Below are 72,089 nucleotides of genomic sequence, written 5' to 3'. Positions count from 1 at the left end.
TTTTAAAAAATGTTTGAAAATTTAAAATCGGTTCTATTCTATATAGTGTACAAAAAAGTATATTGAAAAATTAAGTATATCAAAGTTTTGTATAAGTTCCACTATAAATGCTCAAAAGTATTCGACATTTACTCTAAATTTAAAATCTTTCAATAAAAATAATCATAATAAATAAATTTTAAATATTTTAACTTTCCTAGTGTGAAACTTTTTTTGATTTTTGTGTGTGAGAGAAAGAGAAAGAAATATCAACCATCTCTTTCTCTCACACACAAAATCAAAAGTTTCTCAACAAAAGTTTTCCAGTGTTAACCAGGTCTAAGTAAAAAAAACATGTAAAAGTACATACATTGTCAGTTTGAAATCAATCAATTTTATTACATTATACCATTACACAAAGACAATAACATAAAGACTTCTTCACACGAAACATGTTCTATTTATCGTTTGCTTGATATTTCTATCGTTAAAGCTTAAAATGACAGCAATTTCTAGTTCAATTCATGTTTTGTATTTATTTCATCTGGTTTATTATTGGACATATTTATAATTCGAGAACTTACATATGTACGTTAGACCGACTCAGTCTGTATGGAATGAAAAAAACGTGTTTTTGTTGCCGTTCTCAAAATTTACCTTTTATGATGATTCCCGTTCGTGAGCTGGGCCAAATTAAAAAAGGTATTTTGGATTTATTTGTTTAAAATGTTTGTTTTGTTTTGCAAATACCCAATATGGGATATCGTTACCCCATTGACTTGGCTTCACTAGACACTTGTTTTGGTTTCAACTAGACTTGGCTTTAAAATACCACCTATAGGGTATCATATTGTATATTTTGTTTAAGAAATACTGTAGAATTAAAAAAAAATAAATCGAGAGGGACTTTTTTGTAAGACTAGAAATATTTTGGGAACCATATTTTTATTTGAAGATTATTCGTGTTCCCCAAATGATATTTTCTTAGAAACTGTCCAGCTCACGAATGGACAACGAATAATTTAAATTATTTTGGGTAACATCATTTTACATAACAGCGAATATTTTGAGGGCACCATTTTTTGTGAGTCGGTCTAATGTAGCACCGTATTTTTGTGTGTTTGGAAAACGGCCAAGTAGTTAACGTAATTATTATTTTCTGCCAATAACTCTTGGCTGATTGTTGTGCTAATACAGTTAATAGAGTTGTTTTAGTTGACAGCCTCGTCCAGCGTTTGTTTCATCATATATCACTTCTGTAGAGATTATTGCCCAAAAAAGGGAACTAGTTTTACTGTATGTCATTGAATAATTATTGTCATTGGATCTGAGTGAACATATTTAAGCGCCATCTACTGACAAATGAAAGTTTGACGACGCAGATTAAATTAATTGTGATCAATGAAAAAAAAAAGATGGATCGACCGATTCGTTTGAAAAAGTAACAGACAGAGTTAATATATATGTTGTTTAATATGAATATATTAGAGTGCTATAATCGGCTATGCAGAATTTTATATACCCATCATCAAAACATAGATACATATTTATGTTATAATTATTAAGTGATAATGATATTTGATAAACTTCTTAGATTAATTCACTTCTGCTAATCATTTAATATTGGTCCTTGTAAAACTTATTTATTTTTAATGTATACCTATATTGACATTTGAATTCCAAAGCGATTCACCACCATATGTACAAATATGAAAATTAGTAAAGAAATACAAATACAATTTTGCATACATCAAGAAATAATAGTATGAAAGTTCCGTTAAATTGAAGTTAATTTTGTTCTTAATGCTAGACGTAACTATGAATATTTACACTACGGAACATCTACTGTCTGAATAATATTTTTCCATAGGTGTGTATGTATTTCTTTAAATATTTTTAAGAAAATGTTGTGGATTGTTTCATACTGACATTAATTGTATTCATACGACAAACGATTTAAGGTAACGGATCGATACGCACAAACTGAGATCTTCATACGAGTTTGTACTGGTACTAGTAGAAAATCATATGATATATTTATAAAAACAAAAATTTTGAATTCTATTTTTGTGTGTTTTAAAACTTGTGTTAAATTTGCACTCAGGAAAATATTCCACCACCATATTTTCCTGAGTGCAAATTTAACACAAGTTGATTTCGAATATACATATTTTAGCTATTTTCTTAACTGAAGCAATATTTAAAAATTTCTTAGTTTTATTAAAGAATTTTCTAAATTGCAGCTTATTTAATAGTCAATAGCCGATGTTACGTTTTTTACATTCATGTAAATAGATTTTTAATGGATTTTCTAAGATTTCCCGATTTTATATTTTTAAAAATAAAAAAATACATACATATATTTCAAATAAAATTTTTTTTTTTTGAAAATGACCTAATTTTTACACTCAAAAAACATTCAATAATATGCAGAATAAAATGGGAAAATATGCTTTAAAATGTAAAAAATATGCACCAAAAAATATTTCTTTGTGAAGGTACATATAATTGATATTCAGATCTTAAGTTTTTGACAACATATGTACAATATTTTAAGGACTGTTTTATGTACTACTTTAACGAATCACGACCTCGTGAATGACAAATATAAAGACTAAGAAATATCTTTAAATATTTAAATATTTAAAAATATTTAATTTCTAAAGTGAAAAACATTAAATTATATTTCTTCCCAATTTAATCGTTTTGTAATGTTTTTTAAGTGAATTATGGACGCGAGAGAGATGTAAGAACAAAATTCCATCAAGTGATCGTTTTATATGGGTACACAGATGGACAGACTCGTAAATTTATACTGAACCCATACTTTGAGGACCAATATTTTGGACGTAACAATTAGCAGCACAAACTCAAAATACCTTCCGCACTATTAAATAAAACTACGTAAAAATTAGGGTTCTATAAATCGACTTTTGAATAATCGAACAATCGAAAGTCGAGTCGAAGTCGACTATTTTGTCCCAAAAAAGTCGATAACTCGACTATAGTCTATGAAAGAAGTCGACTTTGTAAATAAGAGTCGAAAAATTGAAAAAAGTCGGAAAAAGTTGAAAACTCGAAAATAGTAGAAAAAAATCAAAAATAGTCCAAAATTTTGAAAAAGTAGAAAAAAAATCAAAAACTCTAAAACAGTCGGAACAACTCGACAAAAATAAAAAAATAGTCAAAAGTCGAAAAAAGTCGACTATTTATAAAATACTTAAAGTCGACTTTTAACTAAATGAAAAAAGTCGGCTTTTCGTTGCAACTATGAACCCTAGTAAAAATGTATTTCATATGTAATTTAATAAATGTTGGAAATATGTAAAATATATGCAATTTAAAGCAAAATATGCCATTTATGCATTATTTGCAAAATATGCAACAAAAAAATATATAATATTGTTGCCAAATATATTACTTTTTTAAGGATAATCCTTATATTTGGCAACAATATTATATATTTTTTGTTGCATATTTTGTAAATAATGCATAAATTGTTAATTGTTTATGTGTTTTTTATAAAAAAGGTTTAGGCACTGTTTTCAGTTTATTTTTTTGGAATTTTTAATCATTTTTTCAGTTGTTGGCAATACTGTATGGTTCTAACATATTTTTGAGAAGAAAATGGATAACAGATTCAAATAAACAGATATCTGAAAAGAATCATTCTTGTCATTAGTAACTTAAAAAAATTAAATTAATAAAAAAAAAACGAAAAAATACTCAATTTTGGTAAAGTTAAATTACATATTTCACAACATTTTATGTGCATTTTTCTTTATGGGAAGTATTTTAGCAAAACTGGTTATTTTTAGTATCTTTAATAACACTGAAAAAACGTCAGTGGTATAAATATTTTTCGGGTTACTGGTAGCCTTCCTAATTATACTTAAATGGGTGAAAAATGTTTCAATTCCTAAGTATTATTAATATTATTTTTCGAGTGTTTCATTGCCAAGTCAGTTACTCAGTCATAAGCACGTAACTAATGTAATTTTCTTCCGTTTTCGTGATTGTCTTGATCTATTTTTCTTAGATTTAAAAAAAGGGTTTTCAACAGCAACAAACAAAACTCTGATTTTTTAAAAAAAATATATAAAAAGATGGTAAAATCTTGCGATCTGATTTTCTGCTCCGATGAATTTTGTGTTTCATCAAGCGATGAAGTTTAGATAGATTGATGATTATACTCTATAGATGAATGTACTATACTCTACTCTACATAAATGTATGAATCACTTGCTTTTGTGGCAAGTAACACAGAGAAATTTTGAAATAAAAAATAACTAGTAAAATAAAATGATTAGCAAAGTGGTAAACTAAAAAAAAAAAAATAAAATAATAATAAACAAGTAAGTTATATTAGGCCATGCTGAATCTTCTATACCCACCATCAAATTTTGTGCTGTTAAATTAAAGTAAATCTCATTTATTTGATATCTGCTCGCATTTTTAGTGTTAATGTAATCGGGGTAAAGTCAATTATGGATCAATCTCATACAATTTATTTAAGAGATTTGCTTTGTGAAATCTTATTTATATTTGTCGAATTTCATTTCCTAAAGGGGTCCTTATATGGGTGGTAGAGCCAATTATGTTCCGATCCTTAACAAATTTTACAAAGATATTTAGGTTAAAACATGCTTATGCCTAACTTCACAGACGGACATATGTGGCTTAAAATCTAATGAGGACCCAGAATATATATACTTTTATAGGTCTTAAAGGTGTTATAAACGGAATGACAAAAACAATATACCGCCCATATTTTTTGATGGTGGCTATAAAAATAGAAAAAATAAAACCAACAACAAAAGATATGGCGCGTTATGTGCCACGAGGCAGATGGATAAATAGCAGTCATTTTCCAAGATACACTTACTTTAACAACAACAATAAATGCAGGTGAAATATTAACTTTTGCCGATACTGTACTACACATTACTGAATTGCATTATTATATTGCACTGCATGGATACTTACATATGTACATATTTATGTTGCAGATGCAACTGTTGCATATATATAGAAAAAACAACAACAATAAAATAAGTAGTAAGTAACATTTTATGAAATTGAAATGAATTTTCCTTAAAAAAAATGTCTGCAAAGTGCAGCAGTCATCTAAAACATTGTTATTTAAAATGAACATTTGAATTGTAAGTATTAAATTTTGCAAAAGTCCTATTTTAAAATTAAAGAATAAATATAAACAAATTAAACTATCCATTTTTAAACCACATTTTTATACCCTACACCACTATAGTGGGAAGGGTATTATGCGTTTGTGCTGATGCTTGTAACACCCAAAAATATTGGTTCTAGACCCACCTTAAATTATACCAATCAGATCAGAATCACTCACTGAGTCGATTGTGCTATGCCCGTCCGTCTGTCTGTGTGTCCATGTAAACCTTGTGCCCACGCTACAGGTCGCAATTTTCAATATAATTTGATGAAATTTGGCACATACTCATTTTTGGTTCAAGGACGAACGCTAAATGAAAATGGTTGAAATCGGTTCATTATTTTGCTTAGCCCCCATACAACCGTACCCCCCAAATCGGTCCTTTAGGTTCATAATTAAGTTAAACTACTAATTTTTATAGTGATCGGGCCTCATTTGACCCTAGCCCCTATACAAACTCCCCTTCAGAAAATGTCTTGAAGGTCAAAATTCACTTATAATTTCTAATAAAACGATTAAAATCTACATAAATAACTTTGATGTAGACGTAAATTCCTCTACCAAAATGAGCCCTCTTATAGAAAATCTATTTTTTTGTCAATAATACGTAAAAATATCCCACAAAAAATTATCCATTTTATTAACATACTGACTGGTGTAGGGTATTATATAGTGGGCAATGTCCGACTATATATTTATACTTGTTTCAGTTAAAAAAAGAAAAACGCAAAAATTATTTTGAAGAAAGAGCATTTGAATACACCCAAACAATTGTAAATAATTTTGATAATGCTTTATTTTTAAAATTTAAAAAATTAACAATAATAGATTAATTTTATTCTTAAAAAAATGTTTCTTTATAAAACATTTCAATTCAAAATTTGTTGAAACACGATAGAGTTCGAATGAAAAAAGTTAGAGGTGAAATTTTTCACAAATATTTCCTATAGGTAAGGTTTGTTTGGCATTGAAAATAGGAAATATCGGCCACCATTTTCTCGTAGCCCCCCGATAAATAGCTTTATAAGTCATAATTGATTTAAAAATGTGAGTATAGCGATGAAATTTGACATACATAAACATTACTGGCTCACGAACATTGCTAGTTCTATTCAAAATCTCTTTGAAATTGCTATAAGGGTCGGTCTACAATAATAATTGTAACGGCTACATACTATTATTTTATTTCATTTTTACCAGATTGAATTCTACTATTAAAATGTATAAAACCCTAAAAATAAAAACCCAGAGATTTAATAACTTTGTAAATAATTTCTGTTGAAATAAAAATAATGCAGATAACATAGGTAAAAGTAACCAATAAAGTATGAAAAAATAAAATAAGATCTTCATGAAGTGATAAATTTTTTTGTTTAAATCTATGATTCGTAGTAACTGTCGGTAGTGAAAAAAGGATTGCACCTGTACCTGTAATAGCAGGGTAATAAAATAGATATACTTATTTTTATTTTATATTCAATTTAAAAAACAATTTGGTACTTGTCGGAATTCGTTGTGCTTCATATGAAGTCAAATTGTAACGAACTGTTGTGTCACTGCGTGTGAGAATTGGAAATAAAAAAACAACAGCTTAAAAGTCATAAAATTGCGTGTTATTCAAAGTATTTTTGGCAGTTAAAAATTTGAACAATAGAATCATGTATTAAAACTGTACTAAAATGCCTTAAAAATAAATAATAAGTTTCTTAAAATTGTTTTTTTTTTGCCGATCAAAACTGCAATTAATATATATAGTGAATAGGTTTCAGCTCGTTTTTGTACTTCAAGTTAAACGAATTCTAGTTTTTTACCAGGGAAACCGAAAACATGCTCTAAAAAAGTGTTTTAAGCGATTTAAATATGCCGTGAAAAACTCAAAATATGCTCTTAAAATTTAAAATATATGCTCCAAAAATAAAATTTTGTATTATTTTTTAACATTGAAAAGCTCAAAAAGACTGAAATTGTAATGAAATAATAAATGTTTAATGTCATATTCTATATCCTACAACATTATTTTATAAATGTTTCATCTCATAGTTTGAAGAACTAGTATAATAGAATTCAGTTTTACGTTCAGATAACCAATAAATAACATGAAACCATTTGGTCCCCAAAAAAAAACATATTTCAAACGACAAAGTTTGACACATTTCTTCCAATTGTATTCATAGCTTTTAAACTGACATTTTAATCGGTGTTGTCATAAATTCCAATAATTAGTTTTTTAAACTATAAAAATGGATTGGTCTCATGAAATCAAAAGTAATCTGTTTTATGTCCGATTTAAAATATAATGCTTTATTGAATAAAAAACTATAACATAACGAAATTTTTTTTTAAATTGTAAAATAGGCTAAAAAAATTAAAAAAATAAAAAATAGAATTTTATTTTTTTAAATAAAGTTTTGAAAAGAAAATTAAAATGTATAAAAACGAAAAAAAAAACGAAAACCTCAAAATATGCACTAAAAGAGTAAAATATGCTGTAAAAACTCGAAAATATGCCTTTAATAAGCTAAAAAGTCAAATCATGCAAAATTATGCTCTGATGGGTAAAATATGCAAAAATATGCTCTAACAAATCGATGCCAAAATTCTCAAATTGGTCTGAAACGTGTAAATATCTTATCCATGAGTCCATACGACACACCACAAAAAACATGCATTTGCATATTTTGGTTTCCCTGTTTATTACGTTCTATTTTTGAGGTCCCGAGATTTTAGTAACTATTTTTATACAAATAAATCTATTAATATAACGAACTCGGTTATAACGATGCTTTGTATGTATATATATTTATATATCTGTATATATACCTACATAGATACAAATGTGTACAACTAATAATTATGATTAGGTAATTTTTCTTCTAAATAATTAAAGTAACTTTGTTTTAATGTTTTTGTTAAAATATTATTAGCCTTCTAGTTTAAGTTGAAGACTGAGGCGTAAACCTTTTCCGAAAGTACATGTAGATCTATTGAAGTAACATGTGTAAATGTGAATGAATTCTAACATGAAATTTACGGTGTTTGTAACTACTTCCTCCAATGCCTACAACTTTAAAAACGAGATGAAAAAATTATAAGTCTCGCTTCACTTGCCTCCCCAGGAACAACAACATTGTTGTTCACTTGTCTGACTGACGCTTTGTGTAAAAGTGTGTGTCTGTATTATAGCGATTTTTTTACCCACTATACATTTTTTTCTGACATCTGATGATGTTAGATTGGTCATTAAAAATTGCATCAAGAACTTTCATAAAATTTTTAAAATACATATGCGCTAAAAATGTTGTATTATTTTTTAGAAATAAATTTACAATGAGGATGTTTCGTTTTAGTTTTTCATATATATGGCTAGGATCAAGAATATATGATTTTAATATCGTATTTGCAATGTAGTTAAGATTTCGAAATATACATATTTACTATCGTCATGCTGCCTAATCAAATTAAAAAAAATGTTTATAGGGTTAAATACACAATACGAGTATTATATCGTTTATGTGGTTATAATTAAGAAGATTTTGTTTTTATTTGAGGTACATTAAATGCCAACAAAAAAACTAAACTTAAATCTCGTACATACATAACTTGAAAAAGTTAACATGCAGATGAGATGACTGCTATAGCACAAGTTTTTTAAAATTTTATCATAGAAAGATTCGAGTTTTTGAATAATTTGATTAGGAATATCATTTTAATTTAGCATTTGAAATGTGCTACTCTTTTGACCACAATTAAAATGGAACTGTGCTACTGCTTGTAACTAGTACGGATGGTTGGTTGGTAGTTTATAATAACCTAAAACATGAAAGAATTATAACATCGAAATAATAATAAAAAAAAAACACATATACACTTTTAACAATAAACAATAACAAAATCAACATTAAAAAATTACCGAAATAATTCACAGAAATTTATACCAAGCTTCTTCTTTTTTACTTTGTCTTGTCTTTTTTGATGACTTCACTTAAATTTGTTAGAAATGAAATTATAAAAAAATTAAATTAAATAAATATGAATTGTCTGTACCAAGTACTTGGTACTACTGTTAATAAGAAATGAGAAAATATTACAACTTTTGGTTTTCTTGCTTTTGAGGCAACTTCATACTGCTTGTCGTCTTTTTGGCTTATGACATGTTATTTTTTTCCTTGTATACAAGAGCAACAACAACAAACAAAAGACTAATACTAATATTGTAATTAAACATTAACCATTGTCAAAAAGGCTTAATGGGAAACAAGTTTAAGCCGTAAATTATATAGGCTACTTTTTTAATTTCAATCGAATCATTTTCAAAATAATTATGAGTAAATTCCATAAACCTACCCTATGATATAGTTTCAACTGATATAGTAACAAAATTTCCAAATTAATTTAGTTGATTTTGCTACGCATCTTAATTAATGTTACATCCTGTAGGGTACTTTCTTAGTTATGTTATAAATTATAAGTTTTTTGCGCATATTTTTTGGAATAAAAGTTCATACACTTAAAGGTTTTTGTTTTAAAGGCCTATGAGGTGGTTTTTCGTTCTTTGAAATATTTAATGACAGATACAGACAAAATATTTTTATTTTTCATTTTGATTGCGACTTTTTGTGATTTTACACTAAACACAGTGGGGGGTCAAAAAATTTTAATGTAACCTTTGGTTATGTTGAGAGCTGGAATATTATAATTTGTTTTTATAATGTTTAAAGTTCATTATTTTAAATATAGGCTATAGTTTTGTGAGTTTTTTTAGAATATGATGAGAAAATAAAACAAGTAGGTTTTTAAGAACAACACATAAATTAAGCAATAATGGAAGTTATATATGTACATAAATACATACATACATACATACATACATACATACATACATACATACATACATACATCTGAAAAACGAAAAATTACAAAAATATCCCTCTATGAATTCATGTTCTCCATTACAGAGAATCCATAAAATTCCAAAAAGTAGAAAAGAGAAATAATTTCTTCTTTTGTAGAAATTATAATTTATAAAAATGATAACTTCTCCGCTTTCTCTCAGAAAACGGAATTCGCTTAAATCAACATATCACAAATAATACTGAAAAGATAGAAATCTGCATTCATTTTTTTAAGAAAAATTATGTTTTCAAAAAGTACAATTTACCAATTTTAATACCAGTATGTTCCCAGGAAAAATTTTCGAATTTGTTCTAAAACGAGAGAAACCACTTCAGATTCTTAAACAACAGCCTTGGAACTAGTAGTGTCGCCATTACTTTTGGAACCCATTCCTTAGAATATTGTTGTGTTTCCTTAATACTTCTAAATAGTTTTCAAGGAACTAGTTCTTTGAATCTAGTTATACATTGCTACTGCACTAATGTCAACAAATTAAGAATTGAAAACGCGTTCAAAGGTATATTTTTGCATTCCACTGAACTAAAAGATATTAAAGAGCTTCCTAATTGAATGGTACCGAGAGAAGAGAAACTTTGCTGCTTGTAACGTATAAATATTTTAAAAGATTAGAGGGGCGGAAGAATTATATTAAATTTTTCGTAAGAAATATATATGTGTGTAAGTTTTGTAAATAACATTGGTACAATAGTAAAGATTCCTCAACAGTTGCTCAAAATTGCAAACAAAACGCTAAAAAAGAAATATTTGTTTATACGTTCTCTAAAGCTTCCCTGGAATTAGTTCCGAAGTTGACAAATTCAAACAAAAATCATTGATTAAACAACTAGTTCTAGAAGCGTTCCAAAGAACGAGTGTCGACTCCATAACGCTTTCCAGAACCAGTTCCGAAGGTGACAATTTCGAACAAAAATCATTGGTCTTAACGCCAAACTAGAACGAGTTCAGGCTAAAATCATGTGTTCTAGAACTAGTTGTAGAACTGATACAATTTTCAGTAAATTAACAGTTTTTTTTAAATTTTATAAAAGTTGAAAAGAATAGACGGCCTTCGGCCGTCCTCTGGGATTTCAAACTCTGGGGAATTTTGAAAACCGGCGAAGCTGGTAAGTACCAGAGATCCGTCTGCATTTACAGGTGTATTTAAAATTTTCCATGTCATTTAATAGTTTTTGTTCCCCAAATCAAAGGCCAACGATTGTACTTTAGAATACAAGAGAATAATCAGTAAAAATTTTCCCACTAAATGTGTAGAAAATCTAACTACAGAATTTTTTATTTTTCCGCAATGTCATTTCCTTATAAAAACAATATAATTTCCTTCTTTTTCTTTGCAATAAAATTTGCTGGGCAACACAATTGTAGTACATAACGAATACAATTAGATTGCGAGTCATATTTACTCTGAAAATGTATTTTTACTTCTATACATTAAATTGTCACTTAGCAATTGTTGAATGAACTGGTAGTCAGTATTAAATAGGCTTATGTTTTCATTTCATTTTCCTAGACAACAAGTTTAGATAATAAGTTGACCCGATTCCAAAAGGTCTATTCAAAGGTTTTTATTTGCGTTTTCTTGTTGTTAGCCCGCATTTTAACTTTGTTTTCAACAAAAATAATATAGTTTATTGTTTGAAACAAGTGTGTGCAACAATATATTTTGATATTGTTTAAGTTTTTGTGTATATCTATTTGTGGTACCTTGTCAATATGGTCTTACACGTATGAACATTCATTTGGATTTTCTATTTGCATCATCATCGTGGTGCACAAGTATCGCTGTTCATAAATTTCATTTCTAGAACCACCTTCGTGGTATATTTGTACCTGCAATAGCGCGGTTATTATACATATACACTCATATATTTTTTTTAATTATTTGACAAAATACAGCACTCCTGAACTTATCTCGTTCTAAATAAATTTTAACCATTTCATTTTTCCTGTTTTTGTTACGGTTCGCTACCGATAAACACGTGAACATTTAAATTTAAATTCAAATATTCATTTGTTGAAACCACCATCATAATGATCGCCGCCAGGAACTAACAACAACATCAAAACCAACACATTGCTATTGTGATAATTATCATTATATAGAATATTAACGAAAACAACACCAAATAATAATAACAATAAAAATGCCACCGAAACATATTAACAAAATGTGTAAGTATAAATGTATGTATGTTCAAGCAAATGTTTTTTTTAAACACCTCTATTCGTATCAACATTGTGTTCTTTCATTTTACATACGCCCCATGGGTTACTGACATGCAACTCATTTTCCCAACAGTTTCGGTTAAAAAAACGTATTCAAATCCATTATACAAAATCGTATGAGTTCATGAGAACATTATGATATTTTGTAGACTTATTAAGAAGTGTATTTAAAGTCGAGAAATTTGAAATTACTAAAGGACCTAATTTTCTAAAAAATAAAAAAATAAAATTTGAATTTATTTTGGTTAGTTTGAAAGTTATTTACTTGATGACTAAATTTGTTTTATACAATAGTGGGGAGGTTATTGTGCGATTATGCGCTCTACATACATACATACATACATACATACATACACACACATACATACATACATACATACATACATACATACATACATACATACATACATACACACACATACATACATACATACATACATACATTTGTATACAGCTAGCATATATTCAAAACGTGTTTTTTTTATTTTGGATTGACTTCGATTGTCAATGTTCACTGTCCATACGGAAAATCGCGGTCCCACTGTACAAAGTTTATATAAACATTAACACGTCATTAATAAAATAAGATAATGCTTATTGTTTCTTATATTATTAAGGTTTAACTGTTTATTATAGGATTATTAACCAAAGAAAATTTACAAGTAAACTATGTATGTTGTATGTACATTAGATCGACTCACAAAAAATGGTGCTTAAGTTATATAATTTTATAATTATAATTTTTAAGCCAAGTCTAGTGTTGCCAAAGTTTGCAAAATTGTGCATACACTGTAATTTTATTAGTCAAAAACCTAATAATTTTGAATATTTGGGAATACGACAATTCTGAGCAGACGGTTATTTCTGCTTAATATGATTATTGGACGCGCCTTTAAAACCCCTTTCAAACGATACCCCATATTGGATATTTTGTTTCAAAACAGAGGGGTAATAAAAACACGTTTTTGCTTTCAATTCAGAGTGAGTCGGTCTAATGTACATATGTAAATATGTATTTGCAATGCCCGTCAATGTTCTATAATGAAATAATTGGCAAGCAAACAAACACTCGTTTATTTATTTAATAATTATCTAATTTGAGTTCAATTTAATTAAAGAGCAATTTTACAATAACCGTTTGGATTATTTATAATTTCTTGTAAAGTCATGTTTAACTCAAATTATATATAACACACAAATTATAAAATATTTTAACTTAATTTACCAAGCAGGGTAACGATGACTATACACCGTTGAGGTAATATGTAAAGACCAGTTTTTTTTTTTTGTTGTGAATCGAACCCACAATCACCAATATCCTCGGAACTACGAAAATATGAAATAAAACATCTGATTAATTTAACGTAACTTAAGTAGACTTCTTGGTTTAAATGCCCAAAAATTATATATTTTAGATTAAATTGTCTCCTTCTTGAACATTTTATAAAACTACAAATTTCTAATATTTTTTTATATACATATGTACATATAATTCTTAATTATCCAGTAAAAACTCGGTTAAACACTTACTTTTCAATTACTACTACTTACGTCTGCATTACGTTTAAGTACTCTTATAATGACTTGCATATAATTAGCCGTTTTTTAACCTTTTATTGGATTGCGCATTAGATATGCAGAAAGAAAGCAAATGGTTTTTCTGTGTTAAAACAATTATTTAACTAATCAGTGGTATTTGTGAGTGAGACAGCAAATTAACGAACAAGAAGACCAGGTTCGTATTCTGTGTTAGCGATTTTTTATTAAACAAATACTTTTTAACACCTTATTTGTAAGTACTTGTTTAAGTAGTGATTTGTAAGCGATCGTTGTAAGTACTTGGCTCCAATGCCAACCGTGTTAAAATAATAAGTTAAAATGCTAATGAATATGTACTGAAAGCGGATTTTTACCTTTTAAGCTTATTCAATGAAATTTTTTTAGACCGTCAGTTAAATTCCCATCACGAATAATGTCAAAATGTCTCCATTTTCTAATAAAATTACATACGAATTTCATTTGTCTGTATTTTTAAGCACATGTTCATCAGTTCTAAGAATATTTTAAAGTATATAATCACATGTGTTGCTTCGGTTTTTTTAATTTAACCCATTTTAATACGAATATGGAACATCGGAATCAACGTTAAAAAATAAGTAACAGATAATAAACGGAAACCGGAAGTGTGGCAACATCTTTGCGTTAATAACTGATGTTACTACTGTTACACAAACAGCAAAAACAACAGCATTAATGTTGTTGTTATATTTTAAATGCTAAAAACCCCAATAAGAGAGCTGTTAATGAGAGATTCAAATAAATATTACACACAATGATATTTTGCTTATCATTCATAATTTATAACAAACATACGTTTAAATGAGGGAGAATTTTTAGAGACTGATCATTGAATAGTGTAAATACCAATACATAAAAATTATAAATAAAATGTACACCTGTAGGAAAAATTTAACAATGAGAGTATGAGAGCGTGTTCATTTGGACATAACCTAGAGAATAACAACAATTTAACATAGAGGTAGCAAATAACGGTTGTAAAAATGAATACACTATATAAGGTAAGAAAGAGTGACTGAGACAGATAACTATAATTAAACCTCTTGTTAGAAAATACATACATACATAAAAATGTATAAAAAAAGGTTTTTTTCTGAGAGAATAGGTATGCTCTTTTAACTGTCTGCTAAAAAAAGGTTACAAAAACCCCCAACATTCAACCACAATGAACAAGTCATCGTACGAACTCTAAACGTAATAGACGTCTGTTTCACACCGAACGAATAATTTTAATTGATTCTAAATTCATACGGAACAAGTGAATGAGTAATAATTTTGTTACTAAAAAATAGTGAAAAATACACGTATGGGAAGATGATAAGAAAACATTGTTAAAATGTATATAGTGCACACATACGAACAAAGCCGCATACAATAATGATCGAGCCACTGCTTGAATTATAGCGTGTGACTTTAAAGTACATTTTCGGTTTTACTGGTGTCAGTCATTCACTCTGTCTGCCAGTCAGTCATCGTTGGTTAGTGGAGTTGTTAGTTAAAGAGCGAGATACTTAGTGGTATTGTTGTAGCTGCTGCGGCTGCCGTCGCTAGAGTATCTCGATCGATTTACCTTTACCTGTCGTGTTGGCTACATTTATCACGATCTTTTAGTTTATTTACAACCTTCAAACAGTACGGTTGTGTTGTCTCACTAGCAAGGAAACAACAATATTTCTTCAAATAGAACAAGAAATTTTAAACCAACAAAAAGTTAGCAATTAACGAATATTAAAAAAATCAAGAACAATCAATAGTCATAAAAACAACTACATGTTATTGTTTAAGATAAAAAATAAACACGAAAAATAAATCAAAAGTCAAGAACCATTGAACAAAAAGCAAAAATCTAAAGAAAATAAGTTAAACAGAAATAATAGCAACAAAATACATACAAACACTTTTATTTTTGTTGTTTTTCACTATTTATTAAAACGTGTCAATAAAAAATTGTCGAATTGCTGTTAACAACCAAAGAAAATAAGAACAATAACAACAATAAATCTACTACGGACACATAATAGTTCAATCAGATCAAACCCTCCAAACATTAGTGTACATAAGTTTAACACCGTGATGTGAATTGGTTGTCTAAACGATTTTATTGTTTTTATTCAAACAACACAAAAGGATTGAAAAATAAGTATTTTTTGGGGTTTAAATAGACATTTTGTTAACGAAAACACCCAAAAATTTTTATTTTTGAAAGATTTCAAATGCAGAAGATGAACAAAACAAATAAGAAAGAGATTGTAAAATTTGGATCGGTATGGCTTAAATAACTTTTTCTATATGGTTCCGTTACTAAGCTGAGATTTCAAAGAGTTGATTGCTGACGTAGTTTGTGAATAGAGAAACAGTCTTTTAAAACTATTTTTTGCACTTTTAAATTAGTTCAGAGTCCAAAATAAAATAATTATAACTGTTGGCGATGGTGAATATTTAGGGAAATAAAGAAAAAATAACTTAAACAGAATGAGGACATTAATTCTTAAAAGATACCATATTTATATTATGGAATAAACCTACTGATTCTTTAAAAATGCAAATTATCCTGTGAAACTTTTGAGGAAAAGAAACCTCTTAAGACGAATATGATGAAAAAAAAGCTAAAGAAGGTCCAAGGAAACCAGCTGTTTTGGAAACAATTTAAAATAATAATGACAACTTTTACTCGAGCAGTTAAACGTTGCTATAAAAATATTTGTGCCACAAACACCCATAACTGTTAAAGGTAAGAAAATATAATATATTATTATTTACATTTATATTTTGAAGATCTTTTATTCATAATTAGTTAAATAATTATTAAAGCGGATAGCAAAGGTACTTAAAATTTAACGGGTTTATATACTTCTAATAATAATTAATTTTAAAATAAAAATTAAAATTATGAAATAATCAGAATTATTTTTTCGAATTATTGCTCTGTCTTAATATCTGTTAAATATCAGAAAATGTGTATTTATTGTAACATAAAAGCTGTTAAATTTTAAGTGTAAATATTATTATAAAATATCAAAATTTAACTGTTTAGAATTTTTTACTTTGGATTCAAAATTAAATATTAATTAAATCAACTGAATTTAAATTGTTTTTATGCCAAAATTTTTACAATTTCTTAGCAACATGTTGCAGATGATTAAACATTGTATAAACTTTAAAATTAAACTTTCAAATACATTACTTCCTAGTTTTATATTGTTTTTTTTTTTTTTTTGTAGCAACTTGTGGTTTTATCCCAGAAATAAACATTTGAAGCATAAAAAAAAATTAACTGTAATTTTAGTTTATTTAAAAAAAATCATCGACATGAAAGCAAATTATACCTTTTATTTTTAAATACTAATTTAAAACTTTGAACGCAAACATTCGTAGGAGAAAATATCTATATGTATAATTGGCTTTAAATTTAATTTTTGTTAACGTTAAATAAAAAAATGGTTAGAAGGCAATAACATTCTAACAATCATGTAGTGACAACTGAAATTTCGCTATCCAAACGCTCAGGCACATACACAGTTGCAAACACTCATCCATTCATTTCTTCTTGTAGATTCAAACTCTAAGAAAAGTCACACACGTGTGTGACCTCCGGCTTAAGTTTCTTTCGAGTAATACTCCTTATGAAAAAAAATCATACATTTCTTTAACATGTACATATAAATATAATAAACATTCTGAAGAATTGCTGATGGATTACCACTGTCAGATATATTTACGTCTTTCTGTAGGTACCTACCTAAATATGTAAGTCCAAGTGCATCCACACTTGTATGGAATACAAAATGTGGTCTTTTATAAAAAAGTCCAAATGTATTTATGTGTATATATGAGTATAAATAGTCAAAGTCGTATGCAAAAATTTCTTTAAGTTTATGTTAAAAGATGTTAAAAATGTTGTCAACACACTATGGGTAACTTTGCAAGAAATTAAACTAAAAAAATGTACTATTTTTCAAAAAATTTTCAAAACGTACTTTACAAATTCATACTTTTAGTACAAACAAAATGTTCAATCAATTTTAAAAAACTAATTGTTTTAGTTTTTTAAAATTCAACAACTTAACCTACTTGTATGTGCTCTTTAAACCGACCCAAAGTGACGAGATGGACATTTGCAATTCTGCAAACATCAATTCCAATTTGAAACCCAAATATATAACTCCTTAAGGCATTTATTTTTGAATTCAAGTCCCAGATACTATTAAAGACTTTTGTCTATATTTGCAACCGTATACAATTTAGGTTAACTGTGGGTCATACAATGGACCGTAAAAGCGATGTATGATTGAGCGTTTTCTTTTTGTTTTTTATGGCCAAATGTTGAAAAAAGGAAACAAAAATTCCTATGCATAAACATTGACTTTAACCTGTTCTTAAGGTATTTGGTAATTGATACTCCAATAATGTTTATTATATACTTGCTCCTTTTTGCAGTTGTTTTTTGGTAATATGTAATTGTTTTCAAATTTTAATTTTCGAAAGTCAATTTGCTATTAGTATAAAATTGATTTAAGATATAAAAAGTACCGCCAAATGTTGTTTAAAAACAGCTGAAAATAGTTAGAAACAAATCAATACTTGAAATCATAAAACTTCGAAAGCACACATTTTCTAAAAACAATTTATCATTATTCTTATAAAACAGAAACTCCATTTAGATCTGGATGTTAATGATGTCACTTCCAAAAAAGAAACCTAAACAACGTTTGCCATAATTATAGGTCAATCGTCTGTCAGTTGGTAATAAAATTTACTAAGCTATAACAGAAAGAATACAATTCGTCAAAATAGTCTGTGTTTTTTAATCGTTTTTAGTCTATTTTCTGTGGCTCTTTTTGCTTCCTAAAACCCCGAAAATTATTAAAAAAAAAACGAGAAGAAAACATGATTACATTTACCTTATACAAATTATTTTTAATGATGCTGCAAAAAGTATACCTACAACATAATACGACCAAAAGTAATAAACAAAAACAACAACATCAACTCTGAAAAAATAATCTTAACCAAATATAATATGGCTTAGACCATATTGTTGTTCAATAACCCAACCAAACCAAAATAAACCAACTCAAAAACAATCAGTAGATATAGATAATTGAAAAGGCCAAAAAATGAGGTGTTTGTAACCAAAAAAGAAATTGTTAATCATTTGAGAGCAAGCAAAAAAAATAAGTTTCTAAATTATTTTTAGGTAAGATATTCCAAAAACAGATACATTTCCTAAAATAAAATAATTTTTTGGCATTGACAATTAAAATATTAAGCAGTACATATCATGGTATAAATATATTAGAAGGTAGTTTCAATTTGCCTTAATGTCAGTCTGATTAACCATCTGACAAGAAAGGCGATTTGAAGTTTATGTATAAAATAAAGCTACCATATTCATGAATATTAATCCCACATTTCATTTTAAATATTCAAACTTAAAATAAATAACAAATATTTTAATTCAAATAAAAAAAATTTTAACACAACAAAAAAATATTTTTATAAAAATGAGCTGTCTTTTTCCGAAATGCAAAAGCAAGAAACACCATTCAAGCGTTTCAAATATACATTTCTTTAAAATACCTACTATACCGTATATACGCAAAGTATGGCTAAAGGTACGTATGTTAGATTTTTGGTTGAAGTTTATTCGTAATATTTCCATTTGAAAGGTGTGCAATATCGAAGAAGACGATTTGCCAGGTGAACCTTTAGTATGTTCCCTACATTTTTCCAGACAAGATTTAAAAAATAATGAGAAGAATGTTCGCGTCAATAGAAATATATTTCTTTATAGATTGTAGAACTTCAAGATACAGAACAACTTATGGGGGATATAGACCAGCTAAATGACATAGAGGCTGATGGATTAGAAAATTTTGGGGGTTATATAATTTCAAAAATGGGGTTGAAAGAATTCGGATTTGTCACAGGTGAAAAATTAGATGAAAATTATACTTATGTAAATGTACTTTCGGAGGGGGGACTATATAAACCAAATTCATTCTTTATGAACGAAATAGAAAAACTGAACTCAACATTCGTTACTTTTAATGGAAATCAGTTAAACACTAAATTAAATTATATGCACACTTTGCTAAATATTAATAACTCTAAATTAGATGTAAAGATTGTAAAAAGATTTTTCTTAGGCAGAACATTTTTCCGAATTCGGCATTTAAATCGTTATTTAAAACAAAATAAATTTATAAATGTAACCAAAAAAATGAAAAAAGTTATAACATAATTAACAACATTTTTTTTACTTAATTGATTATAATTATTGAGATAAAGTTAAGTAAGTAAAACATAATAAAAATCATTATTAATTCCACTAAAGCTTAATTACATTTTGATTTAAAAAGAACGCATTGCAAATAAGATTCAAATTCAACAGCCACTTATATATATATCGTTGTACATCATTTATGAATTACACATATGTGTTTAAAAATTTCTCAATGTATTTTACACTTTTTCTTAATATGGCAACGCTCTTTTGAATATTTACACAAATAATAAACTTCAAACATCTCCTTTCTTGTCAACAAATTCATATTGAAACAACCTTCTATATTTTTAAATCATGGTACATATTCATATTTATTGAGTGAAATATACATACATACATATGTATATTGTGTTATTAAGCAACATTTGTTGCAGCAACATGTTTTATTTAAAAACCACATTATTAACAAAATAAAGAAATTTAATTTTTAAATTTTCTTGTATATTAGAATTTCCACATAAAATAAGCAAAAGAATTGTTACAATTACAAAACCAGAGACAAAAATTTTATAATTAATCTTTAAACATATCAAATTGGGAACGTCTCCTGAATTTCTTTATATAATTAGAAGAGTTCCTTCTAAAATATTTCTTTATTCAAACCAGTATTTCTCAATGAAATTTTTCTTTGGCACATCTGTTTAAGGCATTATTTTCTAACTGAAATTTTTAAAATTTAATTAAAAAGTTAAAAAAAGAAATTTATTAAGAATTTATTTCATTAAATTGTGTTAAAATATTCCCACGTTATAAAAAATTTAAACAAACTGAGCCGCCATCAGTAAAATATTTTTGCAAATTACGAGTATTGAACCCTTAAGATAGGTATTGTTGAACATATTTGCAAGTTTGTATAGGAAAATAAATGAGAAGCAATGGCAATAATGCAACTTTAGTGGTTGTTTAATTGTTTCATTTGTTTCTTTGCTAGCTGGCTACCGGGCTGGTCGGTGCAATTGTTTAAGCATGTCTAATTACATTAATATCACGCCTTGTGATGTAGCAATAAACCAAAGCGAACTTGAAATAGGGTCCAGCAACAAGTGTTGTCGTGTGAATTTAAATTTGTTCACATTTTCTTCATTAGATACAAATGTTTAAAATAACAGTTGGATTGTCCTAATCGACAAAAAGTATACAATATAAAAAAAATAAAATAATAAAAAAAACCTTAATTACATACAAATACTTTTTGCTTAAACTTGCCTAGAGAACATTAGTGTGAACAGTTGTTTTATTTAAAAGTTCTCAAACCATTTGTACAGAACTAAAAGAATCTATGACTTTATTTTTCCTACAGAAAAAGTGTAGAATAAAGGAAGTAGGGAGAAACCAAAAAAACAAAAACTACATTGCAACATTCATTGTTACTTGGTTAGATGTGGACACATCAGCCACACTGTTGGGGCAACATAAAAATGCTGATGATGTTTTTTTATTTTGTTAGTAAATTCTTGGAAACAATACTGTGTGTATGTGTTTGTATATATTGTGATTTGAGTCTTAACAAAAAAATGCAGTTTTCACAGAAATTGTAAATTAACTTAAAGTTTTCAAATTGTAATTATTAGAACTGTATAAAATGTTGCAATAAAGGTACATACATAAGATTATGTATTACACATGAGACCGACTGACTCCCTTTTTTACCTTTCTTTCTTTTATGATGATTCCCAAAACATTTTGAGTCTGTATTTATTTTATATGGGATATCCTTGCAAATAATTTGGTTATTACTAATATATATGGTAGCATATTTTGAGAAGAGTAACTTAAACACCAATATATGTATGCTCATTAGGGTAATAACCAAAATTAGGCCCTATAACTACGTAGTGTTCTGATAGAGAAAATCTTTTTCTTATGCCATTCTTGTGCAAAAACCACCGGCGGCAAATCGATTTCCTAAAACCATTCTCAAACTAAATTTCATGAATTTTTAGTAGTATAGTATACATTTTTGGAAGCCTATTTTGAAAGAATGGAAAATCGCTGCCCCTTTCTTTGACATATCTCTGTATAGAAGTCATGACCAAACAATGAAACCTGTTTATATCGAAAATTTCCTATTTTGTATTAAAAAATTTAAAATTTTGTTTAGAATAAATATCGAAAACTTCAAAACACAATTTTTAACTCTTGAAAAAAGTAATATACTTTTTACACTCTATGTGAAAGGATAGGACCGATTTGAAATTTCCAAAAATTGTATAAATGTTATGATCTTAATATACATATGTAAGTGAGTCAGTCAGTCTAATGTTTAACTAAACACTCGCACAGAAAGATGACTTTAAATGTGGTTTAAAATTTATTACCTTTTTGTTAAATAAAATTGTACTTAATTCATATGAACATGTTACCGGTTTTAGTTTTTATTCAAAATGGGTTACACTTTTTAAATGAATTCAAATGAATTTTGTAAAATATTTCGAAATAAGTTATTTAGAACCTAAGCAATTTTTATATTTTCCTAGGAAGTTGTGAGGGGAATTAGGTCGCAATCAGTGTAAATTTTAATAATAACACTTAACTTTGTTCATGGTATATTCTATTACTAAAATATGTTCTAAAATGTAGAACATTTGTGTTCTAGCAAATAATTAGACTAAAAAAGTTATGTTTTTTGTATTATAAATTATAAAACTTTAACGTTTTCAATAATATTGATAAAATTTCAGATTGTTTTTATCATTATATCACCTTTGTTGTCGTTGCATGTTTTCACACATACAACCATTCATAACTATGAAGTAAATTTTTATTCTGCCAGATTTTTATTTATGTTCTTGTATTACCATTTATGGTTCTTTCTGCCTTTCCATTCATTGATTCATTCATACAATTGTTTCTACTTTAAATTCATTCATGATGATCCTTAAGCGCTTGGTAGCCGCTGAACAGAAAAATGAAATGTCACAGCTACTGTTATTGCTTTATATATTGTATGTCTGTCTGTCCGTTTGCCTGCCTTCAGGGTTGCTGTATTATTTTCTTCCTCTATTTTTACGCACAGCACATGAACATGACATACGCATGTGTCAGGTTACGACTACGAGCTGACTAAACTCATTACAAATGCGAACATTTAAAAAATCATTAAGAAAATGCAATACTCACACACATACATATACTTGTATATTGTCTTACGTGAACTACTTACTACACAGATAGCTTTGGTGATTTTGTTTTGAAATAAAGAACAAAAAAATAAATAAATAACAAAGACCAAGAAAAGGTTTTTTCTCAAACAAGCACAGGTGTACATTGTGAGTTTATACAGAGACTGGACCTTCTTTGTTTTGGCTTAAACCAAAAATGATGTTGACAACCGATGAAGGGTTTCTTCTATAAGAAAAAGTTATACTTATTGGTGTAGATTTAAAGTCAAACAATGTCTGTTATTTAAAGGAGTTATAATTTTATTGCTTCAGAAAACCGAGGTTAGTCTGTTATGTTTATATTTGAAAATAATGCAATTTATTTCAATGTGAATAATAACAAAGAGATTTTACCTCTATTTAGTGCTTGAATTAAACATATACCTAATGCTATATTTTATAGTAAATTATAATTTAAGTTTAAAATTTAGAATATTATTTCTTCCAGATGGATCTAAAGATTATATGATTAATTTTACTCTTTCGATATTCTGTCTTGAGTTTAAAAAGTTAAAAGACCAAATAAAGCTCCTGTTTCTTGTTGTTATTCTGCTTTGGAAGTAAAATAAGAAGAAAACTCAGGAGAATGAGAAGACTCGTCTTTATTTTTATTAGTATTTGGTTTAAACTTTAAAGAAACACAGTTGTTTAAGCATTGACTTAATATGATCAGTAGCTTTATTGTAGAGATAATGCCAATGGCTAACACAACCAGAAATAACCGGTTTATTCTTTTTGTAACAGCTTGGTGATTTAGCTGATGATGTTGTTCTAAGCCCTGGTAGTAGTAAAAGTTTAGATAGTACTAGAATGAAACCTTTAAAAGGAAGCTATTTTCATATAAATATGTATATGTATGTAAGTTATTCTGTGTGTGAGTTTCTTTCAACAGGCAGAAAAAAAGAAGAACATGGCAAAAGATTACTTCTTATTGATTAAAGTTTTTGAAAGTGTATTTTTATTTTATATGATATTCAAGCAAAACAAAAAACTCCACTAAGTAAGTATGTAGTATGTGGTCAGTTACATTCCCTGGTGGTTTTCAATTTTGTCTTTTGTCAGTTACTTCTTTCAGTTTAATATTTTTCTTTCATTTGTATTTGTGTTGAGAATTATTCAGCAGGAAATATGTAAAAACAATAAAATTAACTTAACAAACAATATCAAAATATTGAGTTTATTTTGAAAGAAGCAAGCAAAACGATGTAAAAGCCATTAATTTGTTCTGAAACTAAAGAGCTGATTATTGGGGGCCCACAAAAACCAGTTCGGCACAAGTTGTTTTGATAAACATTAATTAATTTGCAGCCACTTGGGGAGTTCTATTGGAGAAAAACATGCAAAATATGTTTTGTTAAGCGCAAGGGACATTGATATAAAATATTAATGGCACTTTCAATTTGTTTGTATTTGATTTCATTTAATTACATGTGTCAACATTAAAGCAAATGTAAAATTAAACAGGCCTTAAAATGCACAATCAAAATGAAAATAAGATCAATTCAATTTTGCAGCCTGTTTTGGTGGCTTTTTTCTTATATGGAAACTTAATTTGCTTTAAGGATTTTATTTAAAGTTGTTACATATTTTGTTCTTGTTTTGGTTTCCTGAGGTTTATTTTTTGCTGTTACTTCAGTTGTAAAAATTTTATGAAGCCAACACTGTTTTTTTTTATTGTACCTTAATGTCAGTGGCTTAACCGGTTCCAGTGCTCTTTATATTATTTTTTACTTGCTGTGAATACCTGGCCATATCAGACAAAATAAGAATATATGTATGTATAAGACTGTTTGTAAGTTTTTCATGAACTACGAAAATTAAGGAAGGAAAGCCAAGAATTTTAAGGAAAATTAAGGAAAAAAAAACAAATCCTAAAAAATGCTCTTTAAATAACAATAAATATTGATCGTATTTGACTGGTTTTTCCGTATAATTTATATATTTGTTCAATATTTATTGTTAAGAACTGAAATTTGTAGGAAGCAAATTTAGCATACCTCCCCATATTGCAATGCAGAAGTCTGTAGTTCGTTTCGTTTTAATTTTTTTATATATATTTTTTTGACAAGCAAAAAATGTTTGCCTCTCCCACACATGGGCTTGTAACTAAAAACATAACAAAAAAATTAAAAACAAAACAAATATGTTGAAAGAATTTTTTATCCGAATAAAATTTCCTGTTTTTAATAAAAAAATCAATGTTGATAATTTGTAGAGGTTTCTTTTAGAAAATTATTATAATGTAGAGATCCCGCCAAGTTAAAACAATAAATATAATATTTTAAATTGTTTTCTTTTATTTACAGATCATATTTAACACGTTTTGTTGTATTAATGACTATAAAACACTTTCTAGGGCATATTACTGGTTTGTCTGATCTGATTTTTAATAATTTTTGTGTTTATTTTTCTTAAGAGAAATTTCATAAGAATTAAGATACATTTTTTTTAAATTCTTGTTTAATGTTTGCTAAACTCAACACTTACTTAATTTCACAATGTCATGTGAATTAAATAATAAGAAATAAGAATTAAATGAAAATAATTTGTTAATGTTAAAAAATCAGCAGTTTAAAACATGAACAATGACAAATAAATATTTACGACACGAAAACCTGTGTTCGTTTTTTTAATTTGCAATGTTAAAAGTCACTAGCAACGATTGTTGTGTAATTAATATAATTTTAAAATTTTTGGTGGTGACACAATACGATGTCACTGTTAACAAAATTAAACAAACAAATAAAAACACCTATGTCTATGTTTACACTATAAGTTAAAAAATATAGATTTTCACCGAGATTAGTAATATTCGAATGTTAGCCAGACACAAATTTTCAGCTCGATCGCTCATTTTTGCCATACACGGTTTTATTCAAATAAGTGTAACATTTAAACTATTATTACTAGAAAAATTATCCAAATTATTTCTGATAGTTATTTCTTCATTGTTTAAAAATATATATTATTTATAGAGTTTGAAAAAACGCTTTTCAAATGAAGAAATAACTATCTGAACTCCTTTGGAGAAGTTTTGCTAGGACCAATAGGTGAAAAGATTCATTTGAATAAAACCCTGTATGACCAAAATGTTCATTGATCGATAGAGCAGGCCTACCATCTAATGGTTCTAACCTTGGTGCAAATTTCATCGATTCGACATCGATTTTAAAGGTTGAGTCACTTAACACAAAATTGTCCATATGTATATTTTTATTAAGATCAGTCTTTGAAATGAGTTAAAAAAATACAACTAACAATGTAATCGACCGGCTAAAATAATTGTACTAGTAGAAGGTTCTATGTGTTAGTTGTTAGTCTGCCATAAACAATACATGACGAACATGATAATGACAATTACTACCGAGAGAGTACAAAAGTACGTTTACTTCATAATTAAATTTTAGAGCAATAACTTTTTTACCAATACTATTGCTGAATTTATACCTCAAAATTCAGACAATAATAATTAAAAATCAGAGTTGGAAATTCTAGTGTATTGTTAATTATATAACTTGCTTAGATATTAGTACATCCTTGTAAACAAATATTTTTTTCAATGTCTAATACTAATAAGAGTACAATTTTCCATCCCTGCAAAATAATGTTTCTTTTTGTAAAAATATGAGTAGTATATAACAATATCAGTTCCGAATTGTTAAAGTAATTGTTCACAATTTTGTTGTTGTGTATGTTTTTAACTTAATTCGACTTTTGTATTTAATGATGATTCCGCTGACTTGCCATGGTTCTATCATAAACATTTTTGTCATTGTTTAGATTTTGGTATGTTAAAAAAATAAAATTAAGCAAAAAATTACATAAAGAAGTAAAAATAAACTACGATAAAACAACGCAGACAATTGTCAGACTTAATTGTTTGCAAAAATACAAAATCAGTTTACAAGTTATACACTCTTTTACACTGAAACAAACTTCAGAAGAAAAAAATCAACACGATTTTTTCTCATAGTCACGTTTTACCGCATGTTGTTTAAACAAAAAATCAGAAAAACTAAACAAATAAAAAATCAATCTATTCAAAACGACGTTGTTTAAATACGATTCCATAAGAAAACATACATTCTATTTAAACATTCCTATAATTTTCAGTGTGTTTAAACAGTGACGCATTTTGAATAATATGATCATGATGATAATTAACCTGTTTCAAAAACAAATTACAAATTCAAAAGAGAATCGTAACTATTTGCTATTGATTTTATTAAGTCAATTATAGTTGTTTTTATTTAAAATTGATTCTAAATTAAAAGGTTAATACCTTTTCAAAAAATTTCTGATTATTGTTTAAAGAATCATATTACGCGAATTTTTCCTGCAATAAATATTCATTAAATTGTAAAAACTGCAAAGGCATAATAAATGGCTGCACCATTAACAAAATTAATCCAAAACATTTAAGAAACTTTCAATTTCTATGTGCGCATTTATATATACTAATACGATATAAGTACTTTTTTACATTAATATGTATGTAAGTAATTTTGCAAAATATTGTTATAATTAGTTTCATCTAAAATTAGTTCGAAATACAGTTTTTTCGAATTAATGTACATAATATGAATTTATGTTAAAATGATAGATCATGTTGTTGATTATTATGCATTTAGAGTGCTGACATCATTGGGTTTTGCTTTTTTGTTGGCCAAGGCTGCTGTTGAAACTGTAGTACTCGCCTCTGGTAGCAAAGGATTAATTACGGTATTCATTTTCTTGCGACTTTATTCTTTGGAGAGTCTTGGTGGAAATAATATATCATAATTGCTACTAGTGATTCTACTACTGGTCAGCATGAAGATTATAATTAATCCCTACTGTAATCTAGGAATAATTGTGGTATAAAAATGAAACCGGGTCATTTATGAACTTGAAGTTAAAGTGATATATTAAGTGTTTTTCTTTGAAAGTGTTCAAATTTAAATAAGTACCAGGGTTATAAATTGCTAAGATGTTTGTTTCCTTTTTTCGAAATTAAAGTGCTTGTCCTTATTATATTAGTAAACTCGTTTATACAAGATTTTCTTGTCTAAACGATATAATTTTAATAATATATTAGCTTTTATATTTCTAAAAGTGTTCAGAAAACTAAATAGCTTTATTTATAAGAATTTACTATATTTAATATTAACGTGTTGTGTGTCCTTTTCTAAAAAAATTTTCCTAATATAAAATCTATCTGAATCTTATAGAAAAGATTTTTAAATATCGAAATGTTTACTGCAAATGCCTTAATGCGTCCCGACAATATTAATCAATCTCAATAAAATTATTCGAAATTAATTGATTATTATTTTGTGCTATTACATATCTATGTAAAGGTCCGCTTAACATGCTGCTTCACTTTTTTTCCACAATTTTTTCATCGTCTGACCATATTCTGCTAGACGTAACCGAAATCAAAACATCAAAAACAACAACATCCGTTTGCATTCCTTTGGCTGTTTTACACTTTGCGGTAATCACATCTCTCCTTCATGTTTCACTCACTGAAACCGCAAAAAGGTTATAAAATGGAATGTTTTATAGTTTTTGTACGCAAAAAAGTATTCGCAAAATGCAGTAATTTGCTAAATATGGTAGCGCAAAGGAAAAGAACAACAAAAAACTGCATCAAAAATGTTTAAGGCTCTTTGAGTACCTGTGGCAATTATATACAGGGTTTTTTAAAGCAATTTTCAGAGATTAATCCAAAACTTGTTTAAAAACATTTAACTTTAGTTTAATGATGAATTGAGACAGAATTTCCTTTAAAGTTTCTGTGAATTGTTGACTTGATTTTTTAGTTATCTTTTTATTTATTTATTTATTTACACTAATCGCAAATCGCCTTAATTGTGTCACACCCGCTTGTTTTTAAAAATTATTTTTATCTTAAATATACAATGTTTTGTTGAAATAATTATGTGTCGTGTTTTTAGGGAATTTTATTAATTAAACTAAAGATAATGGCATTTAGTCAAGAACACCTGTTTTAGTTGGCGCCTAAATTAAATCAGAAGGTGTTCAGATCTTACAACGTTGTCACAAAATCTACAGAAAATGTCAAACAATCGTCTGAATTAACAATTTTTCTTATGCAACGTTGTTAAAAGCATTACTGACAACATTGAAAGACAAAATTTGTAAGTTTACACTGTTATTAAAAATTGTCTGCACATTTTACTGCCAACGTTGTAATATCTAACAACAGTGTATACATAGCATAATAATGATAATTATTATTATCATTATAATAATAATAATAATAATAATAATAATAACAAAAATATCATTAGGAGAACGATTAATTGACAATCCAAAAACTCCCCTTTCATGGGTTGTCACTTTATCCGGGCTCTACATACTTAATTATATGTTTCTAGATAGCGATTAAACCATGTCCGTCTGTCTGTATGTTTGTTAAAATCAGTTTTTAGAGCAAAATCGGTCCATAAATAACGGAGATATGCGCAAAAACTCGAGACAACCAATAAAAATTTTATCAAAAATTTAGATTTTTTATTCATGCTCAGACAGAAATGGCAAAAACACAAAAACAAAATACATTATCATTACAAAAAAGTAGCTTTCTATCTCTCCATAAAATTTAAAAAACACATACAAATATTAAATTCTAAATAAATCAATATTTTTACCATTTTTCGAGTAATTCTCATTAAGGTTTCCATAATTTTTCTTTCAGATAAAAACTTTGCGATTCATTATTTATTGATTTTTTAATAGAGATTAATTTGAAAATAAATAACTACTCATTTCCTTCACTAATATAATTGTTGATTAATGACGCCTTATGTAACCTTTGCCAGTCTCCCGATATTAATGATTTTGAATATGAACTTATTATGACAAATAAATAAACAGATTTTGACAGTAAATGAATTCATTTATTAACATGCAGCCAGGTATGACTGCAACTCGAACGTACGAGTATGTGTGCATGCAACAATCATTTATAATTAAATATTCTTTGGCCATACGAGGCATATTTTCATGTCTTTCATAGTTAAGTCTAAAATAAATGACTCCAGTGTTCGTATTTAAGCCACTCAAAGTTATGGTCATAAAGAACAAAAAGAACCTACAAAAATGACTAAAGTGAATTTTAAATGAAGAAGTGCGTCTATTAGTTTGCTATAGAACGCACAAGTTACATTTGGGCTTACATTTTTCAATATTTCTAGAATGTTTTATAACGTTGGTCTTTTGTAGCTTAAACTCCCTAGTGATTTTAATGAAAATATATTTATATTTGACATTTATGATGTGGCAAAAAATGTGTTATGAAAATAAATTCGATGACTTGCCATGCAGTCTACCAAGCATACAGACAGTTATCCTTGAGAGAAACCGGCAATAAGTGTTAATGCTATTGCAGTTAAGTAAGTTTTTATTGTTTTGAGCTTTGTTAGTTATAAGTTAGCAATAGGTGTTGTCAGTAATATTAACTAATAGCTAATAAATTGATTAATGATAAAGCGTTTGTAAAACATTTTTTTTAATTTAGCATGTTTAAGTAAAATATAAGTAATATTTCCAAATCTATTATTAAATTATAATTTGTGATTTTTTATTTTTTTTTTTACAGCTATGAAAACCGTCTGAAAATTTGAAGTAAGTAAACGAATATGAATTGTAAATTATCGTTCCTCGGCTTAATTGTTTAACAAACGATAATGAAAGTAAAATCATAGTCACAAATATATTTACCTACATACGAACAAACATACATACATACATACATAAATGTATTTTGTAGAAATCAGTGAAAGCGTGTGAATTCTATTTTTATGAATTTATATAGTGTCTAATAGTCTGCAGTTTTATATAGGTGATAATACGATATCTTCCGTTATATTAACATAAATTACATACAATTGTCTGTGAAGACGAGAGTTTCTTCACTTTTTACACTTTTTAAACTATTTTTTCAATTTTGCTTTTATTTGCAACATTTGATATTGTGAAGTGTCGTTTGTTGTGAATGAAAAAGAAACATTAACTTGATTTAAATGTGGAATAAAGTTATAATTGTTAATGATTGTAACAGACCACACCACAATACCACAAAATAAGATGAATAGTCGTATAGAGACTAAGTCAATTGTTGTCTGGCGCTTTGAAATTTGAGAGATAAAGTAACATAATGATGCAGACTTGTAATATAATAATGAAGTAACGAATTGTAAGTATTTTTCGTTTTTGCATTTAAATGTCAAAATAACCCATTGTGACTAAAAATAGACGTCCATATTTTACATTAATAAGAAGTAATGAAAATAAATAGCGTATTAGTAAAAAATATACAGTTACACCATTTTAAAGATTTGCCATTGAATAGACATTTAAGTTTCTGATAAGAGACAGTTTATCACACCACATTAGGGCGAGTCATCAAATGGAGGTTGCTGATGTCCCATCAGCCCATGTCCCATAAAAAAAAACAAAAAATCTACATTGAATTTTGAAAAACTGAAAAACCATTTTTGTGAAATTTAAATATAAATCTTAAATTTTTAATAGCTTTGAACTGGTACAAAAATAAAGGATTCGCGATTAAAAGCGTCTCTCAAAAGCATTTCACATGATATCATAATTTCATTATCCTTTGGTTTCACAAAATATGGATCGCTGAACAAAATTTTGTGAAACACTAAGAAGAGCTTTCGTTTTCGGTGGGAAAATTAGTATATCATTGTTTAATTTATTTAAAACATTGTGTGTTTTAAGACAGGAATAATAGAAAAGTTTATTAATACCAATAATGTGGTTTAATGACCTTGAATTCTTACCAGTACGAAAACGAAAATCCTTATTTATTGTTTAAAAAATACATTCATTTGTGCTGACACAGGTGTTCTTTAATTTTTTTACTTCAATTCTTAAGCTCTATATCGAAGTTTTTTTGTGTGGCTCATGTGTAACAAAATACCAAAAAAATCATAAAGAAACAAAACAGCAGAAATAAATAAATTTTCAAAATGCCAATAAACTTGAAATGCTTCACTTTCGAATGCTCATGTACATATATAAATGTGAATATAAATAACATTATAAACATGTATATAAACTTTCTGCTTCTTTTTACCATGTTGCAAATATTTCTACGAAACACAAGTGTCCATCCAAAATGGCACAAGTATTGAAGAAAACAAACTGACTGCACATCAAGGGTTATTGATCTAATTCTACTACTACAGCAAAAATAAGTAAACAAAATAATCATATATATATAAACCAGTTTCGATTGTTATTTGTGTTTCTTCTCTTTGCAAAAATCGTCTAGAAGGGATCACTTACACTCCAACAACATCTCAATCAAAACAACTGTTGTAAAAAAACTACACCTTTCCCCTACAAGGCTACCAACAACAAACAATGTTTTTTGATTGATCTCATAAATCATAAAGGAAACGCCAGATATCGACATGGTAGAAGCCGCCTTACGTGTTGCTGACAATGATGAGTGTTATAGTTCGAAAAACTTTTTAAAATTCATTAATAAAAATTAAATATAAATGTCCATTACTCGTATTACACGCCATCTTACGAGTGAAGTATCAATCCACAATCCTTTATAGTCATCATCATTATCATCATCATTCTACAATTTCCATTTAAATATTATGCGATCATGTTTAATTGTCTGAACATTTTATTATTTCGTGTTTATTTTTTATTAGATTGCCATAAAAATCTAAATAATGTGTCATCAGATGTCACTTAAGGCGCCTTGGAATTAACACCGCTTGAAATTGTGTAAAATAATAAAAAATATTTCGAATGGTGGTATGACGTTTACGCGGAGGAAAAGGAGTTTGCCAGAGTTTTATCTTAGTTTGCGTATGAAGAAGGCTTGACATAGAATAAAAATATACTTTCAATTGCTTATAGTGACCAACTATTGAAGGAATGCGATTAATTTTTAGATATAAATTAACATTCAAATAGGAATGGGGAAGTTTTTTTTATGAAAAAACGTCTAAACAAGGTCAAGCTAATTGCATTTAGCAGAAAAAAGCTCACAGATTTTTAAAAATATTAAAATGCGAAATCTTTTATAAGTCATGTAAGAAACAAGTGGATTCATGGATGGTTTAAATGATAAATTTTACTAAATTATGGTTTGTCAAAAAATGTGTGTTCGAAACAAATTAGTCCTTAATCATAATAAATCTTTAAGTTTAATACAAATTTAGAATGAAAATTTTTTTCGTAAAAATTCTCATAATTTGAAGAATATTTAAAAATATAAATATTCAAACTATCCTTTAAAAACTTAGTTGGTCACTTAAATTTAATTTTAAACAAAAAGCAAGTCTCCACCACCCCACCAATGCATGCATGCATTTAATGAATAGTCATTCATTCCATCGATACAATAACATGCTAAAGTCATCATTCGTATGTTGAGAAAAGAAATTGCTCGTTTTATTAACATTAATGAGCACATTTGTGTCCACCATCCATAAAGCAAAAGAAAAATTGAATTAAAAAACAGCAACATTATCCAATAAAGATAAAATGTTATGCATCTGCATTTTGATGATTTTTGCATGGCCAGCATGCGGCGAATGAGAACTTCATGCTGCCAGCCCAACTGCATACGGCAGCCTGTCTTAACTTTAAGCCTGCCTGCAACAAATGCGTTTTAATGCGTTGTTTTAAGCCATGTTTTCTTAACGCTAAAAGAGTTGTCATGCATTTGCTTCGTGTATTTGGTGTTGTTATTATTCCTTATTTTTCGTTGTGTTTTGTTTTGCGGATTGTTGTATGTTCTTAAGATTTTTGTACGCTAATAAATATTGTAATTATTAGCACTTGTAAACGTGCTTTTAATAAATATTTACAAAACTTTTTACGCATAAAGCTTTAATACAACACACAAAGATGTTGGAGCTGCTTGTTCTACTCCTGCTGCTGATGGCGTATGTGCAATCCAATGTGGAGCATACGAACGACTGTAGTTGTTGTTAACGTTTGTTGGTCGTTTTATAATTTTCTGATTTATGGGCTGTTATTGAGAATTCGAACAGGTTACAAAATAGTGACGACATGCTCACATTAATTGACCATTGCATACGCATAATTAAATGCATGTTGGCTCCACATGATGCATCCTCCGTTGCCATTCGGTTGAGGGTTTGTTTGTGTCTTTGGTAAATAAGAACTAAAACTTGTTTCTTGACTTTATTTTTCTTTAAATGTGCATCTTTTATAGCAAGTAGTAGTAACCATGTTCTATAAATTGATTAGATTATGCTGCATATACAAACACTAACATATTCGAACTTCCTGAAGTTTTAATCAGTGAATGGAGGCTTTTCTAAGTGCCCGGTGTTAAAAGAATGAACAATTTTTATAAGGTTACAGAGTTCTAGTAAGATTTGTAGCTGCTTGTTAAATTAATGATGTAACCGTAGACTGTGTCTTTCTAAAAGAAACGTTGTAAATGAGCGCTGAAGGTGTGTTTACTTAATAACAAAAATATGCACATATTCTCATAGATTGCATTTTTTGCGGAAGTCTATGACTTCCAGACAGCGGAATTTAAGAACTTGTTTTCATAGTGACACATTTTAATATGCTCAAGTGTTGAACCATGAGAAGAGCACCCGCGCAAATTTAAGATATACATATGTACATATGTATGCACATGGTGTTTGCTTAATAGCAATTCTGTTAGTAAATCTCAAGCGGAAGTTTTAATTCCGTTGGGAAATTGTGTTTTGTTAGTTATAGAAAACATGAGAGATAAAAAGAACTTTTAAGTAGAGGAATGAGAATAACATTTACAGGCGAAGAAATATTTTAAATTTTCTTCAATAATGTAGTTTTCTGTTACGCATTCTAGCTGAATAACAATAACATATTGGAAAGTTTTAGACTCAATATTTAAACTTCAATTTATAACGTTATTGATAGTTTAAAATAATAAAAATTCTGTGGTTCATGTACTATCATTAACATGATCACCATAGAGATAGGAATTATCAAGTTTAATATTTAAACCATAGATTAACATTCTAAAAAAAATCAAATACAATAATAAAAAACAACTCCAAACAAGTGTTTAGGTGTTTTTTTTTGGTATATTCAAAAGCTTAAATCATTGAAACAATCCAAATAAAATACACAAAAACGACAAGCAAAAATAAACATGATAACAACAAATTTACTACACTAATCTCAACGACATAATATGCAAATTAGTTAAAAATCTACAGCATTATCATTCGTATCCTCATCAAGAAAAATAGTTTTATAAACGAATCTCGCAATTTGTATTTCTTTGTACTTAGTATGTATGCATGTCAAAAGCAAGTCTCGACAGAGGCCAGAAGATGCTGATTAAAAGATGGCTAAACTACGATAAGTTTTACGAAGGCAAATATTCGCTTGAACTTTTTTAGAAGATTGCGTGAGATGCTGTTTGATGATTTTTTATAAATACATCAGCTTAAAAACTACGGCCGTTGTTATTTCGTTGAATTAAATCGGAGAAAAAGAGGGTTGATTTATATTTTCTAGCTACTTAAAATGTTAAATGACTTTGGTTGAAAAAATATACATATATACATACGTTAGATTGAGATGATTAAGAAAATCAGTAATTTGTTTATGAAATGTCAAAACTAATTCGATTAAAGAAAATCAATCAAACAAAAAACATTTGAGGATGAGAAATTTAAAAATATTGCCCTTGATTTGTTAAAAGCGAAGTCCTTCTCAAGGAAATAGTGTAAATAGTAGCCTTAGGTATGAAAAAATTCAATTTTCAAATCCAGAATCTTTATTCTATATATAGGCAAAACATTTCTACATCCTTTTTTGTTTGTTCTCTACTATTGCAGTTCTTTTGTATTTAGTTAAGTTTTTTCCTTCTGATATTTTGTTGTTGTTTTGACAAGCTTGTGTCTTAAAAACCATTTATGGTGTTGATGGTGGTAGCTGGCGTTTTAACAATGGCGCCACTAATGTATGGCGTCTGGTTTCTACACTCCAGATACACACTCTGGTATTACACCGTTAAATGACAACATCATCATCAACAAAAATAGTGCCACTTATATATACAACAAAAAAAATATATAAAATAATAACAACAAAGAAAGTCTTAACAAATCAAATGCTTTTAGCAGTATTCCACGCATTATCATGATTATCATCATACATAGAAGCTACTATTCATTCATTGATTGAAGAAGACGTAATATTATAAAAAATAAAAATTAACATTATCACAAAACGGTGGAAAATGAAGTAAATAATACGATATTATTAAATATTAACAGAACTCTGTGTTCAACCATAAACTAGTAATTGCCTTTTAGTATCTTATTAATAATTAAACAATGTCTGAAATTATTGAAAATGCTATCATTGCTAGTTCCTAATCAAAAATTAAAAAAAAAACAATTTGCAATATTAGGTATTAAAGAACACATTAAAAAAGTTCAAGATACAACAGTCATTATGAATTTTACAGCAAACAATTCAAACATGTCTGAAAGTTGAAGAAACGAGTAAGAAGACTTATTCTATTTGAGCTGCAGATCAATAAAATATTTAGTTAAACTTGGTTTAAACTTACAGAATACATTAAGCAAAACGACTCTTTACTACAGTCGCAGCATCAAACTGATCTTGACCATAAACTTTAGCAGTCGTCATTTCGTCAGTCAATATGTTGGTGTCGTCGTCGCCGTTGTCATTTTCGTCTAGATGCCCATTTTTGTTGAAGACAATAAATTTGCTCTTACTTGCAGTGTTCGTAGTACATACCACCAACAAAAACAGTGTGAGTATCTTTTGTAGCGACTATTTGTTTTAGCTTTAAAACGTTTTGTGTCAAGTTATTTATTTAGGAACGTATTTTTTATGTTTTTAAGTCTTACTCACACTCATACATACATATAGATGAACATATATACACTCTTATATTAGGAGGCATTAAATTATTTAATGATTCAAGTCCCCAAACAATGACATTCAAAGTGGAAATGCAGTGGCGTGCAGTGCAGTTTTATTATGCGAACACACAAATATGGTTTAACTCGTACGTATAACAGTTTCCAACAAACTGTATTTGTAAAATTGAGAGACAATTAACACTGCCTAAAAGGGATCTACTTAATTATATGGAACCATATTTGAGCCAGGGTCTATTACATATACATACATACATGTTTTCATCGGTTTTATTGCTATTGTTACAAAATAGGGTAAATATAAATAAGGTGATCTTTGATTGAGGTGGATGTTATAAAGTGCGAGAGATGAGAGAGAGAGTTTTGCACTGTGCACTCAGTTTAAAATATATTTCAATAGTAAATGTATGTATGTATGTATGTATGTATGTATGTATGTATGTATGTATGTATGTATGCATGTATGTATGTATGTATGTATGTATGTATGTATGTATGTATGCATGTATGTATGTATGTATGTATGTATGTATGTATGTATGTATGTATGTATGTATGTATGTATGTATGTATGTATGTATGTACAAACTGACCTATATAAGTTGTATTAACAAATTCTTATTGTTAAATGAGTACCCAGAAATATTATTAACAATCTATTGAAAAAATATACTAAAATATTATATATTATAAACTCTTGTGCATTTTAGACACGTACATACATACATCGAATACGTCAAACAATAAAAATGAATAACATGGAACATGTTGCAGCAACTTACAATATACATATATACATATATACATATGCAATTATCAATGAAAATGTTTTTCTATTGTTGATGTTGAAAAACAGACGTAAAAAATAAAGAATGCGTACCATTGGTAGTCTGCATCTAACATAAATAATTTCGGTTTATTATTGTGTATTGGTCAATTGTAAAACGACATCAGTATATGATTGAACAAACCAATAGCCAGCCAATCAATACAAATCATCTCTTAGAGTTGATGTACTATGTATTTGGCAGCAGCAATAGCAACAGCATTATATTTATCTGCAAAACTGTCTAAAACTCATCAACATAATTTACTCGAAAACAAAATTACAAAAAACAGTCAAAACATCACTTGCAACTTATATATAGTTATAGTTACTTCAAAGAGATTGCAACAACAGAAATCAAACGAGGAAAAACAAAAAAGTAATAAATGACTCGTGCTACATGCAACATAGTGCTGTTCGATTGATACGCAATTGTTGTATTCGTCATTCGCTGTTATTGATAGCGTACAAATGTGTATATGAATGTTGGTTTGTGTTTGTGTGGATGGACAGACGTGTTTGAGTTGTATTTTGAGGCGACCATCATATAAAAAACGTGCCACATTGATGCGTGATTGTACTAACAATTGGATGCGAAAGAATCAATTTTTTTCTTTGGTTACTGCGTATGCTGTTTTGGCGACATTAAGACTTGACGGATCTAGTTTGTCTTTTTGTAATGTTGCACATCGTTGGGATGTTTGGGTATGGATTTTTATGTTACAGCTGGTGGTAGTTGGTAACTATTATTCGTTTATGTTGTGCTTTAAGCCAAAAACGAATCATGAAAGAAAACAGAAAATGAAAAAGTAAAACATAATAAACTGAAAATAAAATTGCAATCACGTTTAAGAGGCCAGCTGTGTGTCGCTATGCACCGTTAGTAAGATCGCGCCAGCACATGCCACCACCTGACTTTGTAAACAGTTCAATTGTAATGCTTGTTTTTTGACTTAATTCCACAACAACAACACATCTAAATATAACAAAATTTATCAAAAATTGTAGTTTGATTTTTTTTGTTGAAAATTATTGATTTGGAAAATAAATCATTATGGTTATAAATAAATTCTTGGAGACAATTCAGGAGACAAACAAATAAATATTTTCCCACTGAAGTTTATTGAATTTTTCAAAATTCTCACGAAAATGTTATTTTATAATTTTATGCAAAAATATACCAGATTTTTTCGCAGTTTTAGACACACAAGTTTTTTATTTGGCAAATTAAAACGATTGCAATTCATTGATGATTAAAAATAATTTTTGAAACAGCAAAATTATTCAATTAAGTTTTAAGGAAAGGAGCAGAATTATTAATAGCGGATTTTGTTGATTCTGCTACGTATAAGTATCGTCACCCTGTCTAGTAATTGAGCCTTTGTAATATTTTATCCTTTTAAATTGGCTTATGTTTTAAATTTCTATTATTATTTCTTTTTTTTAACTGGAGCAACTTCATGACGTCCCAAACTAAAAACATACCACTTATTTTACTTTTCTCAAACTGTCCAGTCTAATTTCGTTTGAAACACCACTTAAATCGCTGTCTTGTCGACAGACAACAAACTTTGACCTCCTGTAAAATACAAACAGAAAAACAATTTAATTGAAGAATCATGATGAGAAAACAAACAAAAACGTAAAATTGTCAAAAATTTGTATTTAAAACTAACTGGGAAATTTTGTTGCCTAAAAGAAATAAATCTACAGTCTTGGTTTTTTAAACAAAGAAGGCACAAACAATTTAAAATAAAATTGCCAGGTTTTTAAAAACTAAGGAAGTTGTTTTCATCTTTTTTAAAGTTACTGTGATCTTGGGTTATAGCGTTGTTACCAGTATTTAGTATCACAAGATTGATATTTTCTTGTTGGTTGCAAATGTTACTGCAAATTAAATTCGAGTTTAAATCCTTATATTTACTGAAAAATATACGTAAGTGGTAATTTTTGTCACTTCTGATAAGATTTTACACATTTAATACGTCAACAGCTTTTAAAATAAGGTAATAATCAACAAAACTAATAAATAATTAAACCAATAAATACTCGCATACTGGTGTTTACCTGTAATAAATAAAAAAATATTTATAAATAAATATTTAGTAAACTATTGCTGTTAATAAACGGGTTTTATTGAATGGTTTTAAAAGTCAGAAAAAGGTGAAAAAGATGTTAAAAAGCAAAACAAAAATAAAAGCAAAAAAATCATTTTTAACAAGACTAAAGTTCAAATAACAAGTTTTTAAAGTCTTTTATTCTGTGGAGATTAAGAGATCGTTATAAAATATAGATATTTGTTTAAAACACAATATATTTTCAAAATGAATATATTTAACTCGACTGTTTTACTAAGTGAATATGTAAAAATGCGAAATACGTTAAACAGGATTAAAGTTCAAGTAACAGGTTTGTTGTTTAAGTCTTTTGTTTTAGTCAGTTGAAAAAATGACAAATTTATTAAAAATAATAATTAAATCGTTTTTGAGGTTCAATAATAGTAGGTAATAGTAGATAATAGTAGATAGCTAAAAAAACTGAACTATTTTCTGTTTATATGGATATTATACATATGTATATATCTAAAGACAAACAAAATGTATTTAAAACAAAATACATCTGGTTTATAATGATTTCACTTTATTGACTATCTCTTTTTTAAACTTTTATATATATATATATATATAAAATATGTATAGATTTTTTGTTTGTTTTTTAACCTGACACGACCACCACAATTACATCCGGTAATTTAATGTAATTTTATATTTCATTTCAATCACATGCAATATCTCTCTTACACAAACCATCAACTATTAGAGTTTTTTTTGTTGTAGTTATTTCATTTTACTACTACAACAAGTATAAATAACTTAACTTTGATGTATATGTATATATGTATATAGAATTATAAAAAGTTTACATCTATATAAAATCTCTAGAATTTAGTTGGCTGTTGATATGATTAGTTTATGATATCTACATCTGATTTGAGTCTAGGAGTGCTGATTAATCGTATGATTAATATATATTAAGTAGTTATATAAATTTTGTTATCATTGTATTTAGCTTAGCGTTACTTGTTTAGATGTGAATGCTTGTTTAATATTAAATAAACAATTATAAAAATATTAAATAAACAAATATTAAAAATTGAATGTGTTTAATTTATATAAATGCCGTGCATTTTTATCCCTTTCCATTGCAGTGCCTTTTTTAAATAACAAACTGATGAAAAAACTATTTTTCTTGTTATGTATATAATGTAAATATACATGTTTACAACAATTAAAGGCTTAAAATGCTTAATTTATTTATAATATATTATTAATAAACTATTTTTCAAAAATCATTAAAATGATCTAAAAAATTAGTGTTAGAAGAAGGCGCAACTAAATATACAAACAATTTAAAATATTCATTAATTGTAATTATTTAAGTTTTCTAACCTTTTAACAATAGAGAAAATCCAATAATGAATTCGAAACCAAATTTTGTTTAAAATCATTAAGATCTGACTTTTTTCTATTCCAAATAGCCAAAGATGAAATTTTGATTAATTACCAAACATTTAAGTGAAACCCTCTAGTAACAAAAGGTTTTAGAAGGCCAAGGTTAATTCAGTTATTTATAAATTATAAAACCACCAAAATTACAATGGAAACAAGTTTCTTTTTGGCGTTTAAAAATAAAACTCTTAAATGAACCTTTTTAATTTTCATAAGCTAACAAAATTTAAAAAAAGCCATTGAATTTTAACAAAATTCAACGTAAAGCGGCTTAAGAAAACAACTAGATATTATTTTTAATTCAGAAGTTATGTACTTCTTTAAAATTTATCTAATCATTAAATCATTAGTGGTCTACAGTAAAACTTCTTCTCTTTAAATAAACAGGTTGATTTTTTTTTAAACTCGACAGCTGCAACATCCTTTTCTTTTGAATGTATTATATTTACAATTGATCCCAAGGAACCTTTAAGAGGCAAGAACAAGAATAGTTTCAAGGAAAACAATGGTTGAAATTATAATAGCTGCAGATTTTATATGCAACTTGATAGACAATATCAAACCTAAAGACATTGACATATAAATAATTATGTATTCGATTTTTAAATTTTAAGAAATATTTTTATATTTATACTTTTTAAAACTAAAATGGTTAATTGAATTTAAAAATCTATATAGTGAACATTATTATTATTAAATTAATATTAATATTATATATGTATATTATGTCCACAGTTGCTGCAAGAATTAGAACTTGGTAAGTAAATGTCTTAAAAAAAATGTTTTAATATCGAAAAAAGTGTTACATCCAACAGAATATCTCCTGTAAATTTAATCTAAAAACTCAGCACAGTTAATGGCACTGGAAGAATTCACGGGGTATTTTTAATATATATCTTCCCGTGATCTCTTAGTGGCATCTATGGTGCAGGGTTTAACAACAGCAACATTTAAAATTTTTTGGTGAATATAAAATTAAAAATAGAAAGTAAGTAATTTTAATTAATATGTAAAAGAAATATACAATTTATTTTACATCAGTTTTGCATTGAAAACTTCTTAATAGTATGTTCATGGCACACAAGTTACCATTTGTTAACTGTTAATTAATTTTTTTAGATAAAAACACAACCAACCAACAGAGATAATTTATAACTACTTGTAATCAAATAAATTTAGATTGTTTTGAAAAATCAACAAATTAAACCATTAAAATAAATAAAATGATAAATAATAAATAAAATAAATAAACATTATTTTTTATATATTATATTGTATTCAAATACAAAACATTTATAATTGCACTTATGGTTCACAAGTATAAAAAATATACTTAAAGAAGGAATTCTTCGTGAACAAGTCTTAGTTTTTGACATAATATTTTTGTATTAATATCGAACTGATCATTAAGTACTAGTTAAATTTAATTTCTATTGGTATTTATTAAAATTTAAGATTCTCTTTCAGAAACATTTTATGTATTACCAGAAATTTGTTGTAATTATTTATTTTTTAACATTTATGTATATGCTTCACCAATGTCAAACATTTTTTTAAATTTTGTGAAACTATACATATATTGACTTTTCAGCTTCAGTAAAATTTTTTTAGCATACAAAAAAATCCTGGGAAAATATATTTAAAAACAAAATTATAAATATTGGGTAAACTCTTAAATCCAATTTTATATAAAATTCCAGATAAAAATTGTACTTCCTTAGAAGCAGATTTGTGTGGCAGACAGTATTTCCTACTGCTTACACTTGTTATTAATAATTCAATGATGTTCGTATGGAATTCATCGCGTAGAGGCTCTGCTTAAGGAATCCAATACGTGCTTATTTCACACTGTTGAAAATGTGTTGATTTCGCTGAATTAATAATTTTTAACATTCAAAATTGATTAAAATTTAGAAGGATATAAATATAAAGTTCTTTAAAGCATGTTAGAAAGCAAATTTCTACACCACAAACAATAATTGGTGAATATATATCATCCAAAATCTTTTTTGTAAGGCAAAAATATTATTAAAATATTAATCCACCAAAAACGTATTAAAAAATTAGCAAAAAGAAATAACAATAATACATTTAACTGTTTTGTGCAAGTGTAGTTTTGTTATGTCCAAGCAGTTTTAATGGCTCCGTTTCTGTCTTCCTATAGTATCTTAAGTAAAAGTGTTAAAGAAAATATAACGGTTTAATTTTTACAGCCTCAAGTGTTTATAATTAATTTCGTGTGGTGGTCATGAGTTCAGTCTTATTATGGGTGCTAAAAGGAAGTGGTCAGCTTTGTAAAACCCATATATTTTGTAAGTTACAGGCACACTAAACATTTATGCAACATATGGATGCCTATAAATTGTTATATATGTTTAGTTAATGTGTTCTTCTGCCAAAAGATTGCAAAGCAAGAAAATAAAACAATGGGTTAAAATTATTGGGAAAACCATAAATGAAACGTAAGAAAGTGTTAGAATATGTATGTCATATAATAAATCTTTAAATGCAATGTAATTATTACAAAAATAAAGGAAGCAATCTTTTAGAAGTAAGTATAAGTCTTATTAAACCTTTAGTTTTTTGCTGCCGTTGTTTGTGAAAATTTTTTTATCTTTATTTCATTCGAATAATTTGTCGATACGAGCAATGTCTCAAATGAATTATCCACCTCGAAATATTATTTCTTTCGCAAGTCGTGAACACTGTAAAAATAAATTAAAAGGCCGATGACCTTTCTCTTACTGGGAAGTACAAAGTCTGCATTAATTTTTGCACAATCTTCACAAGTGTAAAAACATTTAGAATTTGTGAAATCTGGCAAAAAGTGACGGGACAATATAAAGAAAAAAGTTCAAACTAAATATATATAAATGTATCTAAAAGATTAAAACAAAAAGTTAAAATTATGTATAAAAAACACATAATTACTTGGGTTGGTTCGTTGGTTGATTGCTATAGGTAGACCAAGATCCATTCACTATATGGCTAACAACCCTCTGTATTTATTTGCGTTTTAATTTTTTTTCGTTTTGTTTCTATGAGAGTTTGATAGTTATAGCATTATCTGTTAACTAACTAAGCACCGTAAATATTGCATGTGTATTTCCAAATGAGTAAAAAACTAAAGAACACTCATGAAAAAAATACAGGGGGGAAATTAACAGACCTTCACCAATATGAATTTGCAAAAAAAAAAAAAAAAAAAAAACAGTCTCAACAGATAGGTACAACGAGAAAAAAATAAATTCTACGAATGTTCAAAGCATCTTAAGCACGTAATATTGTAATAAAAGGTTGTAAGTAGAAAAAACTGCAAATGATGTTAATGCTATGCCGCTTTCAACGTTTTTTTTAATTTTAATGTGTGTGTATTTTGGTTGCGAGTATATTTCCGCCATTTTTTAGTTTAACCCTATAACTATTGTTTCTAAAAATGTTAAAAAATTCCAAAAGAATTAAGAATATATACATACATAGACCATATATAATTTTTTAATAGTTTAGTTTTTGAAGTCTAGAGATAAAAAAATTCTATGGTATATTTAGGGTTAATAAGAGTTGCTGTTGCACTTGTTGCATCATGATTTTGGATCCAAGTTTTTCATTGCTATTTTCCTTCCAATTGAAAATATCGCAATTTTCCTGTGTATTTCTTTGTTTTTTAGTATTTTATTTTATGCTTCAGTGAGTTTATGCATAAATTATGTTTAATTTATAAACTTCTTACTCGTTTTTAGGTATTTTATCAACAAAAAATCTGTATTTTTATTTATTTTAAACAGCATGAATCGAACCCTTTTCTTTTTTAAGCATCGAAACAAGTGTTTTTTGTGTCTGTTGGCTATATTCTTTCTCCAAAGAATTTTTGCTAAAATAGTTGTCGTCATGGCTCAGTTAGTTCATAACATTTCTTCATGATGTTACTACTTTATATTTTTTTAAGTTTCACAAATTTTTATTTGAGCTACAAGAAAATTTATGTTAATGTTACATTTTTTTAATAGTCTTTCACAGATTGTAAATTTCATAAGTATAAACATCATTAATTAAAAGTTTTGTATAGAGGAAAGAAGAACGTAACACACTTTGGTCTTAAACAGTATAATACTGTTTCATATTTCCGCCCATTAACAGTATTACAAATGACTTCTATCAGATAATATACATATGTATGTATATAACATACATACATACATACATACATACATACATACATACATACATACATACATACATACTTATGTATGTGTGTACACACAAATATTTAATCAGTGTAGAAACATTGTAAACTGTAAACGTGGAAAAGTACGGTTTCATTTGAAAAATATTTCGAATAAGATGGACTATTTTAAATATAATATTTAGTTGTTCCTCTCAAAGTTTAGAAAAGTTTCTCATAAATTCGAGAAATATATAAAAGAAACAAGTAAGAATGTAAATTCGATTATAAACCGATTCCCATTGATTTTTGAAGAATGATTAATTACTTCAAACAATGAATATGCAATTTTGTGATATAAAAAATAAGTAATCCAAAAGTTGTCTCTTACTCAGGTTTTGAACAGATTAAGTTTTTTTCGATTTCAGATAAGTTATCAGAACTAATTTTAGTGGACTCAGTTATAATATCCAAAATGTTTAATAAACACTAACGCACAATATAAAATATCATCATTTTATTGTGGGTTATTATTGAATTATTTATAAAATAAATTAAATTGAATGATCATTATTGTTTGTGTAATTTCCTTTTTAACAAATTGAATGAACGAAGCAAATGTATAATTTAATTTTTAATATAAAGAATGCGTTTAAATTTTAAAACAAAATAATTTGATGGGTTGAAATTTTTTTAAATTCAATTTGTAATAGATTGAATTTACAAAAAGAGTTTCATAATTCGGAGGAAATATAAAAATCAATAGGAATTGTTAAAATTTATTTCAATTCAATTAGGGGTTGAATTCTTTTAGATCTTTCCTACAGGACTTTTTCATACAGGTAAATACCTTAAGGCATATACCTTAAAATATTTATGAAAATAATTCGGATTTTCAAAAAATCAATCCGCAAAGTACATTTTATGTTTCCACTATATTATTTGTAATATATTTTAACACATTTTCAGTTGTTTTGGCACATTTTTTAACTCACACATTTTAGACATTTTTTGGAGTGGACCTTATATGAGGGTTAGGGTCATTGACCGACCCTCATAAAATTTTAATCCAGTGTCATCATTATTTGCCAGTGATGAAGTCATAAAATTTCATAGAGAGAATTTGAAGAGAATTTATGTCGAATTTCATAGCTATACTCGCATTTTTTAAACAGCTATAACTTTTTTCTGGATTCAACTTGTATGGGGGCTATGGGAAAACGTGGACCGATATTGCCCATTTTTAATAAACCATTAATTTGTTGTTAAGCGAATAAAATAAATTTAAAAAATCGGGAAATAGTTGGAACTAGAACTGATCTGTTTAAATGTTGAAAATGTAATTTTTTAAATCGAAATAGAAGCGATCAAAAGGATCGATATAAAAATGTATCACACCCGAAGTATCCTATGCGTCAGCATAACACACACGATCACACTTTATGTATGTAAAGTCTAATGAAAAAGTAAAATAAAATTCCATCGATATAACAAAAAAGAGAATAAAAGTAGTATGTTTGATATTAATGTTTGATATAATTTTCCATCCGTATTTTCCCACAATGTGTGTTGGATTCATTAAATTTTGCGTTTAGACGATCCCATTCGTACTCTTTTACACAAAATTTTGACAAATCATTTACTTGTGTGCTGTGTGAGGCAAACAATTTTTGTACAAGACATTTTTCAACAAGTTGTTGTCTTGTGCAGCCCTTTAATATGTGTTGAATATGTACCATGTAATATTGATGGATCGTGTTATATATCACAAAATATCTACTGAACTAGAACTTATCTGAACTACAATTATCTGAATTTTGTTTGAAACTTTTTCTATTAACTTAACATCTTAAATTAGAAAATCCATTTTTTTTAATGATAATCCACTCACATCACATTTCCTCTATTAATAAATATTTCGAATTAACAAAATATAAATTTTTAAAAACAAAATATTTTTGTCCAATTTGTATTATGGCGTTAAATTTGGTAGAAAGATTTCGTATAACACTTATTCGTTTCGAATTTCATTGCTGTTCGCGCATTTTAATTCAGTCATAGTTGTAAAAGTTATTGAAGCACGATATGGTTCGAACGGAAAGAGTTAAAATTTTCAATAAATATTCTTTATAGGTAAGGTTTTAAAATTATGAGTATAGCGATGTATATGTTTTATATGCGTCAAAATCTATCTACCAAATTTTATGGAGATCGGTCCATACTTGATCCTACCCCATACAAAAGGTGCCCTTCAGAAAATTACACTAGTACTAATCAGCGGCGATTAAATTTGACATGAATACATTTTAAATAAGTCCATAATTGATCATACTCCCTACATAAGTTCCCCTTCAGAAAATGACATTAATGCTCATTACCGACTTAAAAATACGTGTATAGTGGAGAAACTCGAGTATTTTATATATAGTACTATTTTATAACGTATTAACCCCCAACTATAATGTGCATAGGCTAACTTAAGGAAATGTCAAAATCGAACGAATAATCTCCCAAGTGCTTAAAAATATCCAAATAGACCTTTAGGTGGTTATAATGTACTTAAGTACATTTAAACAATTTAGCTCCATTTGCATGCATTATGTGTCACACGTAATTAAAAATACACATTTCATATTGTATCAAAATATTTTTTTCTTTTTCATTTTTTTTCTTTGTGTTCAAAAAACAAACAACTGATTCCGTACGGGATGTGCCAATATCGCTCTTTGCTTAAGTAAATAAAATTTGATGAAACTCTCTTAAGTTTGTCTTATAAGTCTTATATGTATTCGCACTGTTGCTTAAACTCGCTTATGTTAGTGTATGCATATTATAGTTAGGCCATTATAGTTTGTCACATAAGTTTTATATGTATTCGCACAGTTGCTTAAGCTGACCTAAGTTTTTGTGTATATTACAGTTAGACCTTTAGAAATACATACATATTTGTTCAATTCACAATCGATGTTGTAGCGTTGTATGTCAGCAGCTGCTACAATAGTCATAACAAATTTGTTGGTATTTTCTATGCCAAAGCTCTATACAACTCTTACGTCAATTTCTCATGCTTTTCGAAAGTCGTAAAAAAGTTCAGTGTTGTCAATTGTTTATTTCAGCATATAAATAAAAAATTCAAAAGTGGAATTAATAAAAAAATCATCAATAATTTTTATATGTACTTGCATTAAGATTATCAATAACAAATATCGCATATTTTCCGTAATTAGAAATTTCTATTAAAAACTTTCCATGACAAAATACATATTTTTTATATTAAATTGTTTATAAACAAGTACTTATTTGAAGATTTTTTTATAAAAAGATGTTAGTTAACTAAAAAATTTAATTTAAAATTTAAACAAGTAAGGCCTATTATTACAACTTTGCAATAACAAAAGGTAGGATTTTATAATGCAGATAACACGTTTCTAAATATTGATATCAATAAAGCACAAGGAGATCTATCTATACGCCCACTTACCTTTCCGTGTATAAATATTAGCGAGAAACAAATTAGCGGCATTACCTTTAGTTATTGCCAAGTTATAATAATGGAGCTAAGAGTACTATATTCGACTATGCCGAACCGTATGCAGTAAATGGAATGCTCTACTTTAAATAAGAATATTCTTTAAATTTAAGAATATTCGTCGCAACTTGCATTAAAGTATTTACACACACATACATAAAATTTGCTTAAATTAAAATTTTCAGCAATTTTACGTCAAAATAAACTTTATTTATCATGGAGCTCTTAAATCTATAATTTTGTGGTCGTAATATTGCATTTATGTGTTTTAAAAGCCATTTGTTTGATTCCCACCAAAATCTTTTTTACATTGACATTACTGCACGTTTTCGTCTTTTGTTTTTAAAACAATCCCTTCAAATTACAGTTCAAGTCAAATGTTACTAAAGGAAAATTAGGCTGTCCTCAGATACCAAAACAGACTAACGAATAAATAACCCTATGCTATACATAAACCCAGTTGCTATGATTCTTAAATAGAATAATTCATGATTTAGAAAGAAAAAAACCCATGGTAAATAAATAGATAATTGCGAAACAAGTCTCATTAAATAGTTTACCGTAACAACCAACACAGAGAGAAAGAAAAATTTGATTTAAAACGTTATACCACTGTTGCCAGATTTAGCAATTTTAATTTTAAATTGAATTATTTTTTATATACGATATTTGCATTAATTTTCATATATATATTATTCAATACATTGTACAGAACATTCTAAGAAATTCCAGTTTCGCCAAAGTCATGCACTTTTTTAGTTATAGGCTCCCAAAGATTTGGAGCATCGGTGTCATTTTTGAAAAAAAGTGATCATTTTCTCAAATTTTTTCCTTGTTCCAAACTGTTTTAAATTTAAGGAAACAGTTAACTACAAAAATGTACCTAAGATCTCAATTAAAAACTTTCTAGAACAAATGAACTTCCTGGGAATGTTGGTAAGTCGTAAAAGTGAAAAGTTTCCTGAAATTTTTTTAATTTCATTTGGTTTTTCTTACATTAACATTAGGGTGTCCCGTGGGCTATACTACATATGCAATCTTTTGGAATTGGGTGTCAAATTTACGCAATTTTATGTTTGTCATAGGGAAAATTGTTGTTAGTGTATATCTGGTCCGCAAAATGACATTTATTGTATTATAAGACGCATACAAATTTCAAAAATTCTGAAATGGACTAAACCAAATGCCAAATAATTTTTGGAATATTTTTCTGTATGAGCTAAAAATTACGACAATTTTGACACCCATTTCGATAAAAAGCAAAAAACAAAATTCCTCTCAAACCCACTAAAATTCTTTTGTGGACCAGAAATATTCTATAGTTTTTTAAAATTATTTTTCACATAATCAGCTCAAATTAGGATTTTTCGAGACCCATTTCAAAAAAAACGAAAAATTAAACTGAGGTCAGGATTTTCAATCAAATTCAGGAAACTTTTCACTTTTTCGACTTAAATATCATTCCTAAGAAGTTCATATGTTCTAGAAAGTTGTTATTTGAGATCTTAGGTACATTTTTGTAGTTAACTGTTTTCTTAAATTTTAAACGGTTTGCTACTTATAGGTCTAAAAAATGAAAATAATGTAAAACAAATTTAATTTTTGAAGATTCTGTTCATGATTTACTTTATATGTTCACAATTTTGGTTCTTTGTGAAAAGAGCAACAACATTTCCTTAGAGAGTAAATCAAAATTCCGAACGGTTTGCAAGATATGAGCCTGAGAAAATGCTCACATTTTTCATCGAGGCCCCAAATGGTGGTGGCCTATAACTAAAAATGTGTCCGTAAATGGTTATTTTTTCGTGTTGCACTGTGTAATTAATATTTGCATAAATTTTGATTAAAGATGCTACAAACATAAATCCAAGTACGGATTTTCTATATAGGCATGCACTTTTTGTACAAAGTGACCCACTAGATGTCGTTATACTTGAATTGGATTCATTGCGTTTAAATATTTTTGTGAGATAGGATTAATTTTTCCCACTTCTGTTTCCCTAATGTTCAAATGGTAATTTGTGTAATTTTTTTTTAATCAAAACATAGTTTGTGGTATAGCTTTTTATGCCTGAATTTGCCTAAATTGTTTAAAATTCTTTGTGTTCACTTACATCTGTTAAATTGCACTGCACTTGAAAATATAGTATATATGTATGTACATTAGACCGATTCACTCTGTATGGAAAGCATTTGTTACCCCTCTCAAAATTTACCTTGCTTTGTTTTATGATGATTTCTAAAATATTTCAATTATTTGTTTTGAAATAAAAGATCCGATACGAAGTATCGTTTGAAAAAAATAAACGGCTGCTCATAATTGTCATATTCCAAAATATTAAAAATTTTTACTTTTTTCACTAAAAAAAAACTTAACCGAAAGTATTTTGGATAACATCATATTACATTATAAGAAATATTTTGGGGTAATTTAAAACCGACTCATTTTTGGGAGTCGCTCTAATGTGCATACGTTGTTGCTTGGTATGCAACATTATGTGTTTAGTTCACATACTTACAATGGCTTAAAAAATCCTTTTATGGCCATTTATAATGCAACTGTAGCACTTGTACACACAACTCGAATTACTTAAGATATTTTTCGCCAGATTTTTCTTATTTAAGTTTGTATTTTGTGCATTTGTTTTGTCGTTTCAGTTGCATGGCTTTTGATTTTATTGTTTTGTTTTTTTTTTATTTGATTAGCAAAAGTTCTATTCACTTTGGTTTGGGATTTGTTGCCGTTTCTTTTTGGGAAAATGTTGCATGAAGATGATGACGGTGGTGGTGGTACTGCATGTGTTGCTCAAATTGGTAAATTGCTGGCAACAAAACACTTTAAACTGTCAATGTGGCGATATTCACAGCATGGAACTGAATACAACATACCTCCACTAACCTCACAGAGATTTTTATACGGTGCCATTGATTAAAAAAAACCTGGTTTGTATACTCTGGTTATATTAGATTTAGTGTTTATAAACCGGTCATCCGGTTAACCGGAAAACCCGTTTTTATTGCATATTTCGTGAATCGGCTTTTTGGAAGCATCGATAACCGGGTTATCCGGTATTTATGCCTTGGTTAACCGATTTCAAAAATTTTTAATTTTTAGAACAAAATTATATGTTTTTTATTGTCTATTTTATTTTTAAAAATTTTGGATACACATTTAAAACATTATTTTCCGTACGTGTTTATAAAAACATACAAAAGATTGTTAAAAAAGTTATTGAAATAGGAAATTAGGAAATAAGTAAAAAGTTGGCATTTAAATAATTTCTTGTAGAGTATTTTTGGTCCACAAAATCATTTTATGTGGGTTGGAGAGTCATATTATTTTCGATTTTTTCGTAATATTGAATATAGAAAAAAAAAAAAATAAAAAATAGTTTAGGGTTTAGTCTGTTCAAGTAATTTTTAGATTATTTTGCCAGAAATACTCTAAAAAAATTTACATACATACATACAAACATACATGATCATTTTTAAGAATCCCCTTTCTTACTTTCATCAACGACTAACAGAAATGTGTTACCATAACAGATTTAAGCCACGAAAAACGCGTGCGCATGAATTATGGAATGCAATTTTGACAATATCATCTATAGTAGCTGAAAAAACAGTATTAGTATGTGGATTCAGTAGTATAGAAATTCTTAATTTCTTTTGGCAAACTACATTTTTAAGGAGTAAGTACTCATATGTGATTGGAAGTACAAACCCAGAAAACAATTTTTTCAGAAGTGTCTGATATCAGAAATTTTCTGAAATGATTCTTCTACTTTATCACAATTTTTAACGAATAATATAAATTTCCTCCAGACATAATCGGCAAACTTTTAGTAAAACTTTTCTGCACGTTTTCTAAAGTATTAAACGATTAACATTAGACTTGTCTGCACATTGTCGAAAGGGAATTTTAGTATTACGACAATTATGAGACTAATCTGGGCATTGGCGAAGGACAATTTGTTTTTTATTTCCATATTATTATTTAGACATAAAGGAGAATGGTGTGCACATTTTCTGGATTAAAATATGAAATGGCTTTCAAATAATATCTGATAAATCAGCACATAATCTAAAGAAAATTGTTTTTGTAATTTCATCAGACAATTAAAGGGCACTTCACACGATCACACTTTACGTACGAGAAGTCTAATGAAAAAGTAAAATGAAATTCCATCCGTATGACAAAAAAGAGAATAAAAGTCGTTTGATTTATATTTTTCGTGTTTACACGATTGGTATTAAACAATAAAAAAGTAAGATGGAAACAGCTGCTTCACTTTTTTATATATGTTTACATAAAAATACATCCCTGATATAATGCGACCTGCTTGTTTTTTGAATCATCTCAAAAAATGAAGAGAGCCATACGATTGTCAAATTTTCCATCTGTATTCTCTCTCAATGTGTGATGGTTTCATTACATATTGCGTTTAGACGATCCCATCCGTACTCTTCTACACAAAATTTTGACAGATCATATTACTTGTGTGATTGTGTAAAACCGGCTTAAGCGAATAATATAAATTTCCTTTAGATATTTAACAGAATAGTCTACACATTTTATGATATTTTTTGCTCAGTCATTTTATTTCCCTTTTCACTTCTTTTGTAAGAAAACTTTGCAATTCGTCAACTGTACTTTAAAAGGTAATTTAATTTTTATTTTCAGAGTTGGTCTTCGGAAATCAAGTAAACAACATCTGCATATGTATGTGATGATTATTGTTTAAATATTTTTAAACTTTGTTAATATACAAAAATTATCTAAAAATTACATTATTTTTATGATTTAATTTTATAATTATAAATATATGTATACAATTAACTCTATTTTCGTGTATTAATTAAATCAAGAGAAATAAGTTACGTCGATTTACAAAACTTTTTATTTTTTGAAGGCATCATCTAGTAGTTATTAGTAGTTGTTAAGCCATACTTGATACAATGGGCTTAGTTATAAAATTGTATTAACTATAAAAAGTGTTATAATAAGCGATACGTTTTCACCATTTGATGAGACTTTTATCCAAAATTCGGAACAAAAATTAGTAATTTTTGACTTATTATTTGCCATGGATTTTGAAATAATAATAATATATACTTATGTATGTACATTAGACCGACTCACAAAAAATGCTTGAGTTACCCAATTAAAATATACGCTGCACAGTGGTATAGGAAAAAAAAAAGAGGGAAATAATTCGGTAACTTCTAAACGGTTAATCCGATTTTAATGAAATTTGGTATGCACAAAGAGGAGGTGTTGTCGAGTTTAGGTTTTGAATTTGGACCTTATAGGCCAACAAGGGGCCCGGCGGGGGGTCCTCAAATTAGGACACCTCGGCTATGTTAAATTTTTAAAACGATCCTATTTCTTCATTTGAGTTCCGATTTAAAAAAAATTTTGTATATGGAATCTCCTCATCGAGCACTATAAAAAATGTCGTCATAGCAGTAAATTATCTCTTATAGTTTAGGAGATATTCGCATTTGAAAATTAAAATTTTAAAATTTTTACCGTTCTTACTTTAGTTTTTTGATAATAGCGGGTCCAAATATTCCCGATTTTTGCCATTTCTTTTTTTATTCGCTTAACAACAAGTCAATATAGCAAGCAGTGAAAGAATTATGTAAAAATCATGACTGAGTCCAAAGTTATAGGCATTTTAATTTAAAAAATTAAAAAAAGGCGATTTTTTGCCATTTTTTTGGGAAAAAAGTATCTTTTTCTTTTTTAAGTTATCTAAAAAGTTCTAAGAAGATGTATATAGAAATTTATACTTTTTGAAAATGACTTTACATAAAATACGATAAATGAAACAAAACCTAAAAATTTTTGATACCGAGGGGACCAGGTCCATCCAAAAAACCCTATTTTTTATAGAAAATTCAATTTTGAGCAAAAATTCTCAAATCGCATAGTCGATATCAAATTATAGTGACCTGTTTTATATGACCCAATATGTTCTTAATCATTTTATAACGGGTTTCGATAACCCCGCCCCTGGTATGGATATATAAAGGCAAAAACCAAAAATCCCATTTTTGGGATTTTTTAAAACTTTTTTGGGAATTCCGGGATTTCTAATAAGAAAATTCGAACTTTTTATTTAATTTTAGATTTTGAGTAAAAAAATCTACCTAACTGTAAAATTTCATCAAAAAATATTCATAAATAAAATTTTTATTGCAATTTGAAAAATTTGTATCTTCGCAAAAACTGAATAAAAAACATTTTTAATTTTTTTAAAAAAAGTATTCCGCGAATTTTTTAATTTTCAAAAATTATATACAGTTTTGAAAAATAGACAAAATTACCTTTCCATTGATATATAACATGCCTACCTAATGTTTTTTAAGTGACAAATTAATTAGGGAAAACTCAACATCTTTTAGAAAATTTACCTAGCACTATTATTTTCATCCATAACGTTAACTCTTAAATTTGTTACATATATTAAAAATTTTCAGGTATTATTTTTTAAACTGTAATGATTTTTACCCCTATAGGTCACTTTAATAGGTAGCTTATTAAAGTGACCTATTGAGGAAAAATTCATTACATAAGGATACGTTAGACATATTAGGTAGAATATCATAACCCTTTAAAAAATAATTTAATTAAGTACCTGTAATTAATATATAAGACAGGTTTATATCTGTTTTGTAATTATTTGTAATTTTCTAACCATGGCGATCGTACTAAAAAAAATGATTTGTGCTCCATTTTATTTGAACACTCTTCAGCTCCTTTTCAAGATAAAGTGAACTTCTTATTGAAATATATTGAAACTGCACATAAAAATAAAGTGGATAAAACTGATATATGTAAAATTGAAAATTTTATAAAATCAGTTGATATAAAACTGAAGAGTGTTCGGTATTCCATTGCTAAATTTCGATCGAAATTTCTGATTGGCTGGATGAATGTGTAGAAGTTGCTATTTGCGTATCAACTGTTGGTGCTCCCTGTAAGCAGTATGAGGATTTGAGCTCAAAATCTAAGAGGAAAAGGTTATCAACTTCACTAGAAACCTTATCTAACGAAGAAGTTTCGGACACTTTAAAGCAATGTTAAGAAAAGAAAAACAGCCTTTGGATGCCATAAAAATTGCAAATATTCTTCCAACCGCATCACCAAGACGACTGAAAAGAATTGTAAAGAGTATACCCACACCATCATCTGATACAACGTTCACTGAGGAAGAAGCTATTGCGCTTATGTTGCAGCTGGGATTAAGTCATGATAACTACATAACGTTAAGAAAGGCGCTATCTGAAAAAGGAGTGGATGTTTTACCATCATATGACAAAATAAATGAAAAGAAGAAAAGCATTATACCACCTCCTATTGAAATAACTGATCGGAAGGCTGTTATTGGACTCGGCGCTCTACTCGAAAATACTGCTTTAAGAATTGCTTCTGACTTTTCTTCAGACCAACTAAAAAAATAAATTCTTGTGATCTTCAACTCATTTGTAAGTGGGGATGTGATGGTTTATCAGCACTCTCGGAATATAAACAAATCAACACAAGTGAATCATCTTCCGAGTATAAAAGTGTATTTATGGCATCGCTAGTTCCATTAAGAATTCGAAAGTATGCTGACAGCGATTCTCCATCAACCAGTTTCGATGATATTTGGAAGAATTCGACTCCAGGATCCAAAGCTTTTTGTAGGCCAATAAGCTTTGAGTATATAAAGGAATCCAAAACAACAACGCAAGATTTGATAAATCGTATTGAAGCAGAAATTAAAAACTTGGAACCTATAACAATCGAAATAGAAATTATTCGTTTAACATGTCCTATGATTTAAAACTTACAATGATTGATGGGAAAGTTGGAAATGCCATTACAGGAACATCATCTACTTGGTACTGCTACATATGTGGTGATAAAAAATCAGAATTTTCGAATATTTCCAAGCAAAGATCAATAAATGAGGAAACATTACAATTTGGAATATCCCCCCTACATGCTCGCATACGATTTCTGGAACATTTTCTACATTTAGCATATGATTTAAAGTACAGAAGCATACCGGAAAATGCAAACAAAAGTGCAAATAACAATAAGGAGTTAATGGAAATGAGAGCCAGTGAGAAACGAAGAATTCAAGAGGAATTTAAAAAGCGGATGGGATTAAATATTGATAAACCACTCACAGGATATGGAAGCACAAACGATGGTAATACCGCTAGACGTTTTTTAAACATTTTGAAACTACTTCCGAAATAACCGGAATTAGTATGGATTTACTGCAAAAGGTCAATATTATTCTAATGGCGATAAATAGCAAGCATAAAGTGAACGCAACAAATTTGGAGAGTATTCTACAAAAGTTTCTAAATTACTTTTGGAATTATATCCCTGGAAAGAAATGACACCTACAGTTCACAAGATATTATGTCATGGAAAGGTCATCATAGAACATAATATTCTGCCTTTAGGAGAGCTTACAGAAGAACCCCAAGAATCGAGGAATAGAGACTTTAAGCATATTCATCAGTTTAGCTCAAGGAAGTGTTCTAGGCAGTCTCAAAATGAAGATATTTTTAATAATCTGATTCTATCTTCTGATCCTGTTTTATCTACTATAAGGAAACGTTGGATTTGCTACAAAACGTTAGCATTTGAAAATATTCATGAATTTAAAGATTTACTTTATCTTTTAGATATGGACTACTGTGATACCGATTATTTTACAAAATTATATTAATTTATAAAAAATAAATAAAGACTATTTTTATATAAAATAAATACTTGTTAATTTTTTTAGGGATAAAGAATAAAAGATTAATCGTAAAAAGTGGCTGTAAAAATTCATAAAAATTTAGGTAGTAAAACATGCCTAACAAATGTATGGATGAAAATAATAGTACTAGGTAAATTCTCTAAAAGATGTTGAGTTTTCCCTAATTAATTTGTCACTTAAAAAACATTAGGTAGGCATGTTATATATCAATGGAAAGGTAATTTTGTCTATTTTTCAAAACTGTATATAATTTTTGAAAATTAAAAAATTCGCGGAATACTTTTTTAAAAAAATTAAAAAATGTTTTTTATTATTTTTTGTTTTTATTATTTTTTGATGAAATTTTACAGTTAGGTAGATTTTTTTACTCAAAATCCAAAATTAAATAAAAATTTCGAATTTTCTTATTAGAAATCCCGGAATTCCCAAAAAAGTTTTAAAAAATCCCAAAAATGGGATTTTTTGGTTTTTTGCCTATTATATCCATACCAGGGGCGGTGTTATCGAAACCCGTTACAAAATGATTAAGAACATATTGGGTCATATAAAACAGGTCACTATAATTTGATATCGACTATGCGATTTGAGAATTTTTGCTCAAAATTGAATTTTCTATAAAAAATAGGGTTTTTTGGATGGACCTGGTCCCCTCGGTATCAAAAATTTTTAGGTTTTGTTTCATTTATCGTATTTTATGTAAAGTCAGCTTTTCAAAAAGTATAAATTCTATATACATCTTCTTAGAAACTTTTTAGATAACTTAAAAAGAAAAAAGATACTTTTTTCCCAAAAAAATGGCAAAAAATCGCCTTTTTTAATTTTTTAAATTAAAATGCCTATAACTTTGGACTCAGTCATGATTTTTACATAATTCTTTCACTGCTTGATATATAGACTTGTTGTTAAGCGAATAAAAAAAGAAATGGCGAAAATCGGGAATATTTGGACCCGCTATTATCAAAAACTAAAGTAAGAACGGTAAAAATTTTAAAATTTTAATTTTCAAATGCGAATATCTCCTAAACTATAAGAGATAATTTACTGCTATGACGACATTTTTTATAGTGCTCGATGAGGAGATTCCATATACGAAATTTTTTTTAAATCGGAACTCAAATGAAGAAATAGGATCGTTTTAAAAATTTAACATAGCCGAGGTGTCCTAATTTGAGGACCCCCCGCCGGGCCCCTTGTTGGCCTATGAGGTCCAAATTCAAAACCTAAACTCGACAACACCTCCTCTTTGTGCATACCAAATTTCATTAAAATCGGATTAACCGTTTAGAAGTTACCGAATTATTTCCCTCTTTTTTTTTTCCTATACCACTGTGCGCTGTTATGTATTGTCCATTCGTGAGCTGTATAGTTTTCAAGAAAATATCGTTTTGGGGACTCGATTTTTTTTTCATGTTAAATTTAAAATTTTACCAAGCTTCCAATAATCTTTGTTATGTTTTATAAGGGTTCCCAAAGTATTTCTAGTCTATCAATGGCCGTTCGTGAGCTGGACCGCTTACAAAAAAGTCCCTTATTATTAATTTTTTTTAAGTTTTACAATATTTCTTAAACAAAATATATAATATTTGAAAATTTTTTGAAGCCAATTGCGCAAAATTTGCAAAAATGTGCATACATTTTCTTTTGAAAAACCTAACAATTTTAAATACTGGAATATTATAATAACGAGCAGACATATATTTATGGTTACACATCATTGCACGCGGCTTTAAAACCCCTTTCAAACAATACACCATATTGGAAATTTTGTTTCAAAAGAAAACAAAAAGTTTAAAAAATTAATTCCAAAATACCTTTTTTTAATTTGGTCCAGCTCAATGAAGGCAAATATTGAGAGGGACAACAAAAACACGTTTTTGCTTTCCATACAAAGTGAGTCGGTCTAATAAACATACATGTATTTATTGTGATAAACGTTTACATACATACATACATACATACATACATACATACATACATACATACATACATACATACATACATACATACAAATAAGATAAATGTTTTTAATGAATATATTGAGGCACACTTCGGCACAAGTACTCCATATATTGTTGTTGGATTAGTTTCTGCTGTTTATACAATTTGTGGCAGCAAATAACTGCCACTTATAACAGCTTATTCAGATAAACTAAAATAAAACTAAAATAGATGCTACAAAGAAACGAATATAAAACTGAAACAGTTCTTAAAGTCACATCCCAATCTACGAACAATATTGTTCGAAATCTTAGCATATTTTTATACTCAATTGTCTGTTGAAAGAACAAACGCTGTCCGAACGGAAACAGGCATATGGTTAATATATTTCCAGAAGATATGCTTTCTTTGGTATTGAAATTGGGCAATATTAGTCGGCGTTTTCACATTGCCCCCATACAAGGGCCACCTTGTTAAGGTTTTAACTTACATTACTGTTTTAATGTTATATAAAATTCAATTATAACTAATAATTAGACGTGGACAGCTTTTATACAAAAAATAACTATCTACAAAATTTTTGCTTCAAAAAATTACTTTAATGCTCAGAAATACAGCAATGAAATTCGACATAAACAAGTTTAATACGAACCAAAATTCTTCCGGTCCATAATTGACTTTAAAATTTAAACCCTACATCGGCAGAGAGTAAAAGTAAGTTCTCTTACTGGTTTTTATCGTTTTTATAAATGTGTAAGCATACATGCTTGTGAAATTAAGAGTGCAAGAAAGCTCTTTGCCGGTCAAACCCATGTAAGATACTCTTTAGGAAACTACATGCATGAATTTAAAATACAGCGATGAAACCCGACACATAAACTATAAGTTTTAAACCAACTGTTGGGTACATAAGATTCATCATAGTCGAATATAATACTTTTACTTTTTTATTTCAGCTTCGATTTTAATGTTATATTAGGAAATGGGAATTTTATTACACTGCAAGAAAAAATTTATTATATAACGAACAATACTGTATGTATGCATGTTAGTTCTCTGGAGTAGTGCGACTTTTTTGAATTTCGATTGTATACACACACAAACAAAAAGGAACAATTTGTAAATATGCATAAATCCTGTTCTGCCTCGTGTATATATGTACATACCCAGCAGTGCGGTTCGTCGGGCAGTCCCAAACTTCCTATTTACCCTGCAACTAAGGGTTACCTCTAACTACCGACTGCACAGCTGAGTAGCCATTTTAACATGTGCTTGTCCTACGAGGAAGTCAGTTATCACCACATTACGAAGCTTAAGTTTTTTTAATAATCTTAACTATCGTTTATAAAGTGTACACCCGTGACGAAATCCGATTTAGATTAGATGATATTGGAAACTACTGCCTTTTTTTGATGCATTGATATTTTGTCAAACTACTGGGTAGTTTTACTCTTAATTTTTAAAAACCCAGCAACTTCATAAGAGGCAGTGAATTGTTTGTAAGAATAGTGTGTCCAAAGAAAATGAAGAAATATTCTGTGGCTGTCTGCTGTAAAGATAGCTGAAATTGATGTATTTAAGTATAAATTGTTAACGATTTATTGTTAAATATTTGTATAAAGCGGCTAATAAGGAGGCAAACTTTAAGGCCATCTCTACAAATGGATTTAGTATTTAGTTTCTGTTACATTTACTTGTTGTTTATCTAAATCGTCAAGAAAAAATTTATAGCCTTTTAAACATCTAATCATCTAATTTAATTTTTTGAAATTATGAGAAATAAGTGTTGCCAATAGACGATTTCTATTTATATTTGATAATAATATCTAAATGCGTACCTCTTGTTAAAATATGTATGTAATTCGATATACATATGTAGATCTAATCACATCTATCTTTGGATTATTTAATTAGTTATTCAATTATAAAGAATTTTGTGTAATTACGAATTTTTTTATTTTTCAAGTCCCGATATTTCATACAAAAACATCTTTTGCAACGAACTCGATTATAAAGAAAACTACATTTTCTGTCCATACAAATATTTCACCCGTCTTATTACGAACTTCGTCTATAATGAATAAATTTTACTCCCACGCAGATTGTTATAATCGGGTTTGATTATATAATTTTTTGTAACTTTATGATTAATTATAGTCTTTTATATTTGTGACCTTTTTATACTTACATACATAAAAATGTATGTTATATATGTAGGAGTCCTACATTGTAGGGATATATACATTTTAAACTTAAGAATTAATTTAAACTTAAGAATTAATTTTTATTCATTTTTTAAAAGTATGGTAAATAACTGTGCTGCTTTTGTTAACATTGAAATCTCAAATTTAGGCTTATATCTCTTAATCTCTTGACTCATATCAAAAATAACATTTATTGGTTATTGTGGTTACCATTCATGTTCATGACCCCCACTTCCACCTTCGCTACTTTTCTTTTCGGATTTTTTCCATTTCTTCTTCTCATCTTCACCTTTTTTCTTACCACTCTCATGATCACTACCCCATTTTTTCTTTTCCTCGTGTTTCTTTTTGTGGCCTTTATGTCCTTTCTTTTTATGGCCCTTGTGACCATGATCCTTTTTTCCGTATTTTTCTCCATGTTCAGACTTCTTTTTAACAGCTTTTTTATACTTATTGCCTTCTTTGTGTTTTTTACCTTCTTCGAATTTGCCGTGTTTTTCTTCTTCTCCTTCAGCATGCTTTTCATCATAGTATTTTTTCTCCTTTTTGTCTTCGTCTAATTTGTGAACATTATGTTTACCTTTGACGGAGTGACCTTTTTTATATGAACCATGATCTTCGAACTCGTGACCTTTGTCTCCCTTCTCTCCTTTCTTGTGTTTCTTCTGATGTTCAAAACTTTTTTTATGTTTCTCTTCAAAACCATGTTCCTCCTCCTCTTCACCCTTTTTGCCTTCTTTTTCGTGATGCCCCTTTTCCCCTTTAGCATGTTCCTCTTCTTCTTTGTGATACTTCTTGCTCTTTTCTCCCTTTTCAGCTTTATGCTCACTTTCTTTTTCTTCACTGGACTCCGACTCGTAGCTTTCTTCCTTTTCCTCTTCTTCGTGTTTCTTAGATTCGGCGACAATCAGGTCACCTTCTCCATAAGATTGCACAGCATATGGTTGGGCTATTATATCTTCTATGTTGTGTTGAGTTATAATTGGTTGTACTGAGCTGATTGCGACAGTAGATTGTGCAGGATTCCGTACAAGGAATAATACCAAAATACAGTTCCACATCAGTGCTAATTGCACCATGTTTCCGTTTTTTGGAATTTATTACTTTATATTGACTCTTGTTGAAGACAATTGATAAGGTATGATTTATTTTGAACTATTTAAAGCCTTTTTATGGAAATTTTATCTAAATGTTTCTTTGTTATAGTTGATTGATTGTGTGAATTGATTTTTATTTAAATTAGTCATTTCGATTTTTTGTGGTTGGTAAACGAAATAATGGCAATAGTTGCGGAAAACAATAAATGGACTAGTATTATGTAAAAGGTATTTTCCAGAGATGGAAAAATTAATACGATTATATTTAAATAACTATCCAAGCAAACAACTTGTAATATTGGCTAACAACTTACCAAAATTAATTCTAAGTATCTTGCGTTAAACTTCAAAATCTATATACAAAAGTAGGTGTAGAAGATTATATGTGAAGACTATTATTTTAATTATTTTTTTTTACAAAGTATTGTGCAATTAGTTACTTTTTCGTTATACATGCAGTTTTATATGTATTTCGCAAAATAAAAATAAAATCGCTAAATAATTTGTAATTTATTCTCAAGGTTCACGGAACAAAACTAATATCGCTTAAAATAAAAGCCGACTGGTGCAATGTATGCCTAACTCTATGGCAGCCACACAGATGTTTAGCGGCAAGATCGGTGTGAAAAAGTTCTTGCTCTCAATGAATGGTTACTTCTTGGAGAATTGTACACGTTAATCGAAATACTGTTCACACTTGTTGTTGAACATAAGCGCTCATAAGAATCAACAGTATGCCTTTCTGTTGGTTGTAAGGCCGTTTGGCAGACGGTAATGGAACAACTGAAAATCTCATCATCATGCACCTGTGAAAGAAAATCTTTTACAACATTAACTTGGTCTGTTTTGTTTTGTTGATGTTCTTTTCTATAATTTTGCTTTTTTTAATTTATTTATTTTCCTTCATCTCTTTATTTTTTGTTGTAATTCCGAATAGAATCTTGTTTTAAAACTTTCATGCATTAATTTGCAACAAATTGTATATGGGTTTATTTCTATACGTGTATTTGCTGTATTGTTAAACAAAAAAGTATAATTCTCTAAATACCGTAATAATGTTTGTAATGTATAATTTAGTTGGTTCTTTATTTTGTGAGGTTGCAAATACAGGAATCCCATAGAAAAAAAGGTCAGTTTTTGTTGAGATCATATCTACAACAGATACAAAAAAATAAAAACAAAACAAATCAGATGGAGACAATGACAATGAGATGACATTTGGATATAGACAAAAAACATAGAAGAAAATAGCTCAAAGAAAGAATGCGCCACCACAACTTCTTACTCAATTACTACTGTAACTTCTAGAATATTTTCATATCATAATTTCAGTTTTACCTAACACATTCTTAGTTCCTTCAGTATGCTCTTTATCTGTAAATAATAAGTGTGTAAATATTTTCGAAGTAATTTTCTACTTTAAGTATTAAAAATATTGCACAGTGGAAATATTTCGGTTATACAGTTTGGTTTTGGAGATGAAACACTTATTTGTAGTAATATCGAGAATGTTAGAAAAACATAATTACTCTTCAAATAATTAAAAAAACAATCAATTAAGATTGTTCTTAATGTTGGACTTTTTATCAGTTTTATTTAAATCATAGAACTCTATTTTATGAAAAATACGAAAGTAATAAGGCCCAAAATTTTTCACTATACAAGTTATATATAAAACAAAATCTTGGTTATAAATTAGATTATTAACATTATTGAAATCGTAACTCCAAACAGACTATCGTCCGAAAAAAGGGAAACAAAATCGTTACACAAAATCCGGATGATATACTTCAGAATCTATCAATTAAATAAAAAACTGCGTTTTTTAAGGATATACAAAATTTAGAAGAGTAAATTTATTAAAAAAATATTTTAAAATACTTCTGCAAAATTTTAATTATTGTTTATGATTCCACTACCTTCCACTTCCATGTATGAAGAAACAGTTTTCTTTGACCACTTTTTATTTAAAATTTTACTTAAAATTCTAGGGTTAAGTTTTTGTCAATTCGCCTGTTGCAGTTGAGTTGAGCCAACTATTTTTGGTCAATGAACTGAACAAGCAAAAGTAAACGAAACTATCTTACACAATTACATATTATGACCATAGTTTATGGTTGTATTTGGATTCCTCCGTACATAAATGTGTACATATTTATCTAAGAAGTTATGCAAACACAAAGTAAAAATACCTATTTATTTATTTGTAGATACTTTCCAATGCTTTAACAACGAACATCAAACATTCAGAAGGATTTATGGCAAATTTGTTTAAACTTAATGAAGCTTAACAAATGTAAACAAACGTGAAACAATTTCACCAACAAAATAATACTATTGATGCACATGTAGTTGCTAATATGTATTGAGTTTAATCTCTACATTTACCGCAAAAAATAACGTCATATTGTGTAGCGAATTGTTTTTATGAAAACTAACAGTTTTCTATATAAAATGTTAATGTTCTTTTGTATTTTCAGAAAAATAGAAGAAACTAAGTCACTAGAGAAAATTCAAAATAAAAATATCAATCAATACCTATCCACTTTTTCGTCTTATTTACGCCACTCCGACCGAGTGCGGGCATATAATTTCAATCGCAATTTTTGTATTTGTATGATGCATGTATTTTATTGGCATACATCAAATGTGTCCCTGAATTGTTAAAGAAGCAAAAACTTGAAATACACCACGATTTCCGTTATAAGAATATTTCGATCTTATTAATAATTCAATTGATTTTTAATTGAATTCAACCTTTTTTATGTTTTGAAAAGTTATGGACTGCTGTTCGCTTTATGGTGATTTCACTTTTTAAAACGAAAGCGTAAAACATGAGCATAGTATTTTTTTTTTAAATTGTAACAATTGTTTTTGTAAAGGAAATTCGGTTTATGAGTGCTAATACATTGAAGAAGTTATCTTAAATGATATGTAAATAATTAAAGCCTGCACAAGACAACAAAAATGCGACAATTTTAAAAAAAAATAGTGTGCTTAAGTTAGTCGCTGTCTTCATTAAACGCGTGCTTTCGTTTTACCTTAGAGTGACATCCGATGTATATTTTGTTGTCTTGTGTGGAACTTTACTAAATATACATACATATTAACCAATACAAAAACCACTTGATTTTTGATAAAACTAAATTTGAAAAAAACTCGATCTTTTTTGTTTCAAATAACGTTTCAAGAAGTGTAATTTATAAAAATTTGACGAAATTGCATGCAATTAATTACAATGGACAGTAATGAAATCCTTCTTTAATAAAATTAAAGATATTACCATTAAACATATTGTCATACTGATCATACTCCCTTTTCCTTCTCAACAACTTACAAATCTTTATACAATTGACTATATTTCTTATGCAACACTTTACATGTATTTTGCCTTTGGTTTACTTATGTCTTATGTCAAAAACCATAAGAACGGCGAATTATTTTTTTTGAACAATTTTTGTATTTTATATAAAAACAAGTCAGATTTTTATATTCGTCTGTGCCGAATCTTATATACCCTTCACCAAGTATGTTTTAAACAAGTAAGAGTGCTATATTCGGCTGTGCCGAATCTTATATACCCTTCACCATAGTGTATTTTAAACATCTTAGTTTTATAAATTTTTAATTTTTTCCCGACTACATTATTATTACACCAAAAGCAAAACAAAATGAACAACAACACTAAGACCTGGTTCACACTAGGAAACTTTTGTTGAGAAACTTTTGATTTTGTGTGTGGGAGAATATTTATTTAATATTTCTTTCTTTTGCTCTCACGCACAAAAATCAAAAGTTTCCCAAAAAAAGTTTCCTAGTGTGAACCAGGTCTAAACGAAATAAAAAACAAAATACACAAGGCATCTAAACCAACAGACATCTAAACATACATAACGAAAAACACATAAACAACGCAATAAAACGAACCTACATCCAAATATACGAATAGAATTCACAAAAACAAAATACATAACTCAATGACGCCAACAGCATTGAAACATACAAAGCAAAATACACAGCTGAATAAAACCAAATACATTTACACACACGTGTACATCTTTTTCCAATATACAGTGTTGTTGTTCCTTTTTTAACAAAGCATGAAAAAAATATGACATTTTTTTATGAAATTTTCAGAGGTTGTCTCGGATTTTTGCTCATATCTCCGTTATTTACCGACCGATTTTGCTGATTTTAAATAGTGATCTTCTCGAAAGAATGACTAGCAGAATTATTGAAGATTCGGATTTCGCCGATAACTGGGGTCCTCTAAAAACTGATTTCAACAGACAGACAGCAGCTGTTGTTCCAATTGTAATAAAGCTGTAACACTGCAAACTTTTAATATCATAGGTATGTAGCTCCATCTGTTAGTAATAAGCATTGTTACTCAAAATATATCCAAATTACTCGAATAATAGTTCTTGTTATTATAAAATGACGCAAATTGGTTCTTAGCTATGATAAAAATAGTTTAATTTTTTTAACGGTCGTTTTAAATCTCCAATTTCCGTTTTTTGAAACATTGTAATAGAAATTTACATTTTTATTTATTGTTGACAAAAAAGAGATTACCTACAAGAGGGTTCATAGGGGAATAGGAGCAAAAATTTCCTATGCTTACAAATTTCGGTAGATGAATTTACGTCTACTTCAAAGTTATTTATGAAAATTCGGGGTGTACGGTAGTATGGGGGCTAGGCGAAAAAATGTACCGATTTCAAAAATTTTCAATAGTGTTCGTTATATATGCCAAAAGAGTATATTCCAAATTTTATCAAATTATCTTGATGGACATAACTAAATCGACTCAGAAAATGATTCTGATTTTTGTGGACTTTAAATCTAAGATTGGGGACATAAGTCAAAATTGTAATGGTAACACTGATTCAGATGCATTTAAATATAGCAAAGACACAATCCAAGTTTGTGAAAACAGTGTTCATTTTCACAACAGATGACGCATTCACAAAACAAAGTTGTTATTATCCACAATATTTTGTCCCTAATCTTAAGCTTAAAGTCCCCAAAAATCGCCTTGGGTTTTCCTAAAAACTTAATGTTGAAATATGTTCCTAAGACATCTCTCACAAACTGCGTCATCTGGTAGTCTGTGTAAAATTTAACCAATAGAAAGTGTCTTTGATAAGCGTACATTTAATTTTTAATGAAACATAGATGGCGCATTATAAACAAAATATTAGCAATATTTTGCGTTCAATTTACAAACATGTATATATTACATGTATATAGCCAGTGTTGCCAGGAAAATTTTGTCATTTGTTCCCAATCTAAGGCTGGAAGTCCCCAAAAAATCCCAATTTTTATATTGGAATTCCTAAATAACCCATGATCGAAGTTGGTGGTACTGATAGAAACAAGATTTTCTTCAAAATTTCAACTTGCATTGTAATGTATTTACAACATTTTTTATTTAGAACCAAGTAGGAGTATTAAAAAGAAGCATAATCACTAATAATGACAACTTTTTGTGAACATTAGAACTTGTAATAAAATGGTTCTAAAACCCCCAATTGGGTCCAACTGTATTAGTATACTTCTAGAACTAATGTTATTAGTAATGTTAATTTGAGCATTAAGTTGGTGTAGGAATGTTACAGTTGGGAATAAGAAGCTGCAGCTAAATTTCCGAAAGCGGTGGGGTATCTCAGCAAATATGTTGAAAAATAATACTTAAAATCCCCAATTTGGGGACAGATCCTCAAATATGACCTTTGAAAAAGTGTAAAATCATCTTTTGTTTGATTTTGAAATTGTTTGGTTAGAAGAGGTATATAAAAAACAGCTAAAAAATCATTGAAATCGTTTTGTGCGAAAGAAAAAAGGATAAAGCTTTTTGCTCGTGACGTCTCTGTATACCCTGTGGTCTCAGAAAAAATTGCTGGGCTCAGCAGAAAATTTAAACAAAAAACTTGCTAAGTATATTTCCTTTATATCAAAAACTCATTTATATTCATAATAACAAATTTAAAAGAATTGCAAAAATAAATAAGTCATTTGCACTGAATCATCTCTTTTATAGAAAATTGTATTTCTACGATGTATAAAACTATAACATCAAAGGTCAACATCGGTCATATATCATACTCATCGCAGCTGTATTTTTCATCATCACTTTCTTCAAAATCATAGATACAACGTATATTTGACTCCTTCAATCGCTGTTCACGAATAAGTAGACATGTCATCTGCAAGGCTGCAAAGGAGTAACGGTGATACGAGTAATATTCTGTATTTTTATAACAAGCTCTTTTGTCGGCACCTGTTCCCAACGTCTCACACTTTGAACTAAATCGACGAAAAACAGATGGTGGTATAAAATCAGCTTTCTCTTTGGCTTTATGTTTCATGCAAGAAGTATTATTGTATTCTGGGAGGTCTTTAGGTGGATGAGGAGCGTTGTAACTTTTATTTTTTTCGATATCGTTTTTACTGGAACATAATGAGCGATTTATGTATATTTTGTAAATATACACTGACTTTGGTAATAATTTCTTCCATAAGTATGAAAAACAGTTCCTTTGACAAATGGCAAATGCAACTGCGGACATTTAAGGAATTTTTTTCGATATTTTGGAAATGTTTTTTTTTTAAGAAAACAATATTACTTTTTTTTAATAAAAAATTTAAGTACATTGTATGTATGTACGTACATACATACAATTCATAGCCGCTTTGTTAAACTTTATTTGTATTTTTAACAAGTTTTTGTATCTCAAAATAAAAACAAAATGTACAGTGGATAAAAGTCGATCATTGAAATAATTGAAGAAATTTTTCATCCAACTTTCAAATCGATATCTTTGAATTTTGATGAAATTGGCACCAAGGTTAGTACTATTGGATAGTATGCCAGATACAAACTTTTAATTTTGATTTTTTTGTTACTTTCAATATCAGACCATATACTATAAATTAATGTAATTTTAGTAAATATGACCTACAAATAAATAATATCTCGATACGTTTCAATTAGAATTTCTAAATATTGCAAAATTTGAACTTTGACCTCCAAAGTTTACGCCTTAGGATTTCCCTATTTATTATTACTTTTGGGACATATTTTATACTATCTGAAAAATAATATTTTGTAAATAATTATGATACATTTTCTGAAATATTCCAAAAAATAATGAGTTTTTCACAAAATTCTTAGAACTCAAATGGAAGGCACAGCTAAACTATAGGATAATTTTTTCACTGTTTTATTCCCTAATCTATTAACTATAATTCTCCCCGTTATATTTCATAAAAGTAAAATTTTTTTTTAAAAGTTATAAAAAAGTTATAAAAAGTTAAGTTTTGGCTTTATGAGAACATGTTTACGTTATTCCTTAAGGACAAAAACTTATATTCGAGTAATCTACATTTTTTTAGGTGATCTATATTCCAAAATATGTTTAATTTTTTCTACATCAAGTGCTCTGAGACACGGTAATGGCCTGAGAATTTTTAATATCTTTTAAATTTTTTAACCAATTTTTAAAACCCACTATCAGAAAAGATAAATATTCGCCTAGGGCCCATTACAGTATATATATTCTGGGTCCTTATTAGATTCTGAGACGGTCTGAATGTCTGGTGAATGTCAACGCGGGAGGAGCTAAACAGTCGAAATGTTGCATAAATAATCTATATTGATTTTGTAAAAAACAAAATCTTTCTGCCAAATTTTGTGAGAATTGGTTAAATTTTAAGAAAATTTACTACTTTCGATGATAACAAAATCATTGATTCATAAATTTAAAGTTTATTTATATGGAAGCAATTCGGCATGGTTGAATATAACGCTCTCAAATACAACATCCATGTACATTATAATATTTTAACAATAATATATAAAAATATTTACCTTTTTCGCCAAAAATTGTATTTTTCAATCTGTATGCGGTACGTGTCAACGTAATTTAATAGTGCTCAAAACTCGTCTACCTCAATAACTGGGAAAGGGAATCGTTTTGTGGGATTCAGACGAACAGGATTCTGACGTTTTTTACCTATATATGAATTGTTTTTACCTATATATAAATTAAAATATATTTAAGTACCCTTTTAATTACATTATAATTACGTTTTGTTTGAAATATTTTTATTAAAATAATTTTCTATATTGCTGATCATATCGTAGCAGCGATGATGTTTTCATTCCTCAAATAATCTAAAATTTTGTTAGACTCCTGTAATACATTTTATTAAATATTGTTCGAAGTTTAATATTGTGGCAAGAAATTGAATTTAATGTTACAACAAGATACAGTTCCTATGATTCCCTAACACAATCAATCAAAGGAAAAACGAATGATATGGGCACTAACAATACATCAATAGCGAACTAGTAAAAGCAACAACGTCAGCAGCAACAATAACAATTAACAATGCTTTCAACATTCATTTTACAAATTGTTTGCAAACACTTGAGCTTAATTGTATCCATATCCGTTTAGAAAATGGTAACATCTATGCAGGTGCAGAGATACCCGCACATACGTATATTATTAGCAGTACTAACACCAACCAGGACAGAACATGTAGTTGTTAATAGTATAGCTTTACAAATTGCTTTGTAGAGTGAAAATGTGTTCATTACACCCAGAGAAATATTCAGAAAAGTGCCTGTAGAAGTGATTATTTGAACACTGGCTTGTCATGGAAGGGATATCCTTTTTATTTGTGTTTATCTCTTTGAGTGTGTAAAAAGATTCCATGTAATGTGATACAATGCCTTCGTAACTTGTCAATGCGTTT

At 28.1% G+C, this 72,089-nt stretch overlaps 2 protein-coding genes and 1 long non-coding RNA gene across 3 annotated transcripts; 1 reads left to right on the top strand and 2 right to left on the bottom strand.

The window, feature by feature from the left end:
• The first annotated feature begins 15,058 nt into the window (after positions 1–15,058).
• LOC124421437 lies at positions 15,059–41,247 on the top strand. Its single transcript, XR_006941659.1, has 3 exons — positions 15,059–16,616; positions 30,942–30,967; positions 37,995–41,247. It is a non-coding gene; the product is annotated as an uncharacterized LOC124421437 (long non-coding RNA).
• Positions 41,248–61,959: 20,712 nt separating this feature from the next.
• On the bottom strand, positions 61,960–63,364 carry LOC111683974 (cylicin-2). The gene has a single exon (XM_023446093.2). It carries the CDS (start codon positions 63,303–63,305, stop codon positions 62,433–62,435), a length of 873 nt encoding a protein of 290 aa, XP_023301861.2. The 5' UTR covers positions 63,306–63,364; the 3' UTR covers positions 61,960–62,432.
• Positions 63,365–69,256: 5,892 nt separating this feature from the next.
• Positions 69,257–69,973, bottom strand: LOC111684002. The gene has a single exon (XM_023446120.2). The coding sequence runs from the start codon at positions 69,893–69,895 to the stop codon at positions 69,419–69,421; it is 477 nt and encodes a 158-aa protein (XP_023301888.2). The 5' UTR covers positions 69,896–69,973; the 3' UTR covers positions 69,257–69,418.
• Between the last annotated feature and the right edge of the window lie 2,116 nt (positions 69,974–72,089).

The sequence above is a fragment of the Lucilia cuprina genome, chromosome 2 (assembly GCF_022045245.1).
Source record: "Lucilia cuprina isolate Lc7/37 chromosome 2, ASM2204524v1, whole genome shotgun sequence".
Classification (NCBI taxonomy): domain Eukaryota; kingdom Metazoa; phylum Arthropoda; class Insecta; order Diptera; family Calliphoridae; genus Lucilia; species Lucilia cuprina.
This window is presented reverse-complemented; position numbering and strand designations above follow the sequence as displayed.

Coding starts and splice junctions, on each gene's coding strand:
- LOC111684002 (XM_023446120.2), bottom strand. CDS start 69,895: ATGTCCGCAGTTGCATTTGCCATTTGTCAAAGGAACTGTTTTTCATAC.
- LOC111683974 (XM_023446093.2), bottom strand. CDS start 63,305: ATGGTGCAATTAGCACTGATGTGGAACTGTATTTTGGTATTATTCCTT.